This window comes from Gymnoscopelus braueri (genome assembly GCF_963280865.1).
Source record: "Gymnoscopelus braueri genome assembly, chromosome: 10".
In the NCBI taxonomy this organism is placed as follows: Eukaryota; Metazoa; Chordata; class Actinopteri; order Myctophiformes; family Myctophidae; genus Gymnoscopelus; species Gymnoscopelus braueri.
Window position 1 is genome coordinate 29,272,001 of NC_137611.1, and position 72,089 is coordinate 29,344,089.

Sequence of the window (72,089 nt, forward strand, 5' to 3'; positions counted from 1 at the left end):
AACCCAAATACTATTATTATATTAACACGTTTCCTTCCTCCGTTTATTGATGTAATGAATTATTATCTGACCGATAGATATGGACCGGTATTTACTAAGAAAAATAAAGCTATCAGATATGAATCCAGGATATGAATAATCCTGGATATGATATGATATGAAAAAGAAAAGAAAATAAACTAGAAAATGTGCTCCTCGGAGCACAAGTCTCCGCCAGCAGACCCGTGCTATTTTAATAGCACGGGTCGTCTTGGTAGAACGGGTCGTCTTGGTAGAATGCGCGTGGTTTTTGGTGTTCTGCAGGGGCGACTGAATATGTAGTGTCTGCATCTAAAAAATGTTCTTCTTGAAGCAATGTGTCATATGGGAGTCCTCGTAATTGACTGGTTTGTTCAAATGCTTGTGTGTCTTCTTCATCTTCATTGTCTTGAACAGTTTCAGCAGTTGATTGGTGTGTTTGATCTATGTCAGTTTTCTCTAGTGCTACATAATGTATTTGATCAAGGTGGCCAATTGTTACAGTATTAAGACTTCGGCCTTGTTGTGGGATCAATTCAACTCTATAGTCCTCTTCTGTGTTACTGTTGTAGATGAGTATGCTTTCTTAGCTTTGGCCTTCTGCGCCTTTGCTTGACCAATGTTAGGTGTTCTCAGAGGGACACACACACGCACGGACGGGTGATTTGTACTGGAAGGTACTGTTCCAATCAAGACTGATTGATCCTGTCTTACCTCACTTCAAAAAATATAAATGGCTTTTTGAAGTGACACACCTATTTATAGGATTTTATTTCATCATGCGTCTCGCTAGCCAATCAGAAGCATTGGTGACAACAACATATTGTCACGTGTCACGTGAAGTTTGACCAATGTTAGCTTGGCTAGGGGGGAGGTGAACACACGGCGGGACGAAGCGAAAACATACTCTCCGCCTCCGGCGGAGACAAAAAGGGAAACAAGATAATATAATGCAATTAAAAGGAATAAGATAAAATAAAGCCTGATGAGGAATTCCTTTGGCAGTAGTAAGGGAGTATGGGGGGAGGCTATTTTAGTGTCTGGATTTATAGAATTTACAATAAGGCATAACCATGTATACAGAACAATAGGAGCAATCTGTCAGATTAATCATTCTTCACTAGTCATCCTTCCTATTCTCAACAAGTGGGACAGTGCATGTGTGGTGTGTGTACACAGAGAGAACAGTATAGGCTTGAATGCTTCACCCTGACAGAGAGGACGTCCGGTGGCTCTGTTATGCTGTGTGGGGCATTTTCCTGGCATGGTTTGGGTCCAGTTGTCCCCTCAGAGGGAAGGGTCACTGCATTGCAAATCAATACGAAGTTATTCTGAGTGATTAACTTATCTCTTCCTGGATGACAATGCCCCTTCCACATGGCACAAGGGTTCATAGAACATGATGAGCATGAAAATTATGCTATTGCCTTCGCAGTCATGCAGATCTCAACCCATCAGTACACAGATTTTTGGCTGACATAGACATAAGATAAAGTTGATCCAGAATGTCAAGTCATGCATAGTATGCATTATTTTATTGACACCAAAATTGGTTTTTAATTTAATGTTTATAATCACACTGTAGTGAGGTGAACTTCAAGCATAGTCATATCAGTGATAGATGCACAACAAAATGTAAAATAATTCCTCAAATTTGATGATCAGTAACTCAGGATTACCATCCATCTTCTACAGCTTATCCGGACTAGGGTTCCAGAGGTAACAGTTCTAGGAGAGAAGCCCAGACTTCCCTTTCCCGGGCCACATTAGCCACTTCTGATTGGGGATCCTGAGGCATTCCCAGACCAGCGTGGATAATAATCCTCCTCTGGTCTCTTTCCAGCTGGACATGCACGGAAAACCTCCCTAGGGAGGCGCCTGGGAGGCATCGATATTAGATGCCCGAAACATCAAGCCTTGAACTCCTTCACTTGGGGTAAGGACCATTTCCCTACTCAGGATTACACAAAGAAAAAAATATAATTAAAAGCTACATTTATCCAGAAAGTCATGATGCCACCAGTTCAATTAAAATGTATGTTTCAGAAAAAGACAAACTCAAGGAACACATTTTAATTAAAGGTTATATTTAAAGCAGCACTATGTAACTTTCCTCTTCTACCCCGGATTTGAACCCGGTTTCCTGCGCAAGTGCTGACATTTTTACCATTGAGGTAAGAGAGCCGACATGCTTGCTCAGGGGATAAATTGAATCTTGTCAGATCCTGTGTGTAGGTGAAACATGACCTTTGACACAATCTAAATGTCTCAATAGAAGAGCAGGGAGACAAAGTACAACCACCCCAATTACTGAAAGTTATATTGTATTAACATACTCTACCGTACAGATTGGGTAATATTACATTTATTTCTTTAAAAATAAGTCACATAGTGAGGCTTTAAGGTTCAAAGTTATATTACTGCCATTCTTTTATTTTATTTTGGCGGAGACAGTGAGCAGAGACTGGAAAAGCGGGAAAAAGAAGGGGATGACATGCGGTCAAAGAACCATGGGTTGGATTTGAACCCGGACCAACTGCGGGAAGGACTATAGCCTTATTGAGCACTCTTACCAGATTTTAGATGCAGAAGACAACATCATATGTTTTATAAAAACTTGGCACTACATAGCCTCAATTAGAACATACTCTGGATAGATTATAGGTAACCGTATAATATTATACCAGGACCAGGAGTATCCATACTTTGACTCAAGTACTGGGCTTGAGTACTTTGTACACCACTGAACAGTAGTAGATAACAGCGTTATTGTGCTGCCATGGGGTGAAAGTTTAATGGTGCATTTGTAAAGCGCTTTATCCAAAGCGCTTTACATAGATTGTGCATTCCATTCACACACACAGGAAACCATGCAAGGCACCAACCTGCTCATCGGGAGCAATTAGGGGTTCAGCGTCTTGCTCAAGGACACTTCGACACTAACTCTGGGGGAGCCCCCCAGCCCGGGATCGAACTGGGAACCTTGCGGTTTCCAGTTCACTCTACCCGGCCACTCTACCCCTGAATCACTGCCGCCCGTTGAAAGTTGAAAGTAAAGTGATCATCACAACAGTGCCAGAAGCCCAAGCTACTGTAAACGTCAATCAAATTTGAGCATCGCCTGTTGCAACAACACTAAATCACCATACTATAAACTGCACTATATTACGAGGATGACTTGAGTTGATTTATGCCCCTTGTCCCCTATCCATTCCCCTTCACAGTAAATTCTGAAGTGTTAAATTAGCTCTGAATATAACACTCCAGATTTAATGATGTCTTAATAATGATTGATATATAAAATCAGCTCTTGGATCTTTTGAGCATGAATAACCACCTAACGGTAAAGTCAAGGAATAAATAAGGGGGTATATGTGCCTGTCCAGAGGGATATAAAGTATAGCATAGCTTAGGCTACCAGCTACTTCACCATGGAAATAGTTCAAATTACAACAAAGCTACCCTGGGAAATGTAATTTAGGAACCTATAAGCTACAGAGGAAAAGTAGTTCAAACTACTTAATGGTTTAAGCATTAAATTCAGAATGTGCACGTGTGTTTCATATGAAACTAGAAAAAGTGCTCTTCGGAGCACAGGTCTCCGCCAGGTCAGGTAGGTTATTGTGGCCTCCTGTTGGCGCTATAATAGGCCAATGTGAAAAGGGTGCCATTTCTTCTTAGGCCTTGCACAGCAATCGGACACTGCATTCATGATTTGAGGCATTTTGTTTAAAAAATGTGTTTTGCTAAATTAGACCTGCTGGTGGCGCTATAACAGGCAAATGTTAAAAGGGTAGCATTTGTTCCTCAACATAGTGTGAATGTGCGTGCAAAGTTTGACCACAATCGGACGCTGCGTTCATGATTTGCAGAATTTTGTTCAAAGCGGGCCACTCCTGCAAACTTTAGATGTGAATTTTAGCCAATCGGGATGGAATATGAAAAATTAAACAGATCCGTCTTGATCACATGACTATAGAGATCATGTGTACCGATTTGCGTGAAATTTGGATAAATCGGAAGGAGTAATGTAAAGAAATATGTTTTACATAAGTCGGCCTCCTGGTGACGCTATAAAAGGCAGATATGAAAAATGCAGGGCAAAGGGTTTTTCTTGACCTCTAGGGAGTGCGCATACAAAGTTTTACACAGATTGGTGCAGTTATAGGTAAAAACACGAATCGGGCTGTTATAGTGCCACCATGAGGCTGATTAGAAAAATCTCAAGTGGTATTTTCCTTCCTCGGCATAGTGGGAATGTGCGTGCAAAGTTTCACGGAAATTACATGCTGTGTTCATAATTTGAGGCATTTTGTTCAAAATGGAGCAGTCCTGCAAACTTTGGAAGCCATTTTTAGCCAATCAGGATGGAATATGAAAAATCTGAAAGACCCGTTTCGTTTAATGACTATAGAGATACTGTGTACCGATTTGCGTGATGTTTGGACAAAATTTGTAGGAGTACTGTGAAAAAATGTGTTTTGCAAAAAGCGGCCTCCTGGTGGCGCTATAACAGGGCCATGTGAAAAAAATTGGGGCAGAGGTTCTGAATTGGCATCCAGGGAGTGTGTGTACACAGTTTCGCTGCGATCAAGCCAACGGTGCAGGAGATTAGCTGTCCACAGACGGACAGACGGACGGACGGACAGACAGACGGACGGACGGACAGGGGGTAAAACATACTCTCTCGCCATGCCTTTCGGCCTGGCGGAGACAATAAAATATAACAGCCAACAAAAAAGTCACATGCCTGCAAAAATATGAATCTCAAATGAGTTTAATGCATTAGTTGACACCCAATATATTCAGTGTTATATTTTTGTTGTAAACAAATCTGGGCTCTTCCGAGTTGTGTTTTTCAGACAAATAAACAGTAAGGACTGGAGACACATGTAAAAAACATCACCTTTGTCTGTAGAGCTAGCCAAAGTAATTGGCCACATGGGGCCAGTACATCATCATCATCGGGAGGTTTGTCCATGGTGACGTTGTCACATGTGGCTGTGTTTATGGTTCACACTATTCTTCGCAGCAAGACATAGTGACCCACCCTGTGAAGCATTTAAGTGCTAGGATGGATACGGTTAGTAAGAATATCGGGGCAAGGCAAGCCAATCAGAGGCAGCATAGGCTGGTCATGTCATGACATGTCTTCACAGTCTATGTTGCCTTCAAATGCCTTCAAAGCGACCAGGACAGAAGAAAAAAGGTCAGTCCTGTCAAAGGGGGTTCTGGTTCAATACAGTAATGTTGAAATTGATATATTCATTTAATGTTAAATAAATATTTTATTACCAAAAGCAGTTGAACAACTTGACACACTATGCATGCAAATATGAATGTAGTTTAACTACCAGCAAGCTACAGCTACTGCTAAATTTAGTTAAACAAGTAGTTCAACTACATGTAGTTAACAACTCCCCTACTTTTTGTATGTATGTTGTAATAATGATAATAATAACTTGAATATATATAGCAACCTTAAAAAACCCAAGGACGCTTTACAATTACAAAAATAAACAAACTATTTGTTAAAAGCCTTGCGGACTTGAAAGAGTCCTGGTGGACGTCTGGCAACTATCCATGGGGAGAGAGTTCCAGAGGGCAGGGGCTGCCAGGCTGAAATCTCTATTTCCGAGGGTCCGCTTATTGGTGTGAGGGATGGTGTGAATTGCTACTTTTTGCATTCAGCCTAACATTTATTTAAGCTATTCCCTATTGGATATAACACATCAAGAAAACCCTGTAGCCAACAAAATAACTATGGCCTTCAAAAATACTGGATAATACACTTTATCGTTTCTCTCACACTACAGCAACATCAAGTTGTTACCATAGAGTACACTGTCAACTCTGAAAGCATACACATTTAAACTTAATTGGTTACATTTACACTCTCTGAGTGATTAGAGAAGAGAAAATTGTGACATGGCTGATCCAGACCTGTGTGTATGCACACAATTTTATGTCTGTGTTCAGTCTGTTCACACTAAGTGAATGAAATGAACCATGCCAAGGGGTATTACAATAATTGAGCAACATGGCCAAGTGGTGGGTTGCTGATAATGCAATTTTACCATGACCTACTTAGATGGAATTTAATGCCAAGAAGATTCTTGAACACTTTGTGACTTTTTGAATCAATTCTTGCAGGTTTTGCAAACATTATGAATGCAAAAAATAAGTTTGCCACTTTAAAATGACAAGAATTAATTGGTTAACAGAAAAGTTAACTTTAGTAGACTCTGATTCTTCCAATAGCCTGACCTTCTTCACCTGTGCTCTGAATATAATATAATATAATATAATATAATATAATATAATATAATATAATTGTATATGATATGATATGATATAATATGATATGATATAATATAATATAATATAATATAATATAATATAATATAATATATTATTATTATATTATATTATATTATGTACTTAACCTCTAGTCTTAATAGTTTCCTGTGTATTAGCTCATAAACCTTTGTTACCATCAATATAAGAGAGCTATTTTAGGAGTAATGTCCTTCTCATGGCCAAGGGTGATGTGATATATTCACTCTATTTTACCCTTGCATTAAAAAAAGAACCCCCACCCCTATTCTGGTGCTGGCACTTACTCTTTATGTGATCTGGCATCACAGAAATATTGTCTGGCCACTATACTGTAAAATTGTGTGTTAATTTAACTCTGAGAGTGGACAAATGTTTGTTTCTGACAACTGTACTTCATACTTGTACTTGGTCATGCAGGATTTGAAGCTCATGTTTCACTTGTATGTCAAGTGGCAGATATGAGTGTTCATTAAATTAAAGTTAGAAGGAAAAGATGTAAATGACTGAGATTATTTAATGGGTTTATAATTGCAATGGCTAATGGGGAAACGATAGGAGCTTCTCATGATTATACATTTGTATCAAAACTGGCCACAGGGTGGGGCTGAGAGCCCATGATTATAAAAGGAAAGCATACACTGTGTTGTGCATCATTTTCTTGAATTGCTCAGCAATATGCTACATTGAACTTTACATTTTGGACATTTGCACACACTTGCGCAGAGCAGCTAAGAGTCCACTGTCAAGCTCAAAGATACTTAAAACTATGACTCTTTGGTTATGGAACAGTCATTTTTACCTATAGGCCTGCCTGAACAATTACATGCAAATTGCATTGTTGCATGTGGAATGGGCTTGATCTGTCACTCTGAAGTTTCAGACATTATGCAAGAAAATGCATGAAGTTATTATACTCTAAGCTTTACTATAATTGCAAGCATTATTACAATATTGATTTATACTGTAGCCTGACTAGCCTCAAAAGTGGAATTTAGAACTTGTGTACAATTGCCAGTCAGTGTTGCTGCATGGTCTGATCTCAAGTCATTTGTACAAGCCAGAACGTAAGTTTGTATATAACAGGCACTATGATTTTTTAAATTTGTAGGCGACCTCTGAGCTTAATATCACTGAAAACATAAAATAAAATCTGAGAATATTTGAATGCATTGTTCAGTAGTTAGTTTAAGAAAATGCACTTTCATTGCCTGAGGTCAACACATTGACATGAATCCCCGTCTAGGGTAAAAAGGGATGCAACATAAATTGATGGGAGTGAAACCCATTTTTATTTATTACTTAAAATATTTACATAAATGTAAAAACAACTTTAACAAAAACACGGAGTAACTCAGAGAAATAAACATAATCATCCTAAACCTAACCTTGATTTTGAACCACTAACCTAACAAATACAAAATAAAGGTACAACAAAACCTTTATTTTTTAAAACAAACAATTACCTCCATATTTACACATGGTACCGGATATCTATCCGGTGCGGTAATTACCTTTTGTCTGACCTCAGGTAGCCTACTTACTGCACCTGATAGATATCCGGTACCATGTGTAAATATGGAGATAATTGTTTGTTTATTATTGATCTATCTCTTCCCCCTTGCCCTTCTTCTTCTTCTTCCCTTTCTCTTATGGAAACAACAAAAGCGATGGAGCTTGCACAAAAACAAATTTCACCCACTGTTTTACACCTGTAAACCTGTGATGTGACAATACAGTTGATTCTGATTCTGAACATAATTATTCTCTACTCTAATCTTAATCTAACAAAACATGACCAACTGCCACGATGTACACGGACCCTGTACAGCTGGCTTCCGTGGCCCAGTGCTCTTGCATAACAAAATGACTCAAGACACACAAACTAACTAAACTAATACAAAGAACAATACAGAGTGCTTGTGTGGGTGGACAGCATTATGCTGCCAGAGACCACAGGTGTTTGAAGGTACTAAAATCTAGTAGGCCTACCCACCATTTCTCAACACATCATCACCTTGCTAAACTAATGGCATAGGTCATTTTTTGAGGAAAATTATATTTTTGCCTAAGTCAGCTCCCCATGACACTGACCACCTCTGGTAAAATCGGCCATCTCCTAATTGAAAAGGATCATGCTGTTCACTCCCCTTTTAGTATAATGGCCTAACTCGTGTGACTTAGGCCAAAATAGGCATTTTTTTGGCCTAAGTCACATGGTTTTGTGACTTAGGCCAAATTATTTACAAAGAATTGTCAGATAATAGTCAGATTTAATCCTATTTAAACCTATTTAAATCTCTTATGTTACATAACTGACAGACAGTGTTATTTCTATTTAAATAGTCATAATTTGTTATAAACATTTTGGGTGAAATGATTAAGAAATAGCTTATAGTTTTGTTTTGGATCAGTTTTTTATTTGTCCTGAAAAACGTAAAAAAATTACATAGGCCATTAGTTTAGCAAGGCGACGACATGTAAAAAAAAGATGTCAAACGATCTATTACTTGGATGCATATTGAATATTGGCGGATTCCAGCATCATCTTTTTACCTCGGCAAAGGTGAGTGAGTAATTTGTTCAGTAGAAAGGGCTTATATAATATCCATTCCAAGTTTTATTAGCCTTCGGGAGGTTAAACTTTGTAATCTAACTTCTTATTCTCATCTCATTACACGTGAAAGTTGGCTATTTAGCTTATCAACGGATCCATCGCGTGCGTCCCGCTGCGTTGTAAGCTTGTAGATCTGTACATTTTGAAGAGTAAGGACGTTTTTCGTCTGATGTTTCGTTTCCGGTTGCCTTTTATGGCCTTACATAGGCCGTAGAAGAATGCAAATGATCTCCACCGGGAGCGTGCCTCTGACTAACAAAAATGAGATACACCTGTGATCCGCACATATCAGGGCACACCCCCTTTCGTGAAGTCAGTTTGTGCTTAGAGAGAATAGGCCTACACACCCCTTTGCACGCTTAATTTCCACACTATTTACGAACAGCTTAGTGAATGAGGCCCAATGTACTTAGTGACTTTCCAGCACTGTGTAAACCACATGCTTGGGATTAAAGTGATTCTGATGTTCAAATGAGGGAACATCTCATGTTGGCTATGGAAAAACACTTGTGTTGTCATATCTCAGTTATGCGAAGCTATTCAAATATTGACAGGTATTATAAACGTCTGGTCTGCTATTTGATTAAAAAAACATTGTTGTCGTTGTCAATGAAGCATCATCCTTTTCAACTACAGCTGAATTATCTTACTGTATTTTTGTTACCTGGTATAAGGAATAGATAAAGCAATAATTAACCACTTAGGGCGCTATACTTAGGCGTATTTTTACCCCTCTACACCAGATCTCTTTGCCGAAAATAGCTATCTATAAGGTCACAACATGTCAAAGGTTGTAGAGTTGCTATTTTTGCAGAATCTTCGCCAAACAATAGGGACACTAAGGTTCATGTGGTTCAAGTTAAAATTAATGGTTGACCAAAATATGGTAGCTGCCTACCTCTATGCTTACCTACTGTGTGTATTCTATGTCTAATTTATGCACCGTGGTAAACGACAGTGCCACACGCCGAAAACAAAAGATTTACAAGCTCACATACAATATGAGGCTGATTTGAACATTTTCGTGTGATATTTCTTCCTCTGCCTAGTGGGAATGTGCGTGCAAAATGTTACGGAAATCACACACTGTGTTTACGATTTGAGGCATTTTGTTCAAAATGGAGCACTCCTGCAAACTTTGGAAGCCAATCTTAGCCAATCAGGCTAAGATCTGAAAAAACGGAAAGATATGTTTCGTTTAATGACTAGAGAGATACTGTGTACCGATTTGCGTGATGTTTGGACAAAATCTGTAGGAGTAGGCCTACTGTCAATTTAGTTTTTGTTCCAAAAATCGGCCTCCTGGTGGCGATATAAAGGGGCCCATGTGAAGAATTTGGGGCAGAGGTTCTGCTCCGGCATCCAGGGAGTGTGCGTGCACAGTTTCGCTGCGATCAAGCGGTAAGCCAGCGGTGCCGGAGATTAGCTGTCCACAGATGGACGGACGGACGGACGGACGGACGGACGGACGGACGGACGGACGGACGGACGGACGGACGGACGGACGGACACATGTCAAGTCAAGTCAAGTCAAGTCACCTTTATTTATATAGCACATTTAAAAACAACAGAAGTTGACCCAAACATGGACACACGGACGGACGGACACATGGACGGACGGACACACTGACGGACGGACAGGATAGTCTCGGCCATGCCTTTCGGCCTGGTGGACACAATGAGACAGAGGCACAGAGCCTCTGACTAAAAGCCTCTGACTCCGGTTCAGTGACCGTTCTCATTCAAGGCCAATCTAAACATCATCTGATAGATGATGATGGATGGATCTATCTATGCATCTGTCTATTTATTTGCACAACTAGCAATTACTATGATTATATCAGAAAATAATTTGGTGTGCTCAGCTGGGCCAGACACTCTTAAGTCCCACCCCCAGTGTCTACTGAAGGCTGGTTTAACCGGAACATGATATTGTTCACAGATGTGAATACACCCCCAGTGTAAATGAGTTGGTGGTCAAGTGGTAATATAAAAATGACAGCTCTCTTATAACGGGCACAGCAAAGGTTTCAGCCAAAAATTCACTGCTCTACTGTATCCTGAGGACCACAGCACACGGTAGGAGAAAGATATCTGCTTTTCTTTTTTTTAAATAGATTTAGATTCTTATGGTACAGTGAAACATATATCCAACATGCATATAATGTCACCAATTCAAAACATACCATTTCAGTTTCAAGTAGATATTAGAAACATTGAAGAATAATTGACAAGGAAACATAATGCTTCATTTATAATCCGTTGTACAAATCAGGCTTGCTGTAGACCGAATGCCATTTAAATATTGTTATAGCTGTCCTGTTATGGCTAGAACCCATTCACTTTCTGTTTGCTTAATGTGTTTATAGTAGTTACATTTAAATGGAAGATTTGAATTTACATCTGATAATTACATTCTGAAGTCCACAGAACGCTGTTCTGCTTATTATTATCAATCTCACTAACACTTCCACAGCTCTGAACAATGCATTTTGTAGCTCTAGATTAGCCTAAAAGCTTGTATAGGGTTTTCAAATCACTGTACCTTTGTTTCTTTTATTTACATACACCATACGTACCGTGTCACTCTGTCCACAATAGTACAGTGTATCATCGTCAAATCACGACAAAAGGCTGTGAAACTTTGTATAATATATTAGATCTCACACTCAATATGTGACATGGTGCAATTTTGTGGTCAAAGGTCAGAAAGGTCAATATTTGATTAACACATTGTCAGTGTACATAACGTCTGAGCAATATCACCGTAGAAGGATAAGACTGATTGTATTTGCAATCAGCCGTTTCACTTCTCTGCATTAAGGATGATGCAAGATAATGATGTAAATGGACGTCAAAGTTTAGTTTTTCACTGCCCAAAATATGCATACCTTTGAGTTACTCTTGTTAAGTTTCTATTTCTCTGTTCCATGTTAAGTTTATGAAGAATCTCTATAGTGAATTATACTGTGTAATTTTGATTATAATTACAGACGATCTCCACCCTGTGGAAAAGTGCTCTTTTTGGGATTCTTCACCATTGTATAAACCACAGTGGTCTTCCTGAGTCAAGGAGATCCAGTGAACATGTCAAAGAACAATCTTGTAATGGATAACATTTACCACAATGTCGTGGCGGGAGATGACACCGCTGAGATTTGCTCCAAAGTATTTGAGGTGAGTCAAGATTTTAAAAGTTGATCAACAGAAATATAAAATGCGTTAATAACCATGTCATTTAGAAATAAATAGGAATAGGAAGAAACTACAAACTAGGCAGAAATAATGAAAGAAAGTATATTTTTAAGAAAATGTATTTAACAATTCCACTCTCAATTCTTAACTGTTGTACCAGTGGGCTAAGAATGGCAACTCAGAGGCTTTAAGGAAGCACAGAGACTACCTGGGTGTCAGGGACAGTGCCGATGCCAGCCCTCTCCACCATGCCACAGCAGGGGGCTATGAAGACAGCATACGGAGCATAGTGGAAGTCATTGGACCACAAGGTAGGTGTGTGTGTGTGTGTGTGTGCGTGTGTGCGTGCGTGCGTGCGTGCGTGCGTGCGTGCGTGCGTGCGTGCGTGCGTGCGTGCGTGCGTGCGTGCGTGCGTGTGTGTGCATGTGCTTGCGCGGGTGAAAATAGCAGATGTACAAAATCACAATGAGTTGTAATGTGCCAAAAATGTTGTATACAGATTACATAACTGTGCATTGTTTTCAAATCCAAGAGCAAACATTTTGAGATTTTGTTATTTGTCTTTCCACCCACTGTCTCCCCTTCTTTCATTTATTCACGTGTTGTGAATGTGCCGTGTAGATGTGAACAGTGCGGATATGGAGGGGAACACTCCGTTACACTGGGCAGTTCAGAAAAGGCAGAGACAGAGCTGTGTATGCCTGATGGACCTAGGGGCCGACCCCAACCTGCTCAACAATCAGTGCATGTCTCCTTTGCATCTCGCTGTCAACCTGCAATACAACGACTTAGTAGAGGTTAGCATGTGTGTATCTTCATCTTACCTATTGATTCCTGAATGTAATAAAACTAGGCAAGACAAGGCAATTTTATTTGTATTGCACATTTCAACAACAAGGCAATTCAATGTGCTTTACACAAAACATAAAGCAAAGGAAACAATAATAAACTAGAAAAAGTGCTCCTCGGAGCACTAGGTTATTGTGGGCCAGCAATGTTCAGAATTTGCCTGTCAGGATGGAATATAAAAAATCATACGGAACCATCTTGATCACTCGACTATAGAGATAATGTGTACTGTTTTGCATGATGTTTGGACAACATTTGTAGGAGTAATATAAAAAAGAAAAATCGGCCTCCTGGTGGCGCTATAATAGGGCAATGTTAAAAGGTTGGTGTTTGTTCTTCAACGTAGTGCGAATGTATGTGCAAAGTTCCACCGCAATCGGACGCTGCGTTCATGATTTGCGGCATTTTGTTCAAAACGGGCCACTCCTGCAAACTTTAGATGTCAATGTTAGCCAATCAGGATGGAATATGAAAAATCAAACAGATCCATCTTGATCACATGACTATAGAGATCATGTGTACCGATTTGCGTGACATTTGGATAAAATCTGAAGGCTTAATCGCAAAATATGTATTTTACATAAGCCGGCCTCCTGGTGGCGCTATAAAAGGCTAATGTGAAAAATGCAGGGCAGATGTTTTTCCTTGGCCTCTAGGGAGTATGCGTGCAAAGTTTCACGCAGATCGGTGCAGTTACAGTTAAAAACGCAATTTGGCCTTTTATAGTGCCACCATGAGGCTGATTTGAGAAATTTTCAAGTGGCATTTCTTCCTCGGCCTAGTGGGAATGTGCGTGTGAAATTTCACGGAAATCACAAGCTGCGTTCAGGATTTGAGGCATTTAGTTCAAAATCGACCAATCCTGCAAACTTTGGAAGCCAACCTTAGCCAATCAGGATGGAATATGGAAAATCAGACAGATCCGTGTTGATCACATGACTATAGAGATACTGTGTAATGATTTGCGTGATGCTTGGATAAAATCTGTAAGAGAAATATAAAAAAATAGATTTTGCACAAATCGGCCTCCTGGTGGCGCTATAACAGGCCAATCTGAAAAATTTGGGCCAGAGGTTCTGAATTGGCATCCAGGGAGTATGTGTGCACAGTTTCGCAGCGGCCTGGCCAACGGTGCCGGAGATTAGCCACTCGCAGACAGATGGACACACGGACACACGGACGGACGGACGGACGGACGGACAGACAGGGGGTAAAACATACTCTCTCGCCATGCCTTTCGGCCTGGCGGAGACAATTACAAAATAACATGCATAAAACAAAAGAAGTAAAATTAATAGATACAGTTACAGTGCAGAGGAGAGAAAAAAAGAAAATTAACTCAATCAAAGACAACAGAAAGGTCTTCATTTGTGTTTTAAAAGAAATAAGAGTGGCAGCAGACCTGCAGTTTTCTGGGAGTTTGTTCCAGATATGTGGTGCATAAAAACTAAATGCTGCTTCCCCATGTTTATTTGTGGCTGTAGGAACAGAAAGCAGACCTTTCCCAGATGACCTGAGAGGTCTGGATGGTTCATGACATTGTACAAGATCAGAAATGTATTTTGGCCCTAAACCATTTAAAGCTTTATAGACCAACAGTAATATTTTGAAATCAATTCTTTGACACACAGGGAGCCGGTGTAAGGATTCAAGAACTTCCACTTTCTTGGAATTAGTAAGGACTCGAGCAGCAGCATTCTGAATCAACTGCAGTTGTCTGATGGATTTCTTAGGGAAACCTGTAAAGACACATTTACAGTAGTCAAGTCTACTGAAGATGAATGCATGGAGTTTTTCTAGATCCTGCTGAGACCTAAAGTCGTTTTTAGCCGCTGCTATATTTTTTAGGTGATAGTAGACTGACTTTGTGATTGTGTTAATGTGGCTGTTTACATTTATGTCTGAGTCCATGACTACGCCAAGGTTTTTGACTTGGCTAGAGGTTTTTAACATTACTGATTGGAGTTGGGCGCTGACTTTTAATCTGTCTTTCTTGGCTCTAAAACATCAGTTTTGTCTTAGTTTTTTTAATTGAAGAAACATTTGGCACATCCAATTGTTGATGTGTTCAATGCATTTACTCAGTGTTTGTATTGGGTAATAGTCCTCTGGTGATACAGTTATGTAGATGTGTGTATCGTCTGCATAACTATGGTAGCTTATTTTGTTGTTTTCCATAATCTGAGCTAGTGGGAGCATGTAGATATTGAACAGTAGGGGCCCTAGAATGGATCGTTGCGGAACTCCGCATGTGATTTTTGTTTGCATAGATGTGTAATAATTAGCGATAGATACAAAATAGTCTCTGTTCTCTAAATATGATTTAAACCACTTTAGTACTGTGCCAGAAAGTCCCACCCAGTTTTTCAATTTGTCTAGTAATATATTGTCAAATGTGTCAAATGCAGCAATGAGATCTAGTAGTACTAAAATGAAATTCTTCCACTGTCTGTATTTAAGTGGATGCCATTGAAAACTTTGACAAGAGCAGTCTCAGTGCTGTGGTGTGGTCGAAAACCTGACTGGAATATTTCAAGGCCATTGTTTAGTGTTAAGAAGCTGTTCAGTTGTTGAAATACAGCTTTTTCAATTATTTTACTTAGAAACGGGAGGTTTGACATGGGCCTATAATTGAAATAGTGATGTGTTATTCTTTTTTGATGACTGCTGTTTTCAGGGCCTGTGGGAAGCAACCTGATTGCAGAGATGTGTTGACAATTTGTATAAGATCTGAGGCCATTGAAACATCTTTGAAAAGGCCTGTTGGCAGGATATCAAGGCAACAGGAAGAGGATTTCAGATGCTGTATGATGTCTTCCAAGCTTTCGTGATTGATCAGATAAAATTGTGTCATGGTATTTGAGTTTGACGTGGACATACAGAGCCTGTACCCGATATGGAGGCGCTAACTGCTTGTCTAATCTTTTTTTTATTTTGTCTGTGAAAAAGGAGGCAAATTCATTGCAGGCTCTGGTGGACAAATGTTATGGGGCTACAGACACCGGAGGATTTGTTAGACAGACAGACAGACAGACAGACAGACAGACAGACAGACAGACAGACAGACAGACAGACAGACAGACAGACAGACAGACCCTGGCTAGCCTCTTGCAGAGCAACACAATAAATATTATCATGTTATACTCAGCTTTCGTGTGTGTGTGTGTGTGTGTGTGTGTGTGTGTGTGTGTGTGTGTGTGTGTGTGTGTGTGTGTGTGTGTGTGTGTGTGTGTGTGTGTGTGTGTGTGTGTGTGTGTGTGTGTGTGTGTGTGTGTGTGTGTGTGTGTGTGTGTGCAGACGTTGCTGTCTTATGGTACCACCGATGTCGATCTCGCAGGGGACTTGGGGAACACACCAGTTATGATGGCCTGCTCTGTGGACAATCACGAAGCTCTGAAAATACTGGTGAGCCTCCAGTACAAACAACCCTATCCCTTAACGCTCCACTGGTGAGCATACAGTACATTAACGCTATCTACAGTACATTAATGCTATCCCTTAAAATCCATTGGGTGATACATGGTTGTAACGGCAACGATAAAGGGCCCTTACTGATAATCAAGGGTAATTGACAATACAAAACGTCACATGCACCCAACAGACATTGGCAGCCAAACTGAGAAAATTTACTTTTCGCATGGATGCAGATTGTAAAAGTTAGCACATTGTGATTTTGTTTGTGATTACAGAGAAGTACATCTATGAAATTTCTTCAATTTGGATGTTGAAGCAAACATGAAAAAAATATTTCATGAAACGCTCATTGCTCTTGCTCAGCAGCATCAGTTTTGTATTAAATTGACAGACGTTTTGGTCCCTCTGGACCTTCATCAAGAGTGTCTTCACTCTTCACATCGATTTGGATGTTAACTCATATAGACCGAGTCCATCCGTGGTTGGGCTTCATTTTGAAAATATGCTTTAGAAAGGGGAATATCAACATGGACACGTATGTGTGTGTACGTTTGTGCACGTATTGGTTGGTAACACTACAGCATGTCTCAATGAACAATGCAGCTTTAAATGCAATTGTAACATCATGTAAGGTAGAACGTTTGTGACCTGCAGGTTTCACTAAAACTAAGACTTGGCATTCATGAACGACGTTGCCCATCTTGAAAAATATTATAAAATGAAAGAATATAAATTGTTGTTGTATTTTGAAAATATGTATTATTTTTGGTTGAGCAATCAACCAACATCTGTGGTTGTACTTGGGGTGTAGAATTATCAATTTAAAATACTTTCTATTTCAAGTAGTGGCTAGTTTTTAAAGTGAATTACTGGCTAAATGGACACACTTAGATAGAATATCATCGAGTGTAATGCTTGTCACAACCTCACACATATCCAGATATGGGCGTGTTATGATAGGCAAACAGTTCGAAAAAAAAGTAGAACTTTGATTTAACGTTTCTACATTACAATGCAATAGCTTAAAGATCTGCTATTTATTTTTGCTGTTTTTGAACACTAAGTGGTTAATGCCTTGTGTTGGACTGCAGCTCGTTGACTGCTGTCATTCTGTACTGTTCCTCCCACGTTTTGCTCACCTCTACACTTTATCATAAAATAAAGGAAAATGCAACAAAATTATCTATATCTGTCTAGAATGACTACTTCTTTTAATCACTGAGCAATTTGTCCCATTCCCATTCACAAACGCTCTTGTGTGATATGTAGTAAGATATTCAAATGAGTCAAAACCAAATTAACAAGGCTATTACAAACATTTGTGTTCCCAGACATTTGTATATACAGTAATGCTGAATTTGATATTGTGGTCCTCTGCTCTACTGTAGTACAAACACAACTCTAAGCTGTGTCAACAAAACAAACTGGGACATTATCCCATCCACACAGCTGCCTTTGCTGGAGCCAGGAGGTCTGTGGAGGTAGTTCTACAGAAAGGTAAGTCAACCATAAAACACCGCCTGACTACAATAGTCAAACATGATATCCTTTGTTCCTGCTCAGCTATCGTTTTATAGATCAACTCTAAAGCCTAATTTATGTGTTGGAGAAAGCCCGTTGTCCACGTCGCTGAACTAAAAATATATATTATTTTCAGGCGACACTAATTTGCTGAAGCATAAAGGCTTAACTCCTCTCTACTCTTAGCTACTCTCTCAACCATTTCCTTTTGTCCACTCTTCCTTTCTTATTTAATTCTTCTCTCCTCTTCCTCTCACCTTCCTCTCCTTTACCCTTGCTCTTTCTTTCTCCTTCACTCCCTTTCCTCTCTCTTTCCTCTCCCCATGTGTTTTGTATAGGAGAGGAGCTGGGTTACTCTATTGAGACTCACGTAAACTGCGTGGATAAGTATTTCTGCACCCCTCTGCACCTAGCAGTCCGTGGTGGGAACCTGGATGTCATCAGACTCCTTATTGAGATGGGATCCTGTATCGACCAGCAACAGGTCACACACACACACTCACACATTAATGTTCACCTTTTTTTCTCAAGCACAAATATGTTATATATTTCCAATGTTTACATTGTATTATTATTTATTGTTATTTTAGTAAGAAGATTGTTGTATTAATATTGCTGAGTAAAGTATGTACATGTAGTGAAGCATTAATAGCAACCACTGCTCCTAATAGTTTGGAGGGGTAAATGCAGAGGACAATTTCCATGTATGTGCAAATGTATTTGACAAATATCCCAACAACTAAAAGGGGACACACTTACTATTATTAATTGGTCACCATGTTTTTAAGCTTGCACTTGTAGAAATAAAAAGAGGACACATTTCAGTCCTCTTGTGTGCTGTGAATTTATTTTACATTGCTCATTGCTGAGAATGTATTAGAGTGGTGAAACCACCATACACCCATAATTGTTGCATTATCATATTATGTTACATCCTCTTGAGATGGCGGAAATGTGATTTCTAAACAACTCTGTGTCATCATAAATCAAATTAACTTCAATTATATCTGTTGCATTTCCCAAAGTATAGTGTATGGTTTCCTCTAAATTATTTGAGATGTCTGCATAAATGACATCTCCTCAGCCTGTTGTTCACTTGTGTAGCCTTGCTGCATTAGACATCATAGGTATTAGGTAAGGCAAAGCATAAAAAAAACACAAAACATAGAGAAGACAGTACAAAGGAAACATCATCATAATTATTTGAATACATTAACAAATAGTTTTAAAGAGTTAAGAGTATATAAAATAAGAATAAGATCAAATAAAACAATAACATTACAGTGCAATTAAAATTAAAATAACAGAGTTGTAGCAGACCTGCCGTTTTTATGGAAGTTTGTTCCAGATACAATAAATAGGTTTAGACTCTCAGGAAGGTTAAAAGGTCTGGATGGTTCATAACAGTCAGAAATGCATTTGGCCCTAAAGGCCTTAATAAACCAAAAGCTATTTTATTTTATTTGATGTAATGTAGTGTTATTTTTTTTGCTGTTTTTTTTTGTAATGATATTCGAACTGTGGTGCCACTATATTTGTCTATGAATTGAATACCAAGGCCCTCATTGGAAACAAGTCCGCAAGGACTTTTATGAACGGACCTGTTAGACAAAGTATTTTAAATGTAACTGTGCTGTTTTACATTTTTTGCCTAATAAAATATTCAATCAATCAAATCAATTCTTTGAAAGACAGGGGGCCAGTGTAAAGATCTGAGAACTGGAGTGCTATGATCCACTTTCATGGTACAGTATTAGTAAGGACAGTATTCTGAATCAACCGCTGCTATAAGTAACATCCATTCTCTGCTTTCCAGAGTGATAAGTCGACAGCGCTCCACTGCGCATGCACCCAGGGCTCCCTTGAGGCTGTAAAATTAATGTTGTCATCATACATCAAAAGCTGTGATGTCATCAACATCCGTGACGGAGCCAACCAGACACCAATACACAAGTAAGATGTGATTTAATTAGCTGAAACAAAATTCAATGTGAAAACGTAGTTTATGTAGATAAAAACGATATAACACTCAAGATTAGATAGATAGATAGACAGACAGACAGACAGACAGACAGACAGACAGACAGACAGACAGACAGACAGACAGACAGACAGACAGACATTAGATAGACAGTCAGTCAGTATACACATCACGGAAATGTAAGTCAAGATGCAACTCAAGTGTTAATCCATATGAGTGTAGGATAGGGTGGGAGATAGGGTTCCCAATCAGGCAAAGTTCCATAGGCCTAGAGAAACAATGGAAGCTAGAGGATTTAGGTACTTAGGGGGTTCCAGGAGGTCTGGTCTCCATCCAAATAAGTATGGATAAATAACTGTTTAATTTCACTATTATTTCACTGGCTAGAACTTAGAAGCTAGTCCACTGAGAGAACTGTATAGAATGACTATTGAGATCATCACAATATCTTAACAAAAATCAAGAGTTTTCTGAGGGCTGTGTGTGTACTGTATGTGTGCGATTGCATTTCCCTTACAGAGCAACACTATTTGACCACAGTGAGTTGGCTGAATACCTTATTTCAAAGGTATGTAACTAAGTAAAATGTGTTGAGACTGCTTGTTTATTGTTCATTGTTGTTAATATGTTTCAAATTATTACATTAGCATTTCAACAATGACTTTGTACTTTACCCACCGTTACAAAATAATGAAATGTTATTATAATAATAAACCTTGTTAAAACTCGTTGAGTTACATTCAGAAACCATTATAGTGTCCTAACTACCACATGCCACACAAATCAGGCATCACAAACAAATCGACAAGTCTAAAACCCCTAAAAGGACAGGCTGCTCCTTACACACAATCGGACTAAAGTTCTGACCCAACACATGTTTCCGTCCTTAGTGTCCAAAAATTATTTTTTAAAAATGTATTAGCGCAGGCCCGTATCTGTATGCCAGTTTATCTATTGCGCGGGCGTGTGTGCAGGTGTTTGCATGCCTGCACGTGTGCGTGTGCGTGTGGAGCACTGGTAAATAACGGAATGAGTCATCCACATCTGTCCTTAATTGCCTTTCTCCACTGTCCTGTCTAAATAAAAGGAAAACTTGGCAAATATATATATATAGTTGTCAATTCCCCTGTGCTAACAATTTACACAAAATGAGAAAACATTTACATAAATGAGAGCCAGTGCTGTGTCATTATGCTGAATCACATGCCATAAATAATTAGATGGATGAGTGGTTGGATATGCTACAGTAAATGAATGAGTAGGCCTACATCTTTTCCAGGGGGCAGATGTAAATGCCATTGATTGTAAGGGACACACCCCATTGCTGTTAGCGTCCAGCTGTCGTGCCTGGAGAACTATCAAAGTGCTCCTTTCAAATGGTGAGTGAAAGCCACTTTCAGAGAGTAATCATTTCTATAGATAGAGTGTTTGTTCAGTAACAGGGGGTCTTCCCCATTTCTCCAGTTCATTATTAAACAGATAATAAATGGGATATCAATTTCTTCCAGTCAGGAAGAGAACCCATTTACCATCTTCCGTTTCATAGTGTTCCAGTTCCACTTTTGTCTGCTAGTTCTTTTGTTTAATCACTTCCAGTTTCACATGTTTATCCTGTATCCTGTATGAGTCTCTCCTAATTGGATGAAATTGGTATCCTGACCTGAAAAGGTATTTTTTATTTACTAAAGAGCCGGACAGACAGATGAGTACTATCAGAATATGGAGCTATTTAACGTTTATCTTAGACATACAAAAAATAAAAATACAGCACCTTTATATTGTGACATGATAGAGCAGTTTGACTCTTGAACAGCTGGTTCATGAGATCATTATTTTGTTTAAGAAGAATCCCCATCTTTATGTTGCCACACTGTCTAGACTCCTGCTCTCTGGCTGATGACGACAATAAGCCCCTCCGACCTACTTAACATACTTACTGGTCATTTTTCCAATTCTTCCTTGAACTTTAGAAATGTAATATCCAAATAAAATGTATACATTTTCAAGGGGCTGATCTGCAAACCCAAGACGAGTCTGGTTGTAACTTCCTCCATCTAGTCATGTTGCAGCCCAAGGGACTGAAAAACCTGACTCTGGATGTCCTCCAGGTGAGGGCATGGATGGATGGATGGATGGACAGATGCAAAGGTGGATGAATGGATGGATGGCTGAATGAATAAACAAACAAAAAAAGCTTTTTGCTGTGGTCCAACAATCAACGCCGAAGATCTAATCTGTTTCCATGGTGGTGGGCAGGTGCTTTACCTCCTAGTGTATATTTTATGTCATGTTTGTGGTGTTTTGGTAAAAAGTGTAGAAATCTAGGTGATATATATATCTTTTTTTCATTTATCAACAGTTTTTGATGAATGAACGTCTATATATATTTTCATTCATTCATTGCAAACAACAGAAAAAAACAGAGTAGAATAATGATTGGCTCAAATGCTGCTCTCTTCTATTGCTATGTATTTTATTTTTTGTTCATTCTGATTCTGTGTTTTTCATGATTTTTGTTTCTGTAGCTGAGCAACGTTAAAGAGCTCCTACATGCAGAGGACCATGAGGGCTGCACCCCCCTCCACTATGCCTGTAGACTTGGGGTTCTGGACTCTGTCACCAACATGCTGGGTCTCAATGTGTCTCTGGAACAAAAGTCCAAAAAGAAGAAATCTGCCATGCATTTTGCTGCAGAGTGAGTCTGTACAGTTAATGTCATGCTTAATGACATGCCAATATTTTTTTTTGGGAACATTGATACAATTAAAGAATTTTATGTTTACTTCAATAAATGAGTAATTTTCTATTAATCTACATTTAGAATTGAAATCAGAGAAAGGGGATACTGAAGCCAAACACATTTGAGAACCACTGACCTACGATATAAAACGTTTTGCCCCGTCAGGTATGGAAGGATCAACACTTGTCAGAAACTGCTGGACAGCATGACAGACACCCGGCTGCTGAACGAGGGGGATGAAAGGGGAATGACACCTTTGCACCTGGCATCCCATGGTGGCCATGTCCAAGTGGTGGAGCTCCTGCTCCGGAGAGGTGCACTGTTTCACAGGTATGTTTTGGGAGGGAATAGAATAGAACACTCTTCTGATTTGTTAGTGATTCATTGACATTTATCAACATTGGTGGAGACGATTAAAATCTGGTCCCGTGGTGGTCAGTTGGTGGGAGCAAAAAAAGAGCCAAAAGTGGGATTTAGCAACTCAAGTAAATTTAAACACAGCAATGATGCTTACATATACAGAAGCACACAGTGGTAGAAAACAATTGGTAATGAAATGTTACTAAGCATTATACCATCAATTAAATCAAAAGAAACATAAGATCACCACGTGTCATTTGTTGCTTTTCAGTGACTACCAGGGCAGGACCAGTCTGCACTATGCAGCATTTGAGGGCTACACCAAGACCATATCCACTCTGCTCACCTCTGACCTCAAACTCCTGGACAGAACTGATGAAGACGGGGTTAACCATGTTTTTCATGCTTTTCACAAGGGGGTTAATGTGTCCAGGAATATCTGTCTGCAAGCTTTGTTACAAGTCCCTCCCAAAGCTCCCATATAGAATCAATACAATCTTGACAATGTTAGCAAGTGACTAATCCTACAGCTTCTCAAATAAAAGTGAGATAAAAGACATAGATGGGCAATGTCAAAAGTATCTTTACATCAAGGAAGCGAGCATGACTTCAAATCCTTTCAATATTACTTAGCTTTCTTACCAGGTGCACGGCCTGGAAAAGTTACTTAACAATAAATCTCTATAAGAGAAAACAGCACTCAAGGAACTGTCCTTTAAGACGCTTTTATTTATACAAACATCCTGCCTGATGCAGAACAAGAAAAAAGTAAGCTAAGTTATGACTTCAGCACAAACCACAAGTAACGTTACTGATGACAACGTGGATGTCACAATAGTTGCACAGCATATTGCTGCTGCATCACGGAAAGTCAATTACTGTCAATGACCGCATGTGAGTTTGTAGATCTGCTAACGCATTTGGTGTGGATCGCTACTTTTCAGAACACCGCTCTGCATCTGTGTGCTAGAAAAGGCCACACTAGAGCCGTACTCTTACTGTTGGGTCGAGGGGCCCAGATTACACTCAACAAGGTGGACGCCTCCTTTCTCCATGAAGCAGTGCTCAACGGGAAGAAGGAGACAAGTGATGCTGTTGTGAAGAGTGACAGGTCTGCACTGCTTCTTTTCAGCTTCTCTTTATAGGGCTGTGGTTTTCATTGCGGGGTCTGGGAATCCCCAGCGGTCCTTGTACTATTTCTACAATAGGGTATTAATACTTTTACATAAGTAAATGTGAGTACTTCATCCATCACTGGTAGGTTGTATGTTCTATCTTTACTAGCCATTTATACTTGAATCCTTTTTGTATGCCTGTGTATGTGATACAGATGCATTGAAGCTATGAATACATTCAATACTGAATCATCATCCCGGCGCCATGTTAGTACAGACATGATTGAGATGCTACCTGAGGCATTCAAGGTCAGTTTGATAGAATATATGTTTTGCATGAACAGTTATAATGCACAAAAGTGATTTAACATAATAACTGTGTCTATGGTAATAGGTTCACCTTCTCTGTGAACAAACTGTACCTGGCCAATAAACGGATTACCTCAGTGTTTTCCATACATACCGTTGCCACCAATTTTGGGTCGCGGATGCTTTTCTTTTTATGGGTTGCGAGTAAATATCTCTATAAATTATCATTTTATTTTGTATTAATCAATTTGTTTGCTATGGAAATAGCTGATCTACAAGCACAACACATCACAATACATTGTGGCTATTTTAACAATTAACCTAGAAGTAATGTAGGTTAATGAAGAACATTAACCTACATTATGACATGCCCAGAAAATGGATGCTACTGGGATGCTAAAGGGATGCGTTCATGGTTAAATTGGTAGAGCATCTCTTTCCAACCCCTTCTTTACATGCCAACCCTCTGGCATTCTGATGGGACCTTAGCAGAACACAGAGGAGAATGAAGATTGTGTGCATTGTGTGTAGCAGAAGACTGCCTAGAATGGAATTGATTCTCATAGTACTGTGGCTGTCTCTAGACGCTGTTGGACACCTGCATAAAAGAATCAGAGGAGGACATCAACAGCTCCAACTATTCTGTAAGTTGTCAGAGCACCCATTGTACCCATCTGTCTGAGTCCCCTTTATGCCCATATATGGACATTTCTATATCTGTCAGTCTGAGTCCCTTTCATGCCCATATATGGAGTTACGTGTCAGGCATGGCTAAATATAAAACAGGGCTTTGTCACTAGAAGACTGGCCCGATGAAGTGAATGGAGGTGACGCAACTCTCCTTATATGGCTCTGATTGAGTCCAGGCCAGTGTATGATGTCAGTTAAGTTCTATGACATCACATTGATGACATCAGGGTTGTCCATATATGGGGATTTGCGGTTTTGGTTCTGACGACGACTCGACACTCTCCGTCAAGTCGTCATCAATGCGCATGACAAATTTGAAGTCGGCCGGTCTACTGTATATGCGCATGACCATTGTACTGAACTAGCTGGCTATAGTGGCTATTCTGATGGCAGATCCATGAACAGAGTTTGTGCCATGTTTGGTGCAGTTCGGAGCAACGGTGCGCCTCGCAAGTCCAGATGTTACGTTTGTGATGTACACCCACCCTCTAGGCAATTTTTATGTAGGATAACGATTGTGAATCTTTCAGTCTTTCTTTACACACACACGCACGCACGCACACACACACACACACACGTACACGCGTAAAAGGAAATGGTGTGTAAGTTCTGTTGTTCTTTTGTTTACAGATCAGTTATAATTTCAGATGGCTTCAGGCACCAGTCAAATTCATGAAGAAGATAAAAACAGACAAAAGCTACAAGGTCAAGCCTCTTTGTTCTTTGAATGTAAGTATGAATCATAAAGCCTAGACCGGCTGCCGGGGCCCATTGGTGAGCTGTGAGGATATTGCAAGTTTCTGAACTGTCCACAGCCCTCTTCTGAGACACAGAGCGAGTAGACAGAATTGGTGGCATCTTATAATGAGCATTAATGAGGATCAAGTATATGAAGATACGTTGAAAATGGGTGAAATGGCTTACATTGAAAGCAATAAAAAAAAATCGATAGTTACGAGGTGGGCCTTTTGGTGGTCCCCTGTTGACAGAAGACTGATGGGGGGCTAGAGGGGCATTCAGCAGAGAAACCATGATGTTACCTACCGTAGATGCAAACTGTAACTACATGATGTTCATTTAGTGTGCTGATATTGTTGTTATTGTTGTTGTTTAGACTTTGGTGCAGTTCAACCGTGTTGAGTTGTTGACACATCCTGTGGTCAGGAAATATCTGGAGATGAAATGGTAAAGTAATGCCAATTTGTAGCTACACTTTCTGTTTAAATATACACCTCTAATGTCTAAATTATGACCAAAAGAGGCTCATTTGAAGAACTGTGTGGACAATTACTTGTCCACACTGAAGCCGCTTGTCCCATAAAATAGCAAAAGCCAAAGAGAAACAATTGTTATAAAGTTCAGGCTTGTATGGCAAGCAGATTTGTAAACTAATGTCGGCACTCGGCACACTAGCTTAGTAGCAATATATTATAAAACATAAATGTGCTTCTTCTGATGATTTTACAGTTCAAAGATATTAGCTAATGTAAAAAACAAACGGGTTGTAGTAGTGGGTGAATCAGTATGATAACTTGCAAAGCTCCTATTTATTAATCCACCAATGAAACGATACTCATGCTAAGTCACAGCTTGCTTCAAGTTGCCACTTACTGCCACAGTAAAATGCTTTGGACTGCCGTTTTATCAATAGGTGGAAACAATTGGAGAACACATCATTTTCATTATAGACAATAGTACCACTCTAATATAACAATTCTATCCCACCACCAGGACAGCTTATGGTGTAATCGTGCACCTGTTGAACCTCTCAGTGTACTCTCTGGGTCTTCTGCCTCTCACCCACCTCACCATCAACCTGAGACCTGATTTTAAAGGCATTACCAACTCCAGCAACCCCCAAACTCGCACCTTGGTCCCCAAATCTCTGGATAAGGTGAGAAAATACACTCAGCTGTCTTTATTTATTTGTGGGCACTTCTCTTGTTCTCCTTTTCTGGATTGAGATTGCGGTCATTTTTTCACTTCTGAAGCCTTGCAACATCTGGGCTAGCCATGTGCAGGTCTAACGTTCTTCTAAATCAGTGATTCTCAACCTTTTGCATTTCATGGACCCCCAGTCGGGTGGACACCTGTAATGTAAAATTCTACATCTGTTCCATCGCAACGATTTGCAGCATGTCACTCTGCTACTCTTTCCGTGTTTCATGTTTCTCGATCTAGTCTACACTATACATGTATCAAATAAATGGCTCAGAAAAAGCACACACACAAAAAATCTGTAAATTTTTGTCTCCCACCTACTAGTTGAGAAACATTGTTCTAGCCTACAGTACTACTCTAAACTGTTTGTATGCTTTGGATAAGGAAGCCTTGTTTATCCAGACTGCCTGCCTGCCAGCAGATAATGGAAAATGGTGACGAGGAATCACATAATGCATAACTCTGAGTCCAGAAATCATATCTGTTTTTTAATGAACAATTTAACGAACAATAACCTCCGTACTTACTAAGCAATCCTTGTCCTAGCAACCTTACTTGATCAGCGTCTGTATGTTCCTGGTGGTGGCTATGAATCTGTACGCCGTGGGCAAGGAGCTGGTGCAGATTGTTCAGCAGGTACTGGACTCTCTCATGAAAATCTGAATGAAGGTGGTACCTTGTTAATAAGTCAAATGTTTAAATAAATACCTATACTGGGCAGGTCATCATAGATGAACATTCTGCAAAAATAGAATATTCTGCTAAATCAGAAGAACATTCAGAGAAAATCAAAAACAATTATTATTGCTATGCTATTTTTTGGGTAAGCCTTAATTCTTTGAAGGATTTGAACTCTGAATCTATGACCTTGTGTTGGTATTTATCTCTTGCCTTTGTGTGGAGCGCTGGGGATATTTCTGTGACATTACCAACCTGCTGGACTGGATGGCTGCCTTGAGCTCGCTGGTTTTTGTCATCCCTCTACTGATGGACAGCAATCTATTATGGCCCTGGCAAGCTGGGGCACTGGCGGTCCTCGTATCCTGGATCAATTTCCTTTTCTACCTACAACGGTACTGAATACAGAAATCTTCCATGATTCTGATATTGTCCCTGTTGGGTGGAAACCTTGTAGACCAAAACAGTTACTTTTCAGGAAATTAAAAAAAGCAGCCTGTTTTTCCAATGGATACTGTATGTGCATAAAAGGACAGACGGGTACAACAGGTACTCAGACAACGGGTACAGCGGGTATGGCATAACCGAGTGGGACATGCATTACCAACTTGCATTGTTCCGATCCCGACTTGCATTGTTCCAAAGTGGGCCGTAGTATTTATGAAACCCACAGACAAACTTAACCACTTGTAACCTGGCATCCCTATTTTGGACATAGGTCATAGGTGAACATTTTAAAAAATATTTAAAAAAAAATTTAAATAGGGGAAGTAGCATAACATTGCAGAACGTTGTGAGGTGGTATCTGCTATTTTTGCTATTTGTGCATCTACCTATGTTGAATGCACTTATTGTAAGTCGCTTTGGATAAAAGCGTCTGCTAAATGACTGTAATGTAATGTAATGCCAGATTTGACCACCAGGTAACGGCAGCTTCACTGTTCTACCGGTTCTGGGGGCTTGGTTAGAGTATGGGAAGCCATTGGTGACCCCTCATTGGCTGGCCTTTAGCCAATAGGGAGAAAGTGTGAGAGTAACGAGAAAGTGACGACTAGTTGCAGTGTCTGTTTATTGACAGCTTTGCCATGCTGTAAAAACATAAAAAGATGATACCTGGAGATACAAGGTTTTTGCTGACAGCAACAATATGTATCTAGGGGATTGTTTATATTATTAATGTATACTCTACTGTACGTATCAATTCTGATGCAGGTTTGAACGTATTGGGACCTATGTGGTGATGTTCAGGGAGATCGCCAAAACTCTGCTCGTCGTCATTGTTCTCTTCTTCTTCCTCATCCTGGCTTTCGCTCTGTCCTTCTATGCCGCGGTGGTGGTGTCAGTGTCAGACACAGAAGAGGTATTTGTTTAACTTTTTTTTTCACCATTAAAGATTTCACAGGGAAGAATGATGAGAATTGTAATGGATCCGTTGACTTAATCATTAATCCCTTCTGATTGGCAGAATGACTTTCTGTTCCTGTCTCTAATGGAAACCTTTATGATGATGGTGGGGGAGTTTAACTACCAGTCTAATGTCCGGGATCCCTTCATGAGTGGAGGGCTTCCCTTCCCCTCCCTCACCTTTGCCATCTTTATTTGGTTTATTCTGCTGGTACCAATTCTGCTCATGAACCTCATGGTAAGATGAGATATGGCAAACAAATAGTTAATAGTTATTTTAAGGAAGTGCAGTCAGGAGGTAAAAAGGAAAAAATAGAAGTCATTTTTCAAATGTATGATTTACAGATAAACCTGTTCAAATCTAACACAAATAATGGTATTTTGCAGATTGGTTTGGCCGTTGGTGATATTGCAGCGGTGCAAAACAATGCTGTGCTGAAACAGATTGCAATGCAGGTGGGTGGAAATTAGGTATATGTTCCGGTTCCTATCAGGGTTATTATAGTTTAACATATTTAATTTAGATTTTTAGATGTATTATTTACTGTCATTTCCACTTGTAAGAAAGCTTGTCTCTTGTGTGTTTTGTTCTTAAGCTTTCCAATACTTGGGGCCTATTTAGGGAAAACACGTGTACTAGTACGAAATGGGGGTTATCTGGCAAAAATCTAAGAAAAGTCCATTGCTATGCCGTTAACTGCGTTTTGGGATTGGGGTGACAGGGGAAGCAGGGGAAGCAGCCGAACCAGTGAACACACTCACCAAGAGGCGTTATCAGACCAAATATGGACATGCCTGATCGGCACATCACATGCCCATATATAGACATACCCGTGCCACGGGTACACACCTATGGTACACACCCATGGGTCCCGTGGGTGTGTATTCCCAGATTATGCGTATATAACTATTGCTGTCGTCAGCACAAATTTTCTTTGTTAAGGCTCATTTATACTCAACAATAACACACGGACAGGACTACTATTTTCTTTACCTTCTACTTACTACTGGTGTTATTCTTAATTGTCTCCGCCGGAGGCGGAGAGTATGTTTTCGCTTCGTCCCGCCGTGTGTTCACCTCCCTCCTAGCCAAGCTAACATTGGTCAAGCTCCACGTAATCTCTCAAGAACAGCTTCTGCACTGCGTTGGAATCTGTCGGGGAGGTTCGTTATAACTTGTGCGCATGGGCGTGCCTTCAGATCAGGAAGCAGGCCGCGCTTTACCCAATCAAATGTAATGGGCGGGATTCACGTGTCCGTCGATCCTTCCCCCCTCGAAACAAACCGAAACTAATTTAACAATAGCGTCCGCGGAGCAGACAAAACCACGGACAGATATTCACATTTTAACTTACTCTTTCATCATAGAAATAAGTGGGCTTATAACCAATACGATCCATGTTCTCTGGGAGAAGTGGTGTTAGTGTTCCGTGTAGAAATATTGTTAGTGGGAATGAAAACATAGTCGCACCAACCGGAAGTGATGCGCTGAAGGCATACAACAAACACCGGTTTCCTTGCGCTCTGGCGTTACGTTTTCTTCCGCCCAGAGCCAACAGACATAGAACAAACAGCAGAGGGCGCTGTTTTTCATTTTCAGTTGGCGATGGGTTCCCAGATTGAGCTCCACGTGACACGTGTCAATATGTTGACACCAATGCCTTTGATTGGCTAGAGGGACGCATGACGAAATAAAATCCTATAAATAGGAGGTGTCACTTCAAAAAGCCATTTATGTATTTTGAAGTGAGATAAGACAGGATTAATCAGTCTTGATTGGAACAGTACCTTCCAGTACAAATCAAAAGGCGCAGAAGGCCAAAGCTAAGAAAGCATACTCATCTACAACAGTAACACAGAAGAGGACTATAGAGTTGAATTGATCCCACAACAAGGCCGAAGTCTTAATACTGTAACAATTGGCCACCTTGATCAAATACATTATGTAGCACTAGAGAAAACTGACATAGATCAAACACACCAATCAACTGCTGAAACTGTTCAAGACAATGAAGATGAAGAAGACAGACAAGCATTTGAACAAACCAGTCAATTACGACGACTCCCATATGACACATTGCTTCAAGAAGAACATTTTTTAGATGCAGACACTACATATTCAGTCGCCCCTGCAGAACACCAAAAACCACACGCATTCTACCAAGACGACCCGTTCTACCAAGACGACCCGTGCTATTAAAATAGCACGGGTCTGCTGGCGGAGACTTGTGCTCCGAGGAGCACATTTTGTAGTTATCTCTGTTATTGCTGCTACATTGTTCAAAATGTCATCCTCAACATATTTTCAAGGAATATGTATTTGCTGCAGTGTATGCTCCGTGTATGCTCTGGTACTTTATATTTTTGTTATGTCAAAGTAAATCAGATGGCTTTTTTTCTCTCTCTCTCTTTAGATTGAACTTCACACCAATCTGGAGAAAAAGCTTCCATATTGGTTACTGAAGCGAGTTGACCAGGACAGCATCACAGTATACCCCAACAAACGTAAAGGGGTAAATATTTCCACATAGGAGTTCATAAGCAACACAGACTATAAAGTTACCGAATTTTAAATACACTAAATAATTTTCCACACAAGATCTCAACTTTACATGGTTAAGATGAACATGTAAAGTCACGATAAAATAGGTAAGGCAAGTTTTTTTAGCTAGAGTTTTAGCGGCCCTCAACCATAGATATAGAAACGTAGATACCTCATTGGCCGCTGCAGTTCATTGGAGCCACCTCTCTCCGTGGCCACCAAATTGGGAGTGGAAGCCAAGCCTGCTAATGCATTTATGTCCATTGAAGCAGGCGATCTCTCCACTATTAAAATCATATATATATATATATATATATATATATATATATATATATATATATATATATATATATATATATATATATATATATATATAAATTGTATGTATGTATGTATGTATGTATGTATGTATGTATGTATGTATGTATGTATGTACAGTATGTATGTATGTATGTACTGTATGTATGTATGAATGTATGAAATATATTGTTGGTTTCTCTCTTCCACCAGGTGAGACTGCTGTCTTTCCTGGGTGGTGAGACTAAACAGAGTTTCTCATTCACCTCCCAGGAGGTTCTTCCTTTGGAGAGAGAAGTCAGGAAACAGAAGTACAGGTGAGGAACTTAGAGTTGGGTGATTTGACTTAAAAGTGTTACTTCAGTTCGTTGTTTATTAACGTAAAACAAATGCACCAGAACACTAGGCTACCGTTTACATCTATTCCCCCTCCCGCTTATTCAGTTTCTTGTTAATTAATCAGTCCCATTTATGGGTACCTCCTATGAATGCCTAGTCTCTCTAAAGGAGGAGGAGGACAAAACTTAACACTCTCAACACTCTTCACACTAATAATACTCAACACTATCAACACTTACACTAGCAATACTTAAAACTAACAGCACTCTTAACACTACTAATACTTAAACCGTCAATACTTAGCACCCTCAACTCTCATAACATTAACAATACATAACAGTACCAATACTCTTAACACTACTAATAATTAACACTGTCATACTGAACACTACCAACATTGTACCTTGTTAAACTACAACATACTTGCTACCAGAACCAACATAGCCAGTCCAGACGGTTTCTTCAGGAAACAGTATTTTCTAGTTATTATTAATATTATGCAATTTTTTATGTGGCGCTGCGTGGTAAACTCTATGATGGCTTTGAATAGGGACAGCTTACACCTAATATTATGTGCGCAGGTATGTATTTTCCACATAAGACCAGTCTACTGGAGTTATCTGGAGTGATAAGTCTAGTAGTGATTTTTCCCTAATCGCTAGTGCTTTCAGTGCTGGCTGGTGAAAAGTCTAGAAACGTTCAAATAGGGTTGGTTCAGCGAGGATGTTTGGTCTGGTGTGTTGTCAGACTTGGAATAAATGAAACAGGTGTATGGAAGGGATGTCATACAACGCTTGTATTTCATTCAAAGAAAGTGCCATTTTTTTATAATAGATTTTTATGCCTGTATCATACGTATTGTTCATTCTATTCTAAATCGAATAAGACTTAAGTGTTAGCATTAATGCCCTACTTCATCATACAAGAGTGGCGCACAAAAGTAGTGAAAATAGCCGATCTACAAGCTCACAGCGCCTCGTGATGTGAGGCATTGTGAGCTTGTAGATGGGCAATTTTCGCTACTTTAAATTATTTGTAAATAAAGAAAAAGGAACTGTTTTGGATTTACAAGGTTTCCTCCCGACAGCAACGATATACTGGTCTATAAGTTTGACATTTGTTTTCTTTTTTTTTTCCTTGTGTAGCTTCCACTTGTGAGTCAATAAAGTGCTGTTCTCTTCATGTTCAGATTGCGGGAGATCTCCAGTGTGCAGGAGAAACAGCTTCAGCTGTTGAAACTGATCCTCCAGAGGATGGACATCAGCTTGGACCTAGAGGAATGTGATGGGCCCCAGGACTACAGACAGATGGACCAGCTACTGGGGCCTCCACCTTACTCCACCCACCACTAAGAGCATGTGGGGCCACTGAGAACATGACTTGTGGGACCACTAAAAGCATGTTGGACCACTAAGAACTTATATATATACTCTATAATCCCATTTCAGCCTAATGGAGCAATTCGTAAGCTGCCTCTTGCTATGCCTGGCACAGATATTTTTCTTATGATTATTAGATTATTATATGTTAAACTGATTTTGATGCTATATTAACCAACTTTGCTGAGGAGGGAACCTTCTTGGAACCCCCGAAGGTCTCCAGACCCCACTTTGAGAACCACTGCTTTACTGTTTTTGTGGTCATGACAAATACACATACTGTATGTATGTCCCTTTGAATTGAGGAAGACGTAACATCTTATGAATAGGAATCTCTCCTGCCACATATTTGATGACTAAACGATTGGCAAATGATTTTCACAATTCCAGTTCATTTTTGCTGTGAACAAATAAATAGAATCTGGATGTACACTAAAACCAACAAACTGACGTCAACACTACAGAGGTTTATAAACAGGTTGACTCATCCCAAACACGAACCACCAACACCAATGTCATATACTTTTACGCTTTAATATTTTTCACACAAAAGCAATGCTTTCACACATTCTAATACACTGACAAGATGATATAGGAAATAGAAGAGTTAAATAAAGACAAGAATTGTCTCAGATATTATAAAAACAAGGGGGTTCATTAAAAGAAATTGCTCTTTCAATCGCTAAATACATTAAACCCGAGGTTGCATTGTGATTGGTGGTTAGTGGGCTCACATTTCTGACAATGTACCAGGGAAAGATCTTCTTTGTAACTGTAAATATAGGGTTGATGTGATGTGTGTTGTATTTGTATTTGTGCACCAATGGCACTTTATATTATATTATATCTTATTTTTTTGACGACTTAAAAGCAAATGTTAAAAGAATACAATAGTATGGCGGGCCTGGTATCAGTGTCCGGGACCCTCCCTTATCAAATGTCTATGGCCAACAATTTAAATTTGTGTAACATAACATTGTGCACATAACACATACTAACACTGCTTTGCTTAAGCATCCTTCGAACAGTCTGACTAATAATCTTTATGTTGAATGTACACCATAAACATAACTATGCATCAACATATCCTTGCTCTTGGGTGGAAACCTTGTATGTCTAAAATTGTTCATAATGTTCCAGTGGATCTAATGGAGTTACCAGATTCTTGGTCAGAAGCTTTAATACGTTTCACTGGTAGCTTCCTTATGGAGCTTTAGCCAGTGTGAGCGGACTATTCTATTGTAAAACCCAGAGACATAAAGTGTGACCAATAGCATTGATCTTTAAAAAAAATATATATATATGGAGATACAAGGTATCCACCTGACACGATTCATGTTCTAAATGGTGTCATACTGTAGAAATGGTTGTTGTGAAGCTCTAAACTCTGTATGTGTGCATGCGCGTGTACCTGTGTTGATTACAATCTACTGCAGTCTTTCTAACGAAGCTGACATAAGATTCCCTAGGACATGTTCCCTCACTGTTTGTAAGGGGATTGCAGCTGGTACAAAGCTTAGACAAAAATAAGGCTAAACAGTTCTACCTCTGCCTCTAGCCATGGCATAGTGATGTTTCTAGGCAATTGATTGTTGTGTTCATCTATATGACTCAATATGCCATGCACTTCTTCAGTGCATTGACATATTGTACCTCCAGTATTTATGTCCTTTACAGTTGCTCTCTATGCAGACATAAATAATGTATGAGTGTGTATGTATGTGTTATGGTCTTCTCTTCTTGGCATCCTCTTCTGGGGTTAAAGGTTTTTTCCTCTTCAAGTCTGTGTGACCTGGAGTCAAATATAACAAACTGAGTTGAAGTAGGTCCACACACTTAGCAATCGTTCAGCATATTCAGTAATGGTCTGTTAGTTTCCCTTTTGATAAGATTGTTCTTTTTACAATATTATATTTTATGGCAGAAACTTCTCCTAGAAATGAATGGTGGAATCTTCAGGAAGGAGTCAGCTGATGATGCAATAATCTGGCTGCTCTAGGACCACTAGCAAACACTGCTGACCACCATGCACATATGATGACGATGTGATACCCTAGCCATAACCTAATAACACCATAGCAATCACCTATCAGTTAGGTAGGAACCACTATTAACCACCTACAGCAGTCGCGCCGTAGCAACCTGGCTGCTTTTTAGCCTTGCTGGCGGCTATCAGTCAGTCAGTCAATCCCAGTACACTTTGGTCCCAAACTAAATATTATGAAAACTACTGGCTAGAAATTTGTGAACCATGCTCCACAGACCACAGACCTTCCTGATTATGGCCTTTCCTGTAGCTCCACCCTTAGGCCAAAATGTCCACTTGCAGGCAAGATATTTCAAACTCTATTATTCATGCCCCACAGATGAAAAAGTACATTGCAGCTTTTTCATTATGAGGAACTCTATTTTATTTTATTTTATTGTATTTATTTATTTTGGTGTTGTTAACAACATTGTTTCTCAGAGTGGGGTTTCAAGCTTTGAGTTGAAGTGGAAGTGAGTTGTTAAGAAATCTGTATTACCAGTATGATTTGGTATTTGTTTGAAAATGAAACTGGTTTGATCATTTTCACACCGGCCCAACCCTATAACAAGATGTATTCGTATTTCGTAAGATTTGACTTTTTCTAGTTACAGTAAATCTTGTAATTGTTGTAAAAATCACAAGGCCATGGAAAACATGAAGATAAAAAACAAAACCCAAAAGGAGATACAGGAGTTAATTTCGGCTGTGTTTTAACCCCAGGCCAAGCCAATAAAATGGCTTTGACATTCAGGACAAATTGAAAGTAAAAACAGTTGTCTGCTCACTTTAAGGTTTTCCCTCAGGCATAATGTCAGGTTTATACTATTTAGATGAAAATCACATGACTTGTCTACTAAGCTTGGTCAGAAAATAGTAGGCCTAACCTTGGTCACTAGACATTGACACACATATGTACTTACCTGACTCTGAGCTCCTTTTTGAGGAAGAGGAGGTTGTATTGTGTTGTGTTTGGGCAAGAGAAGAGGTGTGTGGGGAGACTCTGCCTCTGGTCTCTACAACAGCAGTTGTATTGTCGTTAGGTTTGCCGCCTGGGGGAGAAGGGAATACAACTTCACAGTTACCAATAACCACCTGTGGAACTTGTATAAGGAGTTTTAATCTCGTGGATACACCTTATAGTAGTGGCTAAAGAATCGGGATTGTACGAGCACGTCATATACAGTATGTTGTGGCCAGGAGGACATAACTGAAGAGCTCCATGTCACCTCTCCTCTTCTGTACTGTGTGTCGAAGTGGAGTGTCACTGAGTCAATGTGCTGCATTGGGGATTTACAGTAGGTGTGCTTTGTGTCTTGAGTGGATGTGTGCAGGTGGTGTGACGGGAGCTAGTTCGGCTGCCCACATCTCCTCCCCCTTGTGTTCTGCTGGATGCACAGCTGAGCAAAACACAGTTCATTATTCAATTTAATGCCAACCCATTCCAATTTCCTTACAGTAGCTTGACCGGCTTGTAAAGTGGTACAAGTTAGGTTAACTATGGGTAAAACTGGCTACAATGTTGTAGATTTTGTCCAACCAATGCGTTAACGGTACAAAGGCATACTGTTATTCTAAGCTTATTGCATTATAATCAGACACATACTATTCAACAAACTCTAGCATGGAATTCTTAATGGGGAAACTGTATAAGTTCATTGTCACTTCAGAAGTCATAAGACAAGATTCATTGGGCCTCATTCACAAAGCTCTTCGTAAATGTGTTGATCTTTTTAAGTAAAGACCGACGTTCATGAAAGGCTATGTAAAGCCTTGATTAATGCGGATCACAGGTGTATCAGATGATGAAGCCCAACTGTTCGTAAATCAAGTGCGCGTTCATGTGCGCCCCATTTTCATTGTACCATGCCCAAAAAGGCAACCGGAAATATCCAACATGAAACCAACTTCACCGTGCTGAGAACTCATCGTACCATAGTACAAGTTCAACTCTATGGTTCAAAGCTCATCTGCAAGCTTACAACGCTTCGTGTCGCAACGCCGTGGCAACTTGTAGATCAGTGTATTTGGCAAATGAGTATGGATGGATCCGCTGAACGTGAATGAAATATTGTTCTCATGAGTAAATGAGAAGAAAAGGCTATTCTACTGAAGAATTGCCCACCTTTGCTGATGTAGAGAATAAAGAAATAAGATGCAAGAATCCAGGTTATATTAGCCATCGCACTACCCCTGCTTTATATTGATCACTGAGGGGAAAGCGTATCCTATCCTCGATCGATTGGGAATGGGAATGGACACCGATTTCATCCAGACTGCATCTTCATCAGATGGTAAGACTTGTAGGCAAAAACAGAGGGGCATAATAATAGGCTATTCAGCTCTAAATGCGCCAACTGAAAAATAAATAAATATTGGGTTTGAATTTGTGTCTATAAGCCCATATGCATCCAAGTAATAGATTGTTTAACAGACTTTATTTAATTTTATTTGAGGTTTAGCACTATTGTAATTGATTTTGCATGAATGATAAGGCATTCTAATAAAAGCTACGCATGATTTGTGGCACATACGAGAACCCGAGAGCAGACGTGAGTTTCAATGTACCTGGCACAAAGAATCACGTACAAAGAATAATGCTGAATAAGACTATGTACATGGAAACACTCGTATTCACGCTATAGTTGACAGGGGTCCCCCAGGGTCCTATACAAGTCTGCTAGTATTTCCCTTCAACCCAAATATCTTCAAAGAAAATAAAACGATCTTCAAACGCATTGCAACATGACGCGTTGAGCAGTTATATGAACAGCTATTTTCGTCAAATGTTCTACCCCCAGAATAGCTATGCCAGGGTTCATGTGGAAAACATAAGTGGAAACAGGATAAATTACCTCATCAAAACACTGCTCTGCTTCTTTGCAAAAATACAACGGAATTAGGCTTTCATCAGGATTTTTGTTTCAATAAAATGGGACCAAACTAATTGAGTTTCAGTCGGGGGGGGGGGGGGGGGGGGCAGTAGGTACGTTTCTAGACACTGTACTGTGGCCATGTGGGGTGACAAGAGAAAGTGTAGTGTGCATTCTGTGCAATGCCAAGCCATGCAGCAAGAAACCATTTTCAGTGAAAGTCCCAACATTGTTTTTTCAGTTGTGAAAAGAAATGTCACTCTAAATTTCAAATCTGTTTCAATTAACTATAAATGTCTTTAAGTGTACTCAACTGCCTCAGAGGTGATGGCAAGGTTGAACTCGCCTGAATTTATTTTCAAGGGTGCTTGGATTTGCAATATTAAATCGCCAGTACTTATTTCTGTTGGTGTAATTGTTGAAAAAGGTATATTTTAGCGTTTTGAATAAAAAGCCAAAAAGCATAGCATGGAAAGATGTGCAGAACATGCAGAAACTCGATTATGGGCAATCACCAATTTTGTTAGTGCCAGTGTGCTTACATGCATGCTCTTTTATCAGTTGCAAAACACAAAAAGAAAGGGAAGGGCTCTGGGTTAATAAAGAAATCCGAAATCAACCATTGACATTAAAGTTAATTTATGTGTAACATATTTGGATGAAACATCAATGGTTACAACCTCTTGATACCAACAGACCAGCTGCCTCTTTTCTTAAACAATCACATGTTTACAATGGACAATGACAGTTGATTTGGTGGGGGAAAAAACAGCACAAGCCACCCCAGACTTACACATCCCCAAAAAAGGATGAAACTCATATTTATTGGTTTGAAATTGTTTTACAAAGTACACAAAATTCCTTGTTTATTCATATATAATTTATAGAATCATTAATTTGTGCATTGTTATGCAGCTATAACATTAAGACTCAACAATTATTGTCATACATGCTTATTAAATGAAGGGGAAAAAAACAAAAACACTTGTTTTAGGACATAAAAAACACATATCACATTCTACCAGCATTTTTTTTTTCTTCTTTTTGTTTTTTTTACAAAAATGAAATGTTACTTGGCGAGGTTAGATAAGCCATAAAGAGTAAGGGCTAAGTTTAGTCAAAGCAAACAAAAGTTGGGGTTTAGTTATTTCTGATCCAGTTCAACACTCAATTTTGAATATCCAGATGGGGAAAAAAGCAAACGTCATGCTTTTATTTTCAGAATGCATGTTGTATCAACTGTCTGAAACACCAGTCAAAAGGCAATATGCCCAGGAATGAAAGCATAATAGATAGATCAATACAAGAGGACGATAGAGACAGTAACAGAGCGGAGTGCATACAGAAGACAGTACATGATGAAGAAGGGAAGATTTCTCTTGTCCTATACATGGTCATATTAACATTGTGGTCCCGAACACAAGTTATTAAAACGACAACACCACCCTGAGGCCAAAACATACTGACAGCTCCATATTCATAAATACGTTAAACAAAATGCATAGAAAAATTCCCCATCTAAGATCAACACATCGGACCTGTGGTAGGTAGAAACAAACACTAATCTGGGAAGAGGTGGTGAGGAAAATAAAAGGAATTCTTTTTCTTGGAACACCGGAAAGTACATCCAAATAATGGTAGCACTGTTATAGCGTTGCTTGTTGCTTTTTCTGTGTTTGTTTCAAGCTCAAATTTGTGTGTTTGTGCTGCTTGTGCGAGGAAGGGAGGTAGAGGGCGTTTTCTTTACTTGTTATCCAGACGCAGTAGCTGTTCCTTACCATTGATGGTCAGTGACCGCAACTGTCCATCCTCCTCCACCTCCACACGCTCCTGACCATTCTCCACGATCCTGAAGGAATGGAAGAGGAACAAATTGTTGGGTGGAAACTGCATACGTCCAAAACTGAATTCAAATACAAAAATAGCCGATATACAAGCTCAAAATGTGTCGTGATGTGAAATGTTTTGAGCTTGTAGATAGATTATTTTTGCTACTTTTGTGACGCGACACTGTAGTATGACGAAGTAGGGTGTTAATCTATCTTTTTTTTTTTACAGTAGTAGTAGTAGCCGTGGTGGTGGCTGTATAGTAGCTGTATAGTAGCATTACGGCTGTGAATCATTTTAAAGTGTTTGATAGCGACACCTGGCAAACTCCCTCTCTGCATGTCACCCTCTCTTTGGTTCAACACAAAGCAAGGCAAGATGTATTGTAATACTTTAGAGCCGTCTCCGAACAGGAATTTCCTCAGTCAACTGAAAGTGTCAATTTTCAACTGACAGTTGAGTATTCGTAGTGCATAGTAGTGGGTTGCTGCCAAACTGGCATGGTGGATATATCCACTAGCAGGGATGGATGAGCCAAGCTAAAACTGGTGGCTGTTGTAAAAGGCACAAAACAACACTAACTAAATAACATCTTATGAATGATTCCTAATACACCGTCAGCAGTATAGGTCCACACCACAACTATAAGGATGACAGTGGTGAACTACATCGTTGGGATCACTTTCAGAGCGATCTGAGGAAACGATAAAACACTGACAGTCAATCAAAATCCATCTGAATTTACAGGTCGTCACATTCAACACGTCACTCACATTGAACAGATACATTTTGATTATGAAAATTTATCGATAATCAATTTTCATAGAAATTAGCGATTTGAGCTTTTTTTTTAATTTATTTTTTACAAAAGTTAGTTAGTGAAAATGTTGTACGATATGAGCAGAAAAAAGGAGTCCCGCACATGGTCTTCACTTACAAAAATATATTGATATTAGGGATACAACGTTTCAGTCACTCAGACCTTCATCAGGCATGTGACCGAAACGTTGTATCCTTATCAATACATTTTTGTGAAGAGTGTAGTGTGCGGGACTCCTTTTTTCAGCTATTCAAGTTCATTACTCCAACGCACCTATAGGGTGGTAATTAATAATTAAATGGTAATTAAGTGGTTAATCATACTAATAGATTTAGTTTATTATAAAAAATGTATTAGAATTTGATTTTTTTTGCAATATATTTTTTGCTATAAAATTTCATTAAATGTAAAAAAAAAAAAAAAAAAAAGTGCTTCTCAATTATTCAAATAATTGAAAAGTCGACAATAATCGCTACGAAAATAATGGATTGCTGCAGTCCTAATAGCCAGCCATAAACAGCAGTCGGTGTACCTCTTTGTGGTGATCTTTCTGCCGTTGATGAACTTGGTGGAAGAGGAGACGGAACGGAAGTTTCCCATGCCCCCACCACCTCCTCCGCCTCCACCTCCCCCGAAGGAGGAGGAGGAGAAGGAGGTGAAGCCTCCTCCCAGACTGCCCATGGAGGTCATGTGACCCATGTGGCCCATAGAGCCCATCGGACCGAAAGAACCAAAGCCTGAGGACAGAGAGAATGGACCGGATGTAATTCCTTTACACAACCCTTGAGCACAGCCCACGTTATAATAGATGAATGAAGCAAATAATAAATCAGATAAAAAGGCAAATTAAAAGGTGGAACAAAATGTTTTTGGAGTCATTGTCGAAGTGTTTTGACTTAATAGTGTAAGGCTACATGCAGTCTTATCCAGGGAAAGAGGTTAGGGGTGTAAAAGTTAATTGAATTAATCGATTTACTCGATTACAAAGAACAATTTAATTCAATATTTATTTTTACATTTCCAAAAAATAGCAGATCCATAACGCATTGCAATGCATTGCATTCTGAGCTTGTAGTTTTGTGTATTGTTGCATGACAATCTTTGTCAAAAAACATTGACAAAGAAAATAATTGATATCCCTACAAGAGTTAACCAGAGGACACCGTACACTACAGCCTAGTCCTCCTTAGAGGCTTTGGCTAGCTCATAGGAGCAGCTTATAGGAGTGAAGCTTAAAAGCTCAATGGTCGGCCGCTAAGAGCGGAGGGGTCCAAAAAGACTAGGCATATTATTGACTGTAGTCGGGCCTCACGGAAGAGGCCTGATTTCTTTTTTATAAATTAAATCAGGGTTAAATGACGTCAGTCGCTACCCTTGGGTCACGGAAGTATTTTTCCCATTGAAATTCCCAGTGGGAAAGTTTAGATCTCGTAATATAAGAACTGTGTTCCAAAAATAAACAAATCAGCCCGGCGATATCGTCACGTATGTGACTCTGTTTCCTTTATGATATTGAGTTACATTTGATAACATCTGTGGTTAGAGTTTTTTTTTCCTTTCTTACTCTTTGGATACATTTTTACTTTTTCACGGTCAGTGATGCTTTATATCCATATGAGTAAAATCTCCTGGATGATTTGTTATTTTTGGAACAAATCTAAGATTTCCCTGTATAAATTAAATAACTCTTATCTATAACAATAACAAATATCTTGTGGTAAAGATGGTAATGAAATACATTGTCAACACATCCTTTTCTAGAGGATTGCATACCCTGGACTGAAAAAAAAGAAAAGAAAAAGAGGGCATGTGGCTCCAATTACAATTATAAAAAGAGGGCATGTAGGTTATTACTATCTGACTCAGTTTAAATACAATTTCCCGCTGCATGTAAATTGATTTGCAGACCTAAGATTCAGATTAGAAAACTGTGTGAAACATTTTTCTCTCAATAAAACAAATTCTCCCTGAAATATGCCCAAATCGCTAATACTGACGTTTTGATATTCTCTGGGGATTTATGGTGCTGACCTACTAAAAGCCTAAATAAATCTGATGGTTCTCTGGAGCCCTTGAACTGTGGAAGTGTGTCTCTAGGATAAATTCAATGTGTCTACAACCTTTAACCCATTAGGACCCTAGGCCGATTTTACAAATGTCTTCTAAATCCTTACAGTTTTCTGAAAAACATATGTTGCTAATATCAGTGGTTCTCAAACTTTTTCATGTCAAGGACTCCCGAAATTATCGTATTGAACCGTGGATCCAATAATTTGTGTCAGATCCTGCGTTTAGGTGAGACATGACCTTTGACACGATCTAAATGTCTCAATAGAAGAGCAGGGAGACAAAATACAACCACCCCAATTGTATATAAGTTATATTGTATTAACATACTCTACGATACAGATTGGACAAAATTACATTTCATTCATTAAAGAAAAGTACATAGTGCCTCTTTAAATCTAAATATGTGGAATTTAGTAATACAATGCAATACATTAGGCTAAGACTTTTCAGGACATGCAGACACTGGAAAGTATTGTTATTTTTTGTTATTGTTATTTACATTGCTCCATACTGTACCTGGGTCAAAGGGAGAGAAGCCAGCACCGAAGGGAGGGAAACCACCAAAGCCTCCAAAGAAAGGACCGCCTGTCCGACTCCGACTGACCCGACTGTGGTGCCGTCGCCCTCCACCAAAGAACGGATCGTCACCAAACAGATCACCACCTGGGAGAGTGATGGGATAGAAGGAGAGAGACAAAGGCAGTGAGAGGGTTAACAGATTGACTGAGAAAGAGTTACGAGGGAGCGCAGGTTAGAGAGGTAATTTGTTATAACCACTCTTTAAAAGTCACAAAAAAAGAGTGTACAACAACAGTTTATTCAGAACTTTCATGTAAAGGTTATGAAAATAAAGCAGCTGGATGAGGTGAGTGAATCCGTATACCAGTGCGATGGTTGTGAGTGATAAGTGGATAGGCAGGGATGTTGTATGGTAAAAATACAAACAAGGAGATGAGATAAGAATAAAAAGATGAAGAAGTAAGAAGCGCGATTGTCCGCTCCGCGCCATGATTTAGTAAGAGAGGTTTTTTCTTTTTATTGGGGACCCATAAAATTTCCCTAAGATCCAACCACCTATGGGTTAGGGGTGTTGGAAAAAATAGATTCGAATACGAATCGCGATTCTACTGTTGGACGATTCAGAATCGATTCTCATTTTTAAGAAAATCGATTTTCAAAAAAAAAAAAATCCTTTTTGGGAGGATCTTGGATTTACCTTTGTGTGTTTACATTATTATCAGTTGATTAAACCTTTACAATTATAAAAGCTACATAAATGTACTCTGTTCTCATGCCAGCAGATTGGAGTAGATCCTGAAATCTTATGTTTTGAATCAAGAATCGTTTTGAATCGAGAATCGTTTGAATCGGGAAAAATCGCTTTTGAATCGAGAATTGTTTGTTTTGAAAAAATCGATAAAAATCGGAATCGTGACCCCAAGAATCGGAATCGAATCGAATCGTGAGATAGCAGACGATTCACAGCCCTACTATGGGTCCCGTGACCCACTACATTGGAAATGGTTCCACATTACATACTGTAATGTAATACAAGTGCATGCCTGCAAATAGGCCATGTGCGTGTGCACCACCCAACTCATCGCTATACCTTGATACTGTAGCACAGCAGCGCTTCTTTCCACCACTTCATCATAGATGCTCTGAACTGTTCCTGCATTCATTTATCCTTAGTTTCCTAAAGCATAATTTAGACTCCATCATTCAGGGGTGTAGCTTGCCAAAAAGAACAGAAAGTAGTCAGGACGGACGAGTGATATAGTGTATCTACAAGCTATCAACAGATCTACAAGCTTACACCGTGTCGGCTTGCAGATCTGCTGTTTGGAAGCCATAATGTGAAACTGTGATACTACAAGGTATAAACCAAGCAGGTTGAGCATGTTTCTGGCTTTACATCACGTCAAACCAAGAAGCCTACTTAATAACTGTCAATAACTGTTTACTGTCATGTTTACTGTTTCGTGATGCCAAGGAAGTCCCTTGCCAGAAATGTGTCACCACCAAGTTGTTCTATGACTTTGCTCCTAAGAGTCACTCCTTGTATTGTATCCACATAGGCTCCAAAGTCAGGGGCTTTTACAGACTGTAGCAAGCTCGTTGCAACAAATTGATTAATGATGTCATTTTGTTACTGTACATATTGTACAACTTTGAGCTGCCATGTGAGTATAACTGAAGATGATGGCTTGGCGTTAGTCTTTACTCTACTGCTGCAATGTGATCAATACATGACAGATCTTTTACTGCTCCCTGATTCATGTTGGTCGCACGTTTGTAAATCGTTTACAAATTTGGCAAGAGATCATGTCTATTTCACCGCCACGACACTGCGCAACTCCAGGCCTTTGTGTGTGTGTGTGTGTGTGTGTGTGTGTGTGTGTGTGTGTGTGTGTGTGTGTGTGTGTGTGTGTGTGTGTGTGTGTGTGTTTTTGAGCCTGCTAGTAGCCAGCAGGCTGTCGGGAAAACAAACCAATTAGCCAGTCAATGTATATGCTCACAAACAACTTTGTAATGATGATGATGATGATATGATGTTTTTAATGGTTATAAATCTACATATTGTAAGGCTAATGTTGTGTTACTTTATTTAATATCCAAATAATTAAAATAAATAAATATAAACTTTCAAACCGGCCAGAGATATTTATATTTAATGGCCAAATACGATTTTAAAATTGGTCAATGACCGGCATATCGGTTTATGGAAAGAAACTTTGCTCCTTAGCAAAGGCCACCATTTCTCCTTTGAGACCTTTCTGTAGACTGCTGTCAGGATTAGCGTGGTATGCTATTGGAGACAGACCAGTGCTTACATAGTGTTGAAAAAAGCAGGCAAGTATGCGGACGGACAATACCGCAGTGTGTCTGTGGAATTTTGTGAGCTTTCATAGTCTAGTGTACTGGAAGCATTCTCAAAGCCTACCAGCCAAATGTTATAGACAACACTGCCCATGGACTCAGGTCCTCACGGACACATATAATGACTGTGTGGATCTCTTAGGTGGACATCCACTCAGAGTCCGCTATACTGTATGTTCAGGTGGACCCTGCAGACATTCATCTGCGTACATTTTGGCAACTATGGACGCCATGCTGTTCTTGGAGAACCTCTCCAATGTATTTTTTTTACCAAAAGGCAGTCATGAATAAGTAAAGCCATCCCCTCCCCCAAGTAATCGTGTGTGTGGGGGGGAATTCAAAAAGGAAAAAGACTTACCAAAGAAATCAGCACCAAATGGGTCTGTGCCCCCAAAAAACTCCCGGAATACATCCTCTGGGTTGCGGAATGTGAAATGGTGGTCTCCGTTGTGGAAGTGGTCTCCGTTGTGGAAATGTCCTCCTGAAATATTAACATTTCACAGTTAAGAACTGTAGAAAACGTGGACCAAACATCCACTTCGTGTTATTATGTTTACTTATTTGTCACTTGCTGGTTCCAATCCAACTGTTTGGTGTCTGCATGCTCAGACCACTACCCCAGTGGCAAGCCTTGACACAGTTTTGTGCTCCAGGATTGGAAAGAATTCTTCACAAAGTGGTTTCACTGACAGTAGCTTTAAAGGAGTTAGGATGTAATTTTACCTCCTCCATTGCTTCCCGACAGACCTTCTTTGCCATAGCGGTCATATAAGTTTCTCTTGTTGGCTGAGGGAGAAACATAAGAGTACAGATAGAAGGAAAAGTTATTACAGAATATTTAAGAGAAACCACATCTTTCTATGTATGCACAATTACACACACAACACACACACCTGTAAATATAAAATCTATATTACATAATATTACATCTATATTACTTAGTTATTATATCACATACACAATCTGAAAGATGAGAATTTCAATGATCACTTTTTAAATACGCGGTTTACAGATTTAATCCAATCCAATACCCTATCCAATAATTTTCCAAAAACATGGATCGGGTGATGGTCTCTTAATGTTGCACATGTAAACATGGATTTTTACAATTTTAAGGTAACACCTCTTTTCCTGGTGGGTTGAGCTTAAGTGTTTCAAGTGCAAAAACTGACCACAGCCAGGTCTGCCTTCTAGAATAGCATTTGGGTTTGCGAAATTTGTATTCCTAGGATGAGCGGGCGCGGGAGCCCTTGTTTGTCTGAAGCGGACTTGAGCCACAAGAGGCACCGCCGTGCGAGCTAAGGTGAGCGAGTCGCGGTGCCGAACGTTCTGAAGTCTGCTTCAGCAGACTCAGCGCCGTCCGAGTTATGTCCCGATAGGGCCCTCCGAGACGTCAAAACCGCCTCGCGTGTGGTCCAAGTGAACACAGCCGAGCTGTGTTCAACTCCCTACACCTGTTTCAGCCAATCAGAAACCGCGTCTGGCCCCGCTCATCCTAGGGAAACAATGAGTATTGTACTACTGACCGTCTGACAGGACTTCATAAGCCTCTGAAAGTTCCTTGAACTTCTTCTCGGCTTCGTCTTTGTTCTCAGGGTTTTTGTCTGGATGCCACTTCAGGGCCAGTTTTCTGTACCTGGATGGGTGGGGGGGAAGGACAGCAACCTTAGAAAACCATCATCATGCAAATGAAAGAGTGTGCTAGAACCTTTTATGGTATTATCAATGACATAAAGATTCGCTATTCTGAAACGCTGCTACGTTACATTGCTGAATACAGAGTCATACTAGTCTGACAACACAGCCCGACAGTATGTCAAGTATGTCTACTTGACATATTGGGACCAGAGCCTTCCAATGTAATGGTCCATTAGCCTGGGACCAGACAAATCTGCCAGTGCAGATCCCGCCCTTGGGAGAAAAAAAACGTCCTCGCACCAGACTCATATCCACGCAGTGATATAGTCTGGCCACGCGAGGCCAATGGTCTGTAGGCATGGCAGGACCAAAGCCTTCTAATGTCAAATTCAAGTCTTCCCTTCCTACTGTGATTCGTTGAGCAATGAAGTGCCTACGTAACAGGTGACGTTTGGAAATCAAATGGAAGCTTCTCAGATTGAGAAGCAAAGTGGAAAAACAAAAAAACGCTGAACGTAGCAAGTCAGTCTGGATTCCAGGATAGAATGTTTGAGGAATAGAGTCAATGATGTAAACTAAACAATGATTGTGTATATACGATAAGACTACATTTCATAACACACCACCATATGCTATATTCAATATTTTGTTTCTGGACACATCATACATGCTTAAAGGTAATGTTAAAGCCGTGTAAAAAGCCTGTGAACAATGTAGTAATGAATTAACCGTTTTTCACAATTTTTCAGTTCACGTTTTTGGGGCAGGGCTAAATCATGGGTCGATGACATTAGGAGCCATTTTCCAGTGAGTCGGTCAGTTTCCCTGGATGGGGGAGGGGCACACCAGCATGTTCTCTCTGTTCTCCCATGAATGGGAGTGATTTTAGTGCCTCTGACGGACACGCCCCCAGGGTTCAGAGCAAAGTGACTAGAGGAAATAATGCTTATTTTTCATGATTCTGACTGGGTGGTTTATAACACATTATTCTCTGGTGTGACAAACTGACAATACTAATTATTGCTTTGCAGGATCTTTAAATTTGATTATCTTTTTATAAATCGATTAAATCCTCTACTCACTTTGAGTACCAAGACAAGCGCTATATAAATTGGATGTATTATTAATAAATCTATTAGTTTGATAACTGCTGTGCCCTTTGTATTGTTTAGTATTTAGTATTAAAGTTCCATGTGGTGTCACTCTAATTCCACATTAGATGACTACAACGGACTGGCTACAGTACGGATACAGTAATGCTCGTGCTAAGAGGTCTAAAGCACGCAAGACTTCGCATTTGGGGACAATATAACATGCATTTGGGATGAATGGAAGTGGTATGGTTGGGACAAAGATGATTTTTTACCCCCTTTTTCTCCCCAATGTAGTTGTTATGCCAACTGATTCCTCTGTTGTCACTGCTGTTGTATGCTACTGACTCACCTACCAGTGAAGAGCCCCCACCGAAAGGACGTACTACTCCTACTCCTTCCGTGCCGCCGCAGCCCGTAGGATTACGCGCAGAGACAATATCACCCTCCCCGTCCGGCTTCCCTCCCCCGAACACGGCCCAATTGTGTTTGTGCAGATGCTCAATAAAGCCGGATGCACCACGGTGGGTTCGAACCCTTAACCTCCGCGGTGGTGGGCAGCCAGGCACTTTACCACTGCGCCACCCGAGCAGCGAAATGTATGCGAATGCGAAATGTTTTTGGGACTTGTTTCGCAGATTGTGCTACATACATATAACAAAAATATATTAAAACAAGGAAATAAAGAATGGAATAGAATGACAATAGTTAAAATATATATATATACTATACGCTAATATGCATATTTCTGGCACTGCCAAAAATGAATGACCACTGACAGGTTGTCTGTGTAAAAGCAAGAAATGCCAAGTCATAAAACTAGCGTTGTACTTTGCTTTGTCTATGTAGAGACAAGAATAACGTTACTGTAAACTGGCCACTAGTTTACCTATAAAATACTTCATAAGAACAATGTTTGTGTGAGAGATTCACTGAAAACATTTCATTTTATCAATTTTTTTACATGCACATATAATCAACTATACATTGCACTGTGGTCTTGTCTCTACAAGGAAACAGAAGTGAAAGTAATTAAGAATGTGAAACTTGATTGCTGATCTATCTATTCTTGTAAAATATAATTTTTCAGCAAATCTCTAAGTTAAGTCTACATTGTTTTTGTGAAACTGTTTTGTTCATAGATCAAAACTCCAAACGTTAAGATTACGGCAATCTGATACTTTCATTGCCACTTCAGCTGCGGTTGGAGGAGTTACGTAAATGATTTAAGGTCAAAGAACGGGGAGATTCACAGAACTAAATAAATGTCTCCCTAAATTTGGAGATAATTGAAAAAAGGTAAAGGGAAAAAAGCAGCAACTGAAAGACAGTGGGAGCTCCACAACTAGAATGAAGTACACAGCTACTCACGCTTTCTTTATGTCCTCTGCAGTTGCATCTCGCCGCACACCTAATATGTGGTAATATTCCACCATGATGAGTGGAGAGGAGAATCTTCAACAAGCCTGGTGAAGTTGTAGAATAAAACATAGCATAACAATTAGGCTGATGCAGGATTTGCAATAACAAAGACCTAGAACTTTGTCAGATGTCTAAGCATGATCTGTCACAGACTACTGTCTAGGATCATGGAATGTGCATTTTCACTCATGTGAGTCTTCTATCAACTAAGTCCAATGCAGCTTGTCAATATCTTATTGTTTTTTGACCTGGTTGTCACCACACACCAAAGAAGATTCCTTGAACTTTCTGATTAAAGTATAATAGACCGATGATAAATAAATGACTATGAGGTACTAGTCCAGTGCACCAGTCATAAATGTTGGATGTAGCATCTAAGTACTACTAAGATTTAAAGAAGTGTAGCCTATTCTCTATTGAACTAGTTTATCCTGTATTCTCTATTGAACTAGTTTATCCTGTATGTTCTCTCTTCTGATCGGATAACAATGCAAGCTTACATCATTAGTATTACACAGTACAAAGTGATATGGTGCTGGCCTGGGACACCACAGACAATATCTGTAATAATATAATGATACGGTGCTGGCCTGGGACAACTTGTCCCAGGCCAGCACCATATCATTATATTATTATATTGTAATGAGGCACAGTGTGCATTCAAGATGCGATGCAATGATTCTGGTTGAGATAAACAAACGGCAATGACTAGCAAATGTCACCTTACTTTGGTTGCAAAAAAAACAGAAATTGACGAGGACACGTTACATCCAGGTCTCGACTGTAACAGAACATAATAATTGCTGGTTTATAATGTCAATAAAGAAACGTTCTACTGTCATTGGTCCACTGTGCTGCTCTGCAGACCATCCACTGAACCAAACAAAGGACAGCTTGGCAGTCACACACAAGCCTCCAACTGTCATCACTAGTGCAGTATTTCTGGATATACGGTGCATTTTGTCTGACAAATCCTTCCCCCCCCCCTCCAAAAAAAGGAGCAGCTCTCATAAAAACATTACGATTCAATTATTGTGATGGTTTTTGTTTGCGATGGCTAACGTTATCCCCGTTTGAAGAAAGCAGGTAATTATAAGCTAGCATCGCTGCTAGCCGATTGCTCCAGGGCAGCAGCAGCAGCAATTTGACCCATTCTGTCACATTTACCTGTCCAACACGCAGTCCAGTGTCTCCGTGCACTGGTGAAAATGTAACAATATACAATGTGTTGTTGTTTTTCTGCTTCTAAAGAGCCTTAGCTGGGGGTTTTCGTCATGGTCAGCAGCCCTGGAGGTTGTTTTAGATTTGACGCAACGTCCTGTTGGCAGTAGTTAGTCTGGCTACAGCCTTCCGGTGGGCCTTCGCCTCGCATTCAGTGTTGCCAGGTTTTGCGAGAGAAACAAGCAACAAGGTCTATGAAAACAAGCCCAGAAGAAGCCAATTAAACATAATTGGCTATTTGAAGATAGCTGAAGCTCACTGCAACGCGTTGTGAGCTTTGAAAAATGTGTAATATTTGTGAAACATTTTAACAACACAATTCGTGTATGGGGGGTCCCTGGCATAAAATATTTTCAGATGGGGGTCTGCAGACAAATACATATTAATTTGGGGGGTTCTTGACTTGAAAATGTTTGAGAAGCACTGGTTTAAACAACATTAGGAAGCAAGACCAAATACGAAATTACACTTTAGAAACAAGCACAAAAAAACGCACCCCGCAACTAACCAATATTGACATCATGCAACTTTACAGAAAAACAAGCGCAAAGTGGCTTATAATAAGCGGACATGGCAACACTAGTTGGATTGGCCCCTGCTTGGCCCCGGCCGCTGTCTGTCACACAGCATATGGGCGGGACCCAAATATGTGACTGACTGCTGAAGCTTGCGTCACCGCAGAGCCTGCCTACTGTATCCATGAGGGGTACAGGCAGCGTTGCCATGTCCGCTTATTATTAGCTACTTTGGGCTTATTTTTCTGTAAAGTTGCTTGTAAATATTGGTAGTTGCGGGTTGCGTTTTTTTGGTCTTGTTTCTTATTTCTTATTTGGGCTTGCTTCACAATTTAAATATATTTTAACCAGTTGATTCTCAAATACTTTCATGTCATGGACTTAATAATAATGTATTTGTCCCCAACCCCCATCTGAAAATGTTTTGTTCCAGGGAGCCCCGTACCAGATTTGTGTTGAATGTTTCGAAAATCTTCCAAATATTCCACATTTTATTTCAAGATTTTTTGAAAATAGCAGATCTACACGTTGTGAGCTTGTAGATCAGCTATTTTCAATGTATACAGTACAGGTTTAAGGTGCTCATAATGGTCAAGTTGCTTCTATATTTCTCTCACAAATTCTGGCAACACTGGATACAGGATAGGTGGGCAGTGGGCACCAGGGACATCTGGGCACCCAAAATGTTAAAGAATAAAATATTTGAAAAACGGTCATAAGCAATGTAAAGTATACATGATGTGAACATGCACGCTACATCATTATCAGACTTATGACATCAGACACAGAGGTGCCCACCAATCTCTAACTGTATCCGCTCATTTCCAGAGCCACGCAGACTGGATAATGCGTGGTCTAATTGTCGATCAGTTAATTAATGTGCTTGCTTGGCATGTCTAAGAGTTGGATGATGTGCATTACCAATTGCTATAACTTGAAGTAAAGTAATATTAACACCTAGCTACGACTACACCTGAAGGGACTTTTTTTTTTTGGACATCCATAGATACAGTACAGTTTCAGCTCAGTCACAGTCCCTTCCAGTGCCACGTACTGGAAATAACGTAGGGTATTGGAAATACAAAGTTCATGTTTGTGGTTACTCTTCACCGACACCCAGATTGATTAAAATGTTTTTCACTAAACTGTATTTGTGAGAAGTTGAATTTGAATGTCTGCCACAGCAATTTCAGGATCAATTATTTTTTTAAGTTTGTGGTGCCCCCTAGTGAATATTTCTGACAGACACAACCTTTCTCTTACTGATTAGATGGGGTCCACCAGGAGCTATCACCATCTATATGAAATATATTGAATGTAAACTGTTGGTGTCACAGTCAAAATAAATGATATAAGTTTTGGTTATTCACAAGGTGTGGTTCATGTTATTCCTCTGAGTTCATGATCCTTTTAAATCCTCTCATGGTCCATTTTGGTACCCTGATATACAGGCTGTGAAACACTGGTCAATTTTACCATTATAATTTCTGGCTCATATAGAAGCAATGCTACAAAAACATCTAACCTACTCTACGAGACATAACACACATATAAACATGCACTTGTTGACTGCTGTTCACTAAGAATAAGATTGTAAAGGCTTTGTGTAAACAGTACATGTAGCTCTAAAAGATGGCAGCCCTTCACTTCCTGTTGTTATTGGGTGAAGGCTACTGTAATTAACATGCTAGATGACCCCAATCACTAGTATAATGTCCATTCACATACACCTGGTATTATATTTTATATCTTGTGATCAAGAATCTTGAGATGATTTGCCATCTCTCAAATGTTAAATGCTATTTGTTTGGAGTGCATTATACATACCCAGAAACCCCAGAATGATAACAAAAATAAATGAATTGACCCTATATTTTTGTTTCCACCATTGTATCACCAGTATAAGTAAATTTAATATTTAGATCACATTAAATCTGACAGTCATCTGACAAATGACAAGAGGCATTAACATGTTATGAAGAGCCCTAAACTGGGCTGTACATGAGAGGCTGATTTTACAAAACATCATACAGATGAGGAGATAACCATTAGGATAAAGGATTAACCTTATATGCATGTCCTACAGGGTATAGAGCAAGTGATGGATTTGCCACAGTCCAGCAAAACAATTGGCAAGATGTTGATCCAGGAAAAAAGAAAAGAAAAAAGACTATCAGTGTTCTATTAAATCAATGTCAATAAATAAGGTGTCTTTGTGCCTGGCTGAGAATTGTGTAATATGTTGTACCGTGGACTGAGAAGTCCAAAGCTGTGTGAACCATACTATGGTACAGTATGTTGTTAAACCACATTATAATCATATTAAAAGAAGAAAAAAAATAAAAAAAATAATAATACATCAATATGCTAGCAATATCTAGCAAACAAAATTAAAATCAATTGAAAACAAAAATGAAGAAAGGATTTTATACGGTGGCTGACCTGCCACCAGTGAATGGAATGTAAATGTGTATTGCTTTGTTTTAGTGCTGTGATCAAGTGTTAACCTGAATCATTTAAGGCACAGAGAAGGAATGGCCTGAAAATTACTAATCTAATTGAAAAAAATATTAAAAATAAAAAGTATTTCTTCTTTTAAAAGGAAAAAAATACTGAAAACATAACAAATAAGAGAGTTGATCCATAGTTGATTGGAGACAGAAGGACGGACAGGTAGCCAATGGAATGAACAGACTTCTTGAACTAGATGTCATCCTATAAGCCCATTCGGATACTCTGAATAATCTGGAAGATGGCTGTGGAGAAAAGAAACAAAAGATGGATAGGGATGTCACGAACATGACATTTCACTTGACGATTAATTGTCTAATTAATTGCGATTAATGATTTAATTGTGTTTTTGGCATTGAATATTGGAAAACATTGCACAGAGCAGATATGCCAAATAACTTATATAAAAATAGAAAGAAATGACTGATATATTTAATAACGTTATACAAAAAAAATCTACTTGCTCACAACGCATCGCATCACGATGATTTGTGAGCTCATAGATCTGTTATTTCCACTATTTGGGGGAAAATGTATTTTTCAACATAGAACAATTATGACAATTATGCAAAATAATTGAGATTATCTGAAATAATTGCAATCAGACGATTATGTAAAAATTGTGAGTGACTAAAGATGGAGATACAACAGTTCAACAAATCCAAACTCAATAAATACACCAAATCTGCCACTTTAATTGAATCCGTGCTAAACTACATTAGAATAGTTGCACCACTGTCCAATCAAAATATATGCAATAATCATTAATAATTTCACGATTTTCTAAAAATATTTGCAACTTTTGTCTGGAAACATATGCATGCCCCTTTGGACACTTGTGAGCTGTATACAGTTCTTTAGATTTAAATTATTATAGTAAAATATGAGTAATACAATGACAGGACAACCATATACTGTAAGTGTGAATCGATAAGTGTTGTTAAATACGCATTTTAAGTGATCTGGTTCAAATCGTACAATGTTATCATCCGAATGAGAGAAAAATCCCTCAGCATGACAACACAGCAGCCCACAGAATGTTCACTGAATGGTTTCACCAGCATCAAAAACACCGTTAGACAATAGAATAGAAATAGTTATCATGGGGAAATAAGCAGATCAAAGAAACCAAAACCCAAGATACAGTCTTAAAAAAATATCCCGACAACAAAAAAGTAAAAACATCACGACAAGAGCTTCAAATACATATTCTTCTAGTAGTCCACATACAGGCAAGAATGTCCAAAACTGCAATTTATGACCATACAAAATTGTCAACAAGGAGATTCCAGACCAGGACATTCTAGTTTCAAATCTGAACCCACAATCCTCTCTATAACCTCTTTTTGTGGTCTCTGATTGTTTATACTGCTGCCAGACCACAGTGACCATACGGTACATGGTCTACTCTGGGGCTACGTGACCCAGAGCAGAAACTCTGGACACACAGTCACATACACAGTCAAGTGCTTAGTATTACTTTAAAACATCATTACCTCAAGTCAACATAATTGCAACTTATAAATGAAACGCAGGGTATTTTGCTGTTAACAATAAATAAATAAAAATATAAAAAACATAACATAACAAAGTTGAGTTGGGAAGAGTCACCCCTAAATGGCAAAACTGAAAACAAATAAAGAGACTATCAAAGAGATAATCTGAGTTCCAGCAGCCCAACAGGCAGCCAACACTCATCCAAATGTGGATGTCCTTATGTAGACTTTGCTGAGGTGGGCAAACATGTTGGACAATGCAAACACACGTGTACAGAACCACCTTGCTTGGAAAGATTAGGACTACTACCAACATAGGAAAGAATAGCAACGTTCAGCAGCACTTGGAGGCTCTGTTCCGCTAGTCCCTAAACTCTAACTTGATAGGGAAGAGAAAATGAACTGCTTCACTTCATTGTTAAAATATGCACTTTAGAAAAAAATATGTAATCATAAAGGTCCTAGCAAATATAAAAATGCAACTGTTTGTGGGCATGCTGTGTTTGTGACGTGTGTTGGCTGACCATGAAAATGTCACGAGAGAAGGAGATAAGGTGCTCTCATCTAATCATGTTGTGTTCCTGACAAGGGCAAAGCGGCAGATAAACTCAAAATACCTGTGTGAATGCCAACACCTGATCTTTTGGTCATTCTAAAAGAAAAATATGTTTTAATTGAGCAAGATAGTGGAAATAACTGGGAAGTAAAGAATGCTACGCCTCCGGCTCCTACCTCTAATCTCTTCTTTATTTACAGTTTCTGTCCTCAATGCCTTCAATCCTCAATATCCACACCATCAGTCACTAGATATTTACAGGGCAGGCTGCAGTTACAGTTGAGTTTTTCTCACCAACACACAACTATCAAGTAGCCTATCACTGCAATTACTATATTGTCTTGTACTTACCGTATGCAAGGGAAACAAGGGGACTGGCATACTCATTTGTTACATTAGGGCACCCAAAAAGTCACTATATACTTTTTTGCATGAGTTGCATCAACAGTCAAGTTGAACAGAAAACAGCAACTAGCAGATTTAATTATGTTTTTATTCTTCTGGTCAGTATTAATTCAAGTTTCACACTCACCTGAGCCACAAACGACAAAGATGAACAGGGCCAGAAGCCAGGGTCCCACAGCCACTTTGTCATCCTGAGTGGTTCTCTGCAACACACACACACACACACACACACACACACACACACACACACACACACACACACACACACACACAGTAAGAGATGACACCAATTTACATAGATCATGTCAACATAAAAAACGTGCAGCTATATGTACTATCATTATAAATCAGTGACATATGGAATGGGGAGAAGATTATATCGATCACACACACACACACACACACACACACACACACACACACACACACACACACACACACACACACACACACACACACACACACACACACACACACACATCAAGTTCCTATGAAATCATACAGCACAGAGGTTTTCAACCCTTTGCATATCAAGGTCCATTCTACTATTCGGCATTTGAAGATTTAAAGATCCAACTCTGCATCATTTAGCTGGGGACCACCTGGAACCCCCTCAAGGACCACTGGTGGTCCCCGGACCACTGGTTGAGAACCACTGTCTGGCAGGTTCAAGCAGAAAAACAGACAGTTCTTGAATGAACGGTTCAGTACCGTCACATTTATATCTAAATCATAGCACAGGGACGTGTGATGATAACGTTACCGTGGATTTGACGACGTTGCCTCTTTGTGTGATGTTTTTGCTGTGTTTCTCGTTGGCCATGCGGATCCTCTGTTTGGCGACCATCTTTCAATGCAGTTGTTTTTCTTTATATCTGGTTAAAAATAAACGACTCCGTGCCTGTAAAGGGTCTTCTTTGCTGCCGATACTTACTTTAGTTTCAAAGTAAAGCACAGAGACAGATGAGGAAAGGCAACGGGTTACTAGTGCTACGTAGACAACAGTGACCCCGCCCACACCGGAAGAATTCTTCTTTTTTTTCTCCTTGTAACTCAAAATCTTTATTCAAAATCGTTCAAGACAAATTACAAGGTGTAGACTTAAAGGAGGAGTTCACCCAAAAAATGACTTATTTTCTATCAATTGCACACCCTATGAAGCCTTGAATCCATGGATTCTTTTTTGTTTTTGTCGCATTCCTAAGCTAATAATTTGATTCCCGTCTCCTACCGGCTAATGTATCCGGTAGGAGACACAAAGTAGATTATTTGTGTCTCCTACCGGAAATACACACAGTCATCAAATTATTGTCTTAGGAATGCCACAAAAACAAAAATAAATCCATGAAATCAAGGCTTCATGGGGTGTGTAATTGATAGAAAATAAGTAATTTTTTGGGTGAACTCCTCCTTTAAGACAAAACATAATTAAACAAATTTAAAACAATAACATTAACGCCATAGATTATTACAAGCAGAAATCCCCCCTCCCCATACAGTTGTTGATTGTATCTGTGCTGTCCTTTATGTATGTGGGTTTGTATGTGGGTTTGTATGTGGTGAGGGGGGGGGGCTGTATGTGAATGTGTACTTTTGTGAAAAATTGAAAATAAAAATAAAATATATTTAAAAAAATTATAACAAGCCAGTTGTTACAACTGTTATAGCCCTGATACATGACAGTCATGACTCATGGTTGAACTTCAACCTGGTGTTTGCATTTTCACCATTACAACCCGTAGCCTACATCTACATAAACGTTCAAATTTCAAATATAAAGAAATTACCCCTTGGCCACGGATGTTAAGATTCTGTAAAAATTGATTACATCTATTTTGTTTTTATTTGTATATTTTTGATGTAACATGATTGCACAATGCACATTGTGTTTTCTTGCTCCATTTATTTCCTCATTCATCCTTCATCCCGATTCAATATTGGTCGCGCTGTGATTGGCTTGTTGGTTGTCATGGTAACTGCTGAACTCAACGTTGATGAATACACCATATTTTGAGGAGACTTCATTGGCCTACTTTTTTAAATGAATAATACAAATATAATTGTAATAATGAGCCTATTTGGTTAAACAAGATAGTCTGTTTATATAACATCTCTGCTTATATGCGTTTTTAGGCTACCGTCTGACTCTTGACTGAGCATCTTTGAATTGTAACATGACAGGCGACAAGAATGGTCAGCAGAGGGCAGCAATGCTGCGTCGACCCATATACTGTCAACCCTGGGGTTTTATAGCAGCCGCCGGCCAAGGGGTGAGCTACTAAAATATATTCCACTAACAACCTCAGATGCTATGGGAAGCCACTGCTTCCTGCCGCCCAAAGTGCCTGGCAGTATGCCATTGCTGCTGATGATCCCAGGGTCCTCTGCCCAGATGAACATGGTCGCTTTGGAGCAGTGCTTTGGAGCAGTGATTCGGTTGGCCTGCATTCCAGAATGAAGCCAAGGAACAACTGTCTCCCAGGACACAGGGCACAGTTACCCTGCATTCTCTTGCCCGAAACAAGAGGAATTTGCCATCCATGCCGGTCAGCCCTGAGATTTGGAGGTCAGGGGTTCAATATCTGGCATAGTCTTACCAAAGACTATACAAATGGTACACAATGCCTCCTGCATGCATTGATTGATTGACAGAATACTTTATTAACAGTTTGCAAATAGTATACAGTGATACACTGCTAAAAGGATCACACAAAAAGCCCTGAGGGCTTGTTTCCATTGTGGTCCTGTGTATTCAACTCATCAAGACATTTAAAGACACTATAATATACAATAATATACAAGACATCATCAACAGTAGTAGCAATAAACATGTACAGTAAACAGTTGGGGGGGGGGTCATTTCTGGTGTTAAGCTTAGAATACTTTTCTAGGACAGTTACAAATTGCAGACAGGTGCTCTTTTATTCAGCATGAAGGGTTGAATTGGGGGTGAGTCCCTTCGTGCAACACACTAGCATGTCCAGGTAGTGTGTTGGGTTCTTAATAGCCATGAAGAATGTTTTGGGGATTCATGTTTTACGTTGTTTTATGTTGTATAATGTATTCACCATTTGGCTTTTATTTGATGTGTGTTAAATTTAGGGGATGATATCACCCCTATATTTGAAGGGCAATGCTTGTATATCAAGCTGCATTAGGCCAGTGGTTTTCAACCCGTGGGTCAGGACCCCCAGGGGGTTCCCATATGATTTTAAGATAAAATGACAATTTAATACCTTTAAAAAAAAACTGCATAGAAAAAGTAATCAACAAACTATACAATAAAAAATGGTCAAACATTGGCCAAATTGTCAAATAATATAAGAAGGAGGCAAAAATTGAAAAGAATAGCCGATCTACAAGCTCACAACGCCTCGCAATGCAAGGCGGTGTGAGCTTGTAGATCTGCTATTTTCACAATATTACTGTTGTTACAATTTTCTTACCTCTCTACGTTCAGACCATCTCCACAAGCATGTTCACCTGTTTGGCCCAGAAGCAGAATGGGCAATGCACATAATACGGGCCTCCAACTGGGCTTCGACTGCTCTGGCCTGCGTAAGACAAGCATTGTGCATGGGTGGAGGAGGAAACAGCTGAAGAAGAGACAGTAGTACAGAGGTTGGCTCCAGTTTCACCTGCTAGTCATGAAAGGTGCCTAGGTTGCAGAAGCCAAGGCAACGCCCCCAGCCTGGCTGCTACTGAGTGAGCCCTGTGATGAGGTCAAGAGCTGTTAGTAACAACACTTGGAGGAATAGAGCAAGCTGGTAGCTATAGCATTTTTCAGGGGTCCTTCAGGGGGTTCCAGGGGTCCCAGCCAAATGAGTCACATTACATAGTGACTGCACCTGTTTCATTTAACCCTATATTTATTTGCATCTGTGATTTGTGTTAATTAGTTCAAATGTCTGTTATTGTTTTTCATTATATGTATTGTATTTTACAACTATACTTGTTTTCATGCTGTAATCAGGGCGTCCTTGAAAAAGAGAGCTTGCTCTCAATGGGCTTCCCTGAATAAATAAAGGAAAAAGAAAGAAAGAGTCGTTTAACTTCAAACAGCTATTTTCTCAGGGCAGCAACCTGGGGAAGAGTTAGCATACTTGAAACACGTTGCTGAGTAGTCTGTAAGGTTTTGTTGCTATATATATAGCAACATACGTTTTTCAGAAAACTGTTCGGATTTAGAAGGCGTTTTTAGAATCGGCCTCACTACAATGACAATGGGTTAATGTCATTGTAATTCAATCCACCTTTATTATTACAATATGGAAAATACTATGAATGACTGTTCTAACAATTTCAATATGACCTAAATTATATACTTCTCATGTACAATTTACACACTTAATTTAATTTCAAGCAAACTATCTTTGCATATCAGGGTCCCTGGACCTAATCATGGACCGAAAAGTACATTTTCGGTAGGCCTATGTGACATGATATTATTAGAAAATACCTCATTTAGAACAAAGCTTGAAACTCCAACTTTTTATTCAGATGTGAATGTTTCACCCAGGAACTTCTTCAGTTAACAGCAGGTGACTGACACATCCTTATATGGGCATAGTCACATGTCCCGCAGTCTTGTAGGAATAACATGTCATTGTCAGTGAGTCACACAATACATTCAGCCAAATGACTATTTATACTGTTACTGTACGTCCTGACTCCTGTCGTGCTGTCCCGTTGCCAGCAGAGAGCGCCCTTGTATCATGAATTTACAATTGATTCAACGATTCCAAAACTGTGTCATCGCTTGTGGCAAGTTCAGACATAGGTCACACATACAGAATCAGATTAGGCTACTGTCGCATTTCAACACAGAAACGTTAATAATACATGTGTTAATTTTGTTGGCCTATATAGGCCATGGCACCCAGTTACAAAACAGAGAAAATATTTAGCAAGTCTTTGTACAATTCGCTGTAATGTATTTGTTCAAATAATTAAGAAACGTATGGGTATACCGTTGTAGATAGGCTATGCTGTACAGAAATGTGGTTTTCAGAATGTCAATTCAGATAGACGCTGCATTGTCACCCCCCCCCCCACACACACACACACACTTTTAAATAAAAGAATACATAAATAAATAAAAGATAAATTAATGAATGATAACCTAATAACCTATTACGCACTCACCCCCCAAAACTAAAACATGTCTATAATATTTCCAGAAATCGTCATCTATTATTATCCAATCCATCCATTTGAAAATACATAATTTCCATCGTCGGTGCATTAATATCCATCTCCATCTCGGTCTGCAAGACAGCAGCTCAACCAGCTGAAGTATAGTAGCCTAAAAGCTGAATAAATGCAGTTCAACCTTCACTCGGCTGTGTGTAGACTCTCTCTCTCTCTCTCTCTCTCTCTCTCTCTCTCTCTCTCTCTCTCTCTCTCTCTCTCTCTCTCTCTCTCTCTCTCTCTCTCTCTCTCTCTCTCTCTCTCTCTCTCTCTCTCTCTCTCTCTCTCTCCTTTTACTACACATGTGGGCAGATGCCCCCCCCCTCTCTCTCTCCTTACCATGAATGAACAAGCTCTCCAAGTCCCTCTTGCGTGTCAGGGACAGTTGCGTGCGAAGGGCACGTGAGGTCAATGCGACCAATGAATCCGCCACCTGAAACACACTACTCTGGCCGTCTATAAAACACCCAACCCGGCATCTTTTACCAATGGCTCCGATTTGATCCAAGAAAACGTAGATACAAAAATAACTGCTAGATTTACTTCTGTAACTCTGTAAACCTACTTCAAAAAGCTGGACACCGCAACACGTTTCGGTGAGTCAATATTGCCTAATTACTGATATCTAACTGCTGAGTGGCCACTCCACTTGCTTACACATACATAGCCTACTAATTATGCAGAATGTTATATATATATATATATATATATATATATATATATATATATATATATATATATATATATATATATATATATATATATAATATATATATACAACAATAGTTGTTTTCATTACTGTCCCCATTGTTTCTTATTGACTCTTCCCCACTGCCAATCAAGGCATCCATGCAATAATTAAATCTGGTGTATTTGAATGGTTTCTATGATTTATGATGTGACAGTGTGCGCGCATGTGTGTTTAGCCATGATATTACTTAGTTTAATAATATTTATGACTTTAATTACTAATTTTTTTGCATCTATCCACATGTGTTCAGATGATGATTCCACCAGGAGCAGGAGAGTGTCTCTATGCTGGCCGGAAGAGGAGGAAACCTGTCCAAAAACAGTTGAGTTTCTTGCTCTTATACTCTTTGTAGCATTTATTGACTGCCTCAAGCAGTACACAGCTTTTGTTAAAACTCTGTGTATGTTCATGAGCTTTGTGGTGAGTCTAAAACCTTTCAACAGAAACCTGTTGGTTGTTACAGTAGCCTAATTATCATCCTCCTCCTTATATTGACACCAATGTTTACTAACACTAACAGTTGCAACTGGTTAGCCATACATAAACCTATACTTCTATGTATGATAGCAGCTGTAATAGAGAAACTATTGACAATATATCTTTACTGATGACAAGAGCTGGAGAAGGGAGAGGTGATAAAGAAATACAAGAGAAAATAAATGCAATTGTGCACACATTTAGACATACAAAACAGGCCTACAATAAATGTGTAAATCAAACACAAGACATGCAGACAACATAACCAACATACTCTTGGGGGTGAGAATGCGTTGACTTAATTCACACCCCATGAAGCCTTGAATTCATGGAGATTTTTTCTCCATGAATTCAAGGCTTTATGGGGTGTGTATAGAAAATAAGTAATTTTTTGGGTGAACTATTCCTTTAACAGAGCATCTACATAGCTTACATAGCAGTCAGGGAAGAGACCTCATACAGTATAACCATACTTCAACTTTTATGTTTTTTTATGTTACTTTTAAATTTATGTCATACTCCATCATACAAGAGTGTTGCACATAAGTAGTGAAAATAGCAGATCTACGTGACCGTCGCTGCGTTGTGAGCTTGTAGATTGTTTTATTATATTTAATTAAACAATATTTATTATATTTAAAAATATATATATAATAAAAAAGGAGTACTTTTGGACAGGTTTCCACCCAACAGCAGCAATATGCTAAAGAACATAACACTTAAATTATCTTTATGTATAGTTGAGATTTTTTAGATGGAATGCACCAGTTATTAGAATAATGGTTATTATTATTATTATTATTATTATTATTATTATTATTATTATTATTATGTCTACTTGATTAATGTATGTCTTGATCCAATTAACTTTCTTGACTTTAACAATAGAGTAGACAATATTTAATTTGTTGCACCAATAAAGAATTGTCAGCTTAATGATTTCAGAACCGTAGATGTTCAATAATACTATTCAATACCACTTTAATGCTGCTTATAACATCATTAGTAATCTTTTGGCTACTTATTTTTAACTTTAATTTACTAGCATGCAAAATTATTCTGCTAAATACCTAAATTCATTTTTCAGATTGATTCTAATTTAGCAAGACTCCAAGAGTTAATTAAACTTTAGCATTGGACCTAGGTACAATTTATTTTATACTATACAAGATAAATGAATACTCTGGATTTTACTGTGATCTCATTACTGTGTGTAGGCCAAAGTATTGTAAAAGTATCATTCTTCTAACACACAACTATAGCCAAAGACATGAATGTGATATATAGCTTTAAAGTTGGGCTCAGGCTCTCGGAATAAATACAAACATTTAACCTAATCAAAATCAGTCTGTTATTTGCTAGCAGTGCCCTAATTCAATGGCTTTCAAATTCTTTCATGTCAAGGACCCCCAAGATTTGTTTTTAAAATATTCAGAAATATCAAAACATCTCTATCAAAAAAAAAAGCAGATCTACAAGCTCGTTGTGAGCTTGCTGGGGACCCCCTGGATCCTCAGGGACCCCTGGGGGTCCCTGGACCCCACTTTGAGAACCACTGCCCTAAGTGATTAAAATGTCATATTATGTTTTATTTTATTGTATTTTGATTGCATCATAGCAGAGACTGGGTTCAAATCCCAGGTAGGACGTAAAAGTTATTTAAAGATTTTTTTCCTTCATTTTTTCCCCTAATATATTTAGACAGTACAGCAGAGGTAGACAGGAACGAGAGGGCAGAGAAAGTGATTGACATGTGACACAAGTCACAAGCCTCATTTGTAGATAATTGGTTGATTTGTCAGGTTGTGTGTACATAGTACATGTGAAATCAATAAGGAATCACAGCATTCATTCAGATACCAATACGCCTCTCTCAGATTCAATGTTTTCTTTTTTTTCTTTTAACACTGTAATAATGGTTCTTTATTGATAGTTGTCACCATTGTAAAGGAGGAATCTTTAAATGTGCCCCCAAGGCTTAAAAGGTCTGTATTCATTATAGGTATGAAACCTCTTTTGCAAGTGAGACCTGGCCAAGATAGGGCCAAAGCAGTAGGCCTACATCAAATTACAAAAAAACAAAAAAAAAACAAAGAGTGCAACAAACCTTTGTGGAAAAAATGCTTATTTTTCAAGTGTCAACTTAGAACATCTATTCTGCTAAATAAACTCCTCAGTGTTCTTTTTTTTTTATTATTAACTCTGGGGGTTTATAATTTTCTCACATATTAAAACATCTTCGACATTTTTCAAGAAAAAAAAAGCAGATCTACAAGCTCGTTGTGAGCTTGCTGGGGACCCCCTGCAAACCAGTGCTCACACCAGATGTGAGCACTGGTTTCCACTGACATTTTTAGGCTCCTGTTGCAGTGAAGTTATATTGTATAGTTCTTACTACTTTGTATGTCGTGCTAGCTCCTGATCTCTCCCTCTCTCTGTCCCCCCCCCCCCCCCCCCCCATCCATACCAGGAAGTCTTCGGCATCCACTGTGAAGACCAACCCGTCCAAACGGCACAGGGACCGTCTCAACGCAGAGCTAGACCGGCTGGCCAGTCTGCTGCCCTTCACCCCAGATGTGATCTCCAAGCTGGACAAGCTGTCTGTCCTCCGCCTCGCTGTTTCCTACCTCCGTGTCAAGAGCTTCTTCCAAGGTGGGCAGTGACACACCGTGAAAATCTGAGTGTACAAATGTAACCAAATCGACCCTTAAGCACTTACTTGAACCCCAGGCATCCCTATCCCTATTCTGGGGGGAACGTTCGGCAGAAATAGCAGACTGACTGACGGGTTTGTATGACTGACTGTTTATTAGGAACTTAATAAGAAAAGGGCTGGAAAAGAAAGGTCAGCAAGTACAGTTGCAACTCAGGTCCGTTTTACTAAGGGTTTAAACTTTAAGTGGTCCAACTGGTAACATTTATACACTCTCAGTTACAAATGGATAAACTATCACTGAGGATTTTATTGTGTGTGTGTGTGTGTGTGTGTGTGTGTGTGTGTGTGTGTGTGTGTGTGTGTGTGTGTGTGTGTGTGTGTGTGTGTGTGTGTGTGTGTGTGTGTGTGTGTGTGTGTGTGTGTGTGTGTGCGTGCGTGTGTGTTAGGTTGAGTGTGGGTGTCGTTATACCATATACTAAATGGAACTTGGTGTGTTCGCAACAGGCTGTTGAATTGCAAGCAAATGTCCACTTATACAAACTGCAACTTGAGGTCTGTTGGTTCAGTGACGCTCCACACCAGATGGGGGAGCTTGCAGGTGACGGTTGGAGGAGGCAATCTGACTGTATATTAGGGACTTTACAGGGAATTAACCCTTTAGAAAAGGTCAGCAATTGTCTCTACATGACCTAATAACTGTAAATACTGGGGGAAATTGGTCAAGGTCAAAGGTCACAAAATCGGTCAAAATAGTTTTGGCTATAATTCCATAAAAGTCCACTTTAATTGAAACTCACCCAGTATGTCTTCTGTTTGAAGGGGACTGTGATTTGTGAGCACTTGTTCTCTCTCTTCATATGTCTCTCTACCCACTGGTGTGTGTCATTTCTTGTCTAGTGTCTGCCTGGTAATTGTACAGATTGGGCTGTCACCAAAACAGAGACCTAAGTAACTGACTTGCTACTACAGCAGACAGTCTAGGCGTCTGCTATGACGCTCAACAGGAACAGAGCTGAGAGAACACTGCGTGTGTGTGTCTGTCTGCCTGTGAAATCCACCACATGAGCTCTTTGTTGACCTTAACACTATTGTTAAGGTCTTGTCTTACACAATTACATTGGAGTTAAGAAGGCTGTGTGTGCATGTGTGTGGTGAGCATTTGTGTGCCAGTGTAAATGTGAAGCGACAGCACATTATGTCTGGTTTAATTCAATATCGGGTGCGTGTGTGCGTGCTTGCATGCATGCGTGTGTGCATATGCACGTGTGTGTGTGTGTGTGTGTGTGTGTGTGTGTGTGTGTGTGTGTGTGTGTGTGTGTGTGTGTGTGTGTGTGTGTGTGTGTGTGTGTGTGTGTGTGTGTGTGCACAATGCGCATGCATGTGTAACTGGTGAACTAAATGAAATAAGGGGTAGCAAGTATATTTAAAGTGGCGTTTCTGTTGAAGAGTGACGTGCATGGAGCACCAAAGTGAAACTTTATCGTGGTCACGCCCCTGGTTCAATAGGCCTTACTTTTGAATCAAAAGGTCTCAAGTCCTCACAAACAAAAGACGTAATCCAGTTGCAATCTTCATTTCAAGAATAGTTTTGTGCCACACTAATGGAAAGATGATCCATGAAAAGAAACAACGTTCCAACCTAAAAGTCTTTAACTACCAGTGTGTCATGCCATGCTAATGTTCTTACTTTCCCACCTGATGGGTCGATCACCACTGAAATAATTTAAGACTAGATTTGTGCTTTATCTTTGTTTGGCTCGCCACAGCTCTACTCCATGAAGTAATGTACTATATTCCCCATTGATCTCATTTTTGTTCAGAGACTGTAGGGCAATAGCAACACAGTCAGAGATGTTCAAAAGTTATTGTCACGTGGCGACATTCTCCTTGCATGTTTTGATTTCACAGCTACTGTAAGAAAAACTGGATTTCCTTGTGAAATTTGAGGGGATATTGTGAAATTCAGGAGAGAGATTATTTTTATCGGTACCAGTCGTGGAGTGTAGTGTTGCTATTCAGTAACAATTGCAACAGCTCACCTTGTTAAGCAATTATACTGTATTATACTCTCAAGCTACTCTTAATTATTGTGAGCTTGTTGATGTGCTATTTTCAGTGCGCAACACCGGCACGCAACCAGTATAACTCATTAGCTAGCACTCCACTCTGCATGACCCTGCCAGATGGGAGAGAGACATACTGTAGATAGAAGGAGAGAGAGAAAGACCAAGTGGTTCAGAGTCATGGGCGAGCATGTCAACCATACAATTCAATAATGTGTGAGTCAAACCCTGTCAAGCTTGAGAGAGTTCCAAATCGCCTGTAACTCGTTTATCTAATTTCCACAGCGACTGCCAAATCTGGCTCCAGACAAATCAGTTGTAGTTAGACGTGTTTCAAGTGTTTGGACAAGTATTTGATTGGTTGATTGATTGAATCATTTATTCATACACTTAGCACTAATATGCATCTTGGGAGTTCAGCAAATGCACTGAGGATGTATTGAGCTATCACACAGACCACATTCGGGGGTGGTCAGGGATGCAATCTCTTCGCCGAAAATCGCCAGTGGTGTAAAGTAACTAACTACATTTACATATGTACTCAAGTACTGTACTTAAGTACACTTTTGAGGATTTTTTACTTTACTGGAGTGTTGCCAATTTTCAATACTTTTACTTCTACACCACTACATCTCAGAGGCAAATATTGTACTTTTTACTCCACTACAATTATTTGACAACTTTGCAGATTTGGATTATCATGACAAAACATGCATTAACCACTTCAGCAAAATTACCACACACTTAACAACACGTCGCAAAGCGTGTTGTTATGTGTGTGGTAATTTGCATATTGCAGATTGAGGTGCATTTTGAGATGCATTTTTGATAACAACACGTCGCAAAGCGACGTGTTGTTATGTGTGTGGCAATTTGCATATTGCAGATTGAGATGCATTTTGAGGCGTGAACTGCTATGCATGGGGGCGGATTTGAACCCGGATCCATGCGCTCACAAGGAGCATAGGTCTGTGCACTAACTGGCTCACCCACAAATAGCTGTTTTTCAGTACAGCACACATTGTACTTTCTCAATTGAGCTAAAACAGGACAATAAAATAGAAAAAAAAAACACATTTACATGTAAAACATGTGTATAAATAGAGCCAATAAAAAACATCAAAGCAAAAAACATCTCACATGTGTGATGAAATGTTCTGGTGGTGTATTTAAAGAGTGCTTGCGTGCGAGCAAGGCACATACACATGCGCATGTGCGCCCATGCACGCGCATGTGTGTGGTGGATGTTTGTGTACTGTGCAAGAAAGCTCTCTTCTTTCTAATGAATCCAAACATCTGCATTACTCCATGCTTCAATGTGCCTGACAATCCTATGATATCACATGTGCATATGCATGCAGCTGATTAATAAAACATAGAGCTATCCATAGTGTGCATGGGTCGCAGTCTCATATTTCACACAATGCTCCAGCTTAAAAGGCACCCACGTGCACACAATGCAAATGCATATATTATGTATTTGCTCAGGCTTACTATGCCCTCATAGAGTGTTGGTATTTTGGCCAGGGGGGGATGATGCTGTATAGAGTCAGACAGAGGAGAAAACGATTACTCGTCACGCTATAGCGTGAGGTAGGGATGACCCCAATATGTCACCCACAGGCTGAGGGGCACTGTGCTTGATCTTTTGGCTCTGTGATTAGAACCCAAGCCATTTGGCAACAAGACATGCTTTTGTCCTGAAGCTGGGATTCTGAACATGGACAGGATTCAATGTGCATTGGTACTTATGTACTGGGATGCATGGAAGATGCACCATAATGTTAGATTGTTCAGAAAAGTGGTTTACCCAAAATATCCCATGCAACCTGTTGCATCGCGACATGTTGTGAGCTTATAGATCTACTATTTTTTTTAAACCTTTTTAAATGTTTGTACATTTTAGTAAAAACTTTTTCTTACATCTTTGAACATTTTCGCCTATAATGACATGCCTAAAATAGCAACAGCAGGTTGAAAGCGGTTAAGGAAGGATTATTGCTTAATGCAAACAATATGAATGCGTGACTTCCAACAAAGACACATTTTCCCAATTTAAAGTCTTGGCCTCGTTCGTTTTCGTCAGTTAAGAAACCAATGCAGTTAAATCCTCAGTGTCTATTTGTACACTCTCAGAGTTAAATGAAGACAGGATTGTCCTGTGAATGATTTGAATTTTCAAGTAGTGAGATTTAGGTTTGCAATAATTTGATTTGACTATTGCATGTGAGTTTGACAACAATATATTTTGTCTGACATTTTGATTGCTGGGATGAAATAGGATTGTTACAGCAGATTAACAGTAGAGAGAAGAAAACATCAACTATGTATATTGTGCAAAGTTGCACTTGAGTACTGTACAGAGAATGATTAAGATTGAATTACCATGCAACTGTTTGTGTCTATTAGGGGAGGCATAACATTTACTGCATATTTGAATTTAATGTTATTGTTAAATCCACCAAATAAGTTCCCAGTGACTAGAAAAACAAGATAATATAGTGTAACACAGTCAGTCAATGGCAGATAGGTAAATGACAGTATTTTTTCAAATATTTATGGATGCTTATGAAAAGGCATTTCAATGAAACAGTTGTATAAAACCGTGATGTGAAGATAATAATTTAAAGGAGCTACACCATGAATTTAAAAAAAATATTTGATATTTAATATCATATGGTGTATGTCCCTCAAACCTTTTTCAAAAGGTTTGAGCCTAAATCATCACTCAGATATACTCATCCCAAGTCAATTGTCTCTGGCTTATACAGCACTTTCAGCTGCAATACCAAAACGTCCTCTTGTGCAGGGGGGGGCTACTGAGCAATTCTGTCTGTTAATAACAAAAAATATTTAAAAAAATTATTTAAAAAAAAAAAAAAAATGGAGAAATTCTGCATAAAAAGAAGCATCTAAGAAAAATACAAAATCGAAAAAAAAACACTTTGAACATTTTTTTAACAATTCCACCAAGTGTTTGAGGTGCCTGTTTCACCCACTTCCGGGGGGCGGAGCCAAAATCCGAGCCCGAAGTATTTGTTCGTAGACCCCCACTTAGGGGGGGGTAGAAAATTCGATTCGGGCACTTTTCATTTAACATTGGGTTTGCCATCATTAATGTTTATGACATCATAAACATTTCCATTCTGAGATCGCCTGTTCAGACACGCCCATTCTGGAAATCCATGAAATGAGAAGGAATGACTGAATTAAAAAAAAAACATTTTTTGGGGTACAAGAGACACTGGGGACCCCAAAAAATACAAAAAAATCACACCCTGTGTGAAGTGGGCGGTGTCTTCCTAGCTAACCACAATACTGAATGGAGTCAACCAATATATATGCTTTGATCTGAAAGAGCCACTTAGTGTCAGCATGTGTCTTGCTAGCTAATCACAATACTGAATGGAGTCGATCAATCATGTACAAAAGATAAATACATTTATCTTTTGTAAAACACACTTTATGATGGACAAAACCATAACTTAAAAAAAACCATAATTTGGTTTTTTTTAAGTTATGGTTGCTTATATAGGGCTATGCACATGTGTCATGTGACACTGGCCAATCACAGTCCTGAATAGATTGTGATTGGCCAATCACAGCGCAGGATAATTGTACAAATTTTTTAGGGCCGGTTTCACTGCCCAAGATATTTGTACATTTTTCCAAATCTCACTTATAGGGGCGGTTTCACCGCCCAAAAACAAGAAAAAAGTGATTTTCATGGTGTAGACCCTTTAAGCATTGCATATTAACCCTGAAACACACAGTAGTATCAGTACCGGATGTGGACATAAAAGGGAATGTGAATTAATGTTCAGTACGCTGAATGTTCTCAGGATATGGCTGGCTGATCATTAACACAGCTCTTGT

General features: G+C 39.3%; 3 protein-coding genes across 5 annotated transcripts; 1 reads left to right on the forward strand and 2 right to left on the reverse strand.

Annotated features, from left to right (window-relative positions):
- The first annotated feature begins 10,926 nt into the window (after positions 1 to 10,926).
- On the forward strand, positions 10,927 to 34,100 carry LOC308093251 (transient receptor potential cation channel subfamily A member 1-like). 2 transcript variants are annotated; one of them, XM_080439521.1, is made up of 28 exons: positions 10,927 to 11,050; positions 11,965 to 12,148; positions 12,327 to 12,477; positions 12,788 to 12,963; positions 16,313 to 16,420; positions 17,818 to 17,926; positions 18,289 to 18,434; positions 19,767 to 19,903; positions 20,451 to 20,499; positions 21,211 to 21,310; positions 21,939 to 22,039; positions 22,457 to 22,626; positions 22,837 to 23,001; positions 23,303 to 23,417; positions 23,976 to 24,142; positions 24,362 to 24,455; positions 25,040 to 25,099; positions 25,776 to 25,874; positions 26,260 to 26,330; positions 26,877 to 27,039; positions 27,633 to 27,722; positions 27,990 to 28,159; positions 28,977 to 29,124; positions 29,230 to 29,406; positions 29,556 to 29,624; positions 31,583 to 31,681; positions 32,221 to 32,324; positions 33,536 to 34,100. In XM_080439521.1, exons 2-28 carry the CDS (start codon positions 12,059 to 12,061, stop codon positions 33,696 to 33,698), a joined length of 3,291 nt encoding a protein of 1,096 aa, XP_080295647.1. In that variant the 5' UTR covers positions 10,927 to 11,050; positions 11,965 to 12,058; the 3' UTR covers positions 33,699 to 34,100. The 2 variants fall into 2 exon arrangements, with proteins under 2 accessions (XP_080295647.1, XP_080295648.1); XM_080439522.1 differs by lacking the exon at positions 27,633 to 27,722.
- A 140-nt stretch (positions 34,101 to 34,240) lies between these two features.
- Positions 34,241 to 51,701, reverse strand: dnajb6a (DnaJ heat shock protein family (Hsp40) member B6a). 2 transcript variants are annotated; one of them, XM_080439527.1, is made up of 10 exons: positions 51,540 to 51,701; positions 50,322 to 50,416; positions 47,748 to 47,857; positions 46,945 to 47,007; positions 46,580 to 46,702; positions 43,858 to 44,004; positions 41,804 to 42,008; positions 40,403 to 40,473; positions 36,675 to 36,803; positions 34,241 to 35,517 (listed from the first exon to the last, which is right to left on the reverse strand). In XM_080439527.1, the coding sequence occupies exons 2-10, from the start codon at positions 50,384 to 50,386 to the stop codon at positions 35,450 to 35,452; spliced, it is 981 nt and encodes a 326-aa protein (XP_080295653.1). In that variant the 5' UTR covers positions 50,387 to 50,416; positions 51,540 to 51,701; the 3' UTR covers positions 34,241 to 35,449. The 2 variants fall into 2 exon arrangements, with proteins under 2 accessions (XP_080295653.1, XP_080295654.1); XM_080439528.1 differs by lacking the exons at positions 34,241 to 35,517; positions 36,675 to 36,803 and having other exon boundaries at positions 39,414 to 40,473.
- A 2,295-nt stretch (positions 51,702 to 53,996) lies between these two features.
- LOC308093037 (stress-associated endoplasmic reticulum protein 1) lies at positions 53,997 to 58,085 on the reverse strand. Its single transcript, XM_080439242.1, has 3 exons — positions 57,840 to 58,085; positions 57,204 to 57,279; positions 53,997 to 54,864 (listed from the first exon to the last, which is right to left on the reverse strand). Exons 1-3 carry the CDS (start codon positions 57,921 to 57,923, stop codon positions 54,824 to 54,826), a joined length of 201 nt encoding a protein of 66 aa, XP_080295368.1. The 5' UTR covers positions 57,924 to 58,085; the 3' UTR covers positions 53,997 to 54,823.
- Positions 58,086 to 72,089: the final 14,004 nt, after the last annotated feature.

Bases quoted from the DNA above. Each gene is read 5' to 3' on its own strand.
- LOC308093251 (XM_080439521.1), top strand. From the start codon at position 12,059: ATGTCAAAGAACAATCTTGTAATGGATAACATTTACCACAATGTCGTG. The intron at 21,311-21,938 runs GTGAGTGAAAGC...TACATTTTCAAG, and splicing joins CAAAGTGCTCCTTTCAAATG to GGGCTGATCTGCAAACCCAA. The intron at 23,002-23,302 runs GTATGTTTTGGG...GTTGCTTTTCAG, and splicing joins AGAGGTGCACTGTTTCACAG to TGACTACCAGGGCAGGACCA.
- dnajb6a (XM_080439527.1), bottom strand. From the start codon at position 50,386: ATGGTGGAATATTACCACATATTAGGTGTGCGGCGAGATGCAACTGCA. The intron at 47,858-50,321 runs GTGAGTAGCTGT...CCACCCATCCAG, and splicing joins GCAGAGGACATAAAGAAAGC to GTACAGAAAACTGGCCCTGA. The intron at 44,005-46,579 runs GTAAGTCTTTTT...TCACTCTCCCAG, and splicing joins ATTTGGTGCTGATTTCTTTG to GTGGTGATCTGTTTGGTGAC.
- LOC308093037 (XM_080439242.1), bottom strand. From the start codon at position 57,923: ATGGTCGCCAAACAGAGGATCCGCATGGCCAACGAGAAACACAGCAAA. The intron at 57,280-57,839 runs GTAACGTTATCA...TGTGTGTTGCAG, and splicing joins GCAACGTCGTCAAATCCACG to AGAACCACTCAGGATGACAA. The intron at 54,865-57,203 runs GTGAGTGTGAAA...TTTTCTCCACAG, and splicing joins CTTTGTCGTTTGTGGCTCAG to CCATCTTCCAGATTATTCAG.